General features: G+C 43.8%; 4 protein-coding genes across 7 annotated transcripts in view; 2 read left to right on the top strand and 2 right to left on the bottom strand.

Annotated features, from left to right (window-relative positions):
* Positions 1-5,221, bottom strand: part of slc34a1b (solute carrier family 34 member 1b) — a 7,898-nt gene extending 2,677 nt beyond the window's left edge. Inside the window, exons 1-10 of the mRNA XM_018756368.2 lie at positions 5,161-5,221; positions 4,608-4,760; positions 4,127-4,261; positions 3,456-3,599; positions 2,643-2,754; positions 2,326-2,521; positions 1,958-2,053; positions 1,755-1,863; positions 1,350-1,517; positions 1-83 (exon numbers count right to left, since the gene is read on the bottom strand). The exon at positions 1-83 is cut by the window's left edge and continues 34 nt beyond it. Of these exons, the coding sequence (XP_018611884.2) occupies positions 1-83; positions 1,350-1,517; positions 1,755-1,863; positions 1,958-2,053; positions 2,326-2,521; positions 2,643-2,754; positions 3,456-3,599; positions 4,127-4,261; positions 4,608-4,760; positions 5,161-5,221 (1,257 nt within the window). The remainder of the gene's footprint in view (positions 84-1,349; positions 1,518-1,754; positions 1,864-1,957; positions 2,054-2,325; positions 2,522-2,642; positions 2,755-3,455; positions 3,600-4,126; positions 4,262-4,607; positions 4,761-5,160) is intronic.
* A 19,027-nt stretch (positions 5,222-24,248) lies between these two features.
* On the bottom strand, positions 24,249-37,902 carry rgs14b (regulator of G protein signaling 14b). Of its 3 annotated transcripts, XM_018756320.2 has the most exons (16): positions 36,765-36,889; positions 36,395-36,496; positions 31,795-31,819; positions 30,706-30,872; positions 30,096-30,188; positions 29,201-29,344; positions 28,752-28,919; positions 28,514-28,643; positions 28,279-28,382; positions 27,851-28,045; positions 27,684-27,757; positions 27,469-27,595; positions 26,984-27,065; positions 26,139-26,191; positions 25,895-26,009; positions 24,249-25,447 (listed from the first exon to the last, which is right to left on the bottom strand). In XM_018756320.2, exons 1-16 carry the CDS (start codon positions 36,792-36,794, stop codon positions 25,062-25,064), a joined length of 1,995 nt encoding a protein of 664 aa, XP_018611836.2. In that variant the 5' UTR covers positions 36,795-36,889; the 3' UTR covers positions 24,249-25,061. The 3 variants fall into 3 exon arrangements, with proteins under 3 accessions (XP_018611836.2, XP_018611839.2, XP_018611837.2); XM_018756323.2 differs by lacking the exons at positions 36,395-36,496; positions 36,765-36,889 and adding an exon at positions 37,874-37,902; XM_018756321.2 differs by lacking the exons at positions 36,395-36,496; positions 36,765-36,889 and adding an exon at positions 35,708-35,853.
* An 8,214-nt stretch (positions 37,903-46,116) lies between these two features.
* LOC108936805 (uncharacterized) lies at positions 46,117-50,574 on the top strand. Of its 2 annotated transcripts, XM_018756382.2 has the most exons (7): positions 46,117-46,201; positions 47,724-47,791; positions 48,099-48,194; positions 48,602-48,865; positions 48,983-49,093; positions 49,261-49,324; positions 49,616-50,574. In XM_018756382.2, coding segments are annotated over exons 1-7 (675 nt in total). In that variant the 5' UTR covers positions 46,117-46,130; the 3' UTR covers positions 49,617-50,574. The 2 variants fall into 2 exon arrangements, with proteins under 2 accessions (XP_018611898.2, XP_018611897.2); XM_018756381.2 differs by having other exon boundaries at positions 49,261-50,574.
* An 869-nt stretch (positions 50,575-51,443) lies between these two features.
* On the top strand, positions 51,444-59,960 carry LOC108936785 (ADP-ribosylation factor-like protein 3). The gene is made up of 6 exons (XM_018756349.2): positions 51,444-51,616; positions 52,503-52,646; positions 55,575-55,691; positions 55,815-55,865; positions 56,970-57,155; positions 59,171-59,960. The coding sequence occupies exons 1-6, from the start codon at positions 51,599-51,601 to the stop codon at positions 59,216-59,218; spliced, it is 564 nt and encodes a 187-aa protein (XP_018611865.1). The 5' UTR covers positions 51,444-51,598; the 3' UTR covers positions 59,219-59,960.
* The last annotated feature ends 10,985 nt before the right edge of the window (positions 59,961-70,945 follow it).

Genomic DNA, 70,945 nt, shown 5'->3' on the forward strand with positions numbered 1-70,945 from the left:
GCTACTCTGAACCACAAAGGTCATTCCAGCCCCAACCAGCATGGCCAGGTAGCCTGTCACCCAGCCAAAGGGGTACGGGAAGTCTGCGCAGGAGACAGCACTGTATTAGGGTTAGGGTTACACGGTCACATCAGCTCTAGTGAAGCATAACAGGAATACAGACTCAAAAAAACAGACATACTAGTGAAGTGACTATTCCTTATTGTTGTTATAGCAAGACACAACTGAGAACAAATGTTCAAGTTACAGTCCAAATGTAGACAAAGACTAGGAGGATACAGCTATTATACACACACTTTCTGAACAGCTTGTCCCATACAGGGTTACAGGGAACTGGAGCCTAACCCAGCAACTCAGGGCATAAGGCTGGAGGGGGAGGGGACACACCCAGGACAGGACGCCAGTGTGTCGCAAGGCACCCCAAGCGGGACTTGAACCCCAGACCCACCGGAGAGCAGGACCCAGTCCAACCCACTATGCCACCGCACCCCCATGCAGCTATTATAATTCAACTCATTATCTTTGATGAGAATATCAACAAAAATATCAAAAATGGATATAAAATGAGGCATCGTGTGTCCTCTGTTGGTTCACCTGATCTTTCATAATCTGTCTGTTAGTGACATCCCCCTTTTATATCTTCATTTACTTAATCAGGAAGGGTGGCTGAACAAAAATTTCACTGCCTTCCCCTCAAAATGAGAAGCCCAAAGGACATCATCGTCATTTCCAATGCCGATTATGTGCCTCCATTGCTTTGCTGATGAGTTAAAACAACTTGGTGATGCTTGACTAATGCTGAGAAAAGGATTTCAGCCCATCATGGAGAAAATTAGTAGCTCAGAGAAAGGGCTACAACTTATAAACAGAAACTTTGAAAATGTGCCAACCCTAGCAAGAAAGACAACTGCCGAAATGACTGAAACAAAACTCACTCACTCACTCACATTAACCGCTTGTGGCAGGGTTGCAGCATTCAGGAGCTTATCCTAGAATCATGATATTCACCACCCCAAAGTGTCTTGTTACAATATCCTTATTTTGTTCATATCTTGAAAGACACATCATACCATTGAGGTTTTTATAGTGCATAGTTATTGTTTTTGTTTTTTCATTGTGTTCTTAGAAGAAGAAGAGAAAAAAAAATACTGGAACATTCTTTTCCTACAGCATTTCTTTTAGGAATTAGCATAGCCAGTAAAAACTATTTCATTTCAACTGAATCTACATCATTTGACAGCACACATTTTAGAGTAACATTCAAAGAAATGGCTTTTACCTATTTTCTGTCATTTAAGGGCTTTAAATTTATTTTAGCACTGAACTAAAGAAGGAAATGGGTCACACACCTGTGTTGATGATCTTTTGGATGATCTTGGCAACTTGACCTTTGAGAATGGAGTTGAGCACCTTGACAATCAAGACTAGACAACTGCAGAGCACAGCCAAGGAAGCACCCAGGAGGATAAGTCCAACCCACAGGTCCGGCATGGAGGAGTCCACAAACAGATGCCTACCTGAGGGATAGTGCAAACAACAGGTCTTTAATCCCAGCTATAGCTGCCCAACGGTCGGGTCACTAAGTTTTCTCCCCATCCTGGTCAGGAATTTATCCATTTCTCATGATTCAAAGAAATGTCACAAATACATATTCATTTACTCAATGCAAGAACTCTTGGGGAGAAAACTTTCGGAAACCATCTTCTGGTAAATTCCATTTTGAGCATTTGTGGATAACAGTACTATTGACATACATTTCTGGATGTTTTCTTGTGATGTGTTGTTGACAATGAAGCAGGAAGTGCTCCCGTCCTGCCAGCTGGTGCAGTTCAAAGACCCACTCATGGACACGCTCTGAGATAACTGGTTCAGCCAAAGGGGATAAGATAGGTGATCTAATGTCATGGATCTGCCAATCACAATCACACAGGCCTGCATCTTCCCAGAAATATCTCACCACAGTATGGTCCATCTTGCACCACACTTTCACCAGGCTCCTGTTCCTCATGCTCTCATCTCCAGTGGCCAGCCCAGTGATCACAGACTTATCCAGCTGTGGGAAAAGGTGTGCAAGAATAGTAATAATAAATAAAAAGGAAACTAACATTTGAGCTACTGCAAGTTTCTTATTGCAAGGAGAGATGCTACAATCATGGTATTCTTTCTTGTACGGACAACTTCTTGGCTCAGACATAGGTGATGTGTCACTGGAAAGGCTTAATGCCATAACACAGCTCCGTTCTTCAGAGGTGCATTTGCTGACTAGCTTGGCAGTAATACAGAATTAGAATGTGTCTGATGAAATGCTTAGCTCTAATGCTTTACCTGAATGATGAGTTTGGTGAGTGGTTCAGTAACGACTTTCAACATCTCCGGAGCATCTTCCCCACTCTGAAGGTGAAAGCTCTTGACCACAGCATGGGCCATTCTGTTCAGCAACCCACTGGCCACCTCCAGGGGAAGTAAGACCAGCACTGACAGCCAGTTGAAGCAGTCATGGATAGTAGCTCCTGCAAATGCCCTACAAGAAGTGATGTCATTACTCATGGTATGGTTGTCACAGGGCACGTGTTCTATAAGCAGCAGCTGGTTTTGACATGAAGCAGTGGTGACTTTACTGCACCCGAGCCCATCACCAGTACCTCCTGAATTCGTTCCTCTCTCCTGCTTGCATAAGGGCCACAATAGTGTTTGTGACAGATGTTCCAATGTTGGATCCCATGATGATCGGAACAGCAGAGGAAACATCTAGTACTGTATAAATTGAATGAAAAACGCTCTGACAAAATGAATATTCAAAAGACTTTTAAATGGCATAAACATTGTCCGTCACATAGATTGCCAATTCTGTTTTTAGAAGGTGTCGTTCCAGGTAGTTTTTGGAAAAAAAATGTATCACCCTACTTAAACCTGTAACACAGAAGCTGGGCAGACTTGTTATTCAAATAATCACTTCATTACAGCAATTAATAGCTGACGAAAAGGGAAAACGCAGCATGTAGAGCCACCTTTTTTGGACCAATAGTTAAATGATTAAATGAAAAAAAAATGACTGGAAAATCCTAAAAGCTTAAATATCATCTGTGATTTCAGTTATTAGAAGGACATTCTGCATTGGTGAAGCACAGAAATATAGCAATAATACTAATACTAATATTAAAGCGTTTAGGAGAAGACACCCAAAAACTGTCTCACACATATACACACCTACAGAAGTCGTTTGCAGGTACAAAAAATTTTGGCCAATGTACAAAATAATTTAAATTTCCTAACTAGGAACTGAATGAGAACAAACAGAATGGTCTTTGAAACATTCGGTTTGGTTTGTACTATTTTAATCTGTAATGAAACAGCAAGAGGTGAATGTTGAGGAAGCTGTGTTTCATACTGAAACACTATCACTGTTTACTGATCTACGATCAAGACAGTGTGAACACTAACAATTAAGGACTTACGTCCTGAGGACACCAGGCTGACAATGATGGAGGTGGAGGTGCTGGAACTCTGGACGAGTACGGTCACAAGAATGCCCACCACCAGGCCGGCCACCGGATTGGAAAGGATAGCATTGTCCTTGAAGATGTCTCCTGCAACCTTACCTGAAAAAAACATGTTGTCATTGTCTACATTCCTCCTCTTAATTACATAGTGATGTGTTCAAGGCAATCCAGTGTTCATGCTAGGTCACTGTTTCTGTGGTGAAATGTCTGGAGAATGTAAGTAGAAACAGCGGTGCATGGTGGAACAGTAACTTCTGTTTCATAGTTATTCATTCTGTCATAACACTTTGAAAACAGCAAAGGCACCTAAAGACAACACTAAAAATACAATATTGGGGGAAAGCAGTTTCCTAAAGGATTTAAATAAATCCTTTACAACTGTAAAGCAATTTAAAATAGATATCAGCTTTTTAAAAAGTACATCAATAAAAGAACAGCGTAAATCAACAAAAATACAAAATAAGAGCATTTAAAAATTGCAACTATGAACAAATCGATGTACGTCGCTTTGGAGAAAAGCATCTGCTCAGTCAATAAATGTAAACGTAAATAAGAGAATAAAATAAGAAAGTGCAAGAGCCCTGCCCCAGGGTAGGAAATGGAGAAAATGTTGATGGAACTATTACCTCCAGCTAGCTGAAAGGCAGAACTCAGAATATCCAGGGAGCAGATGAACATGAAGAGGAGGAACAGGAGCAGTGGGATCTTGGAGATGTTGATGAGGAGCAGCTTCGTTGTGTCTGTCTCTTTGCTCCTGGGATCTGAGAGGATAATAAAAATTGAGAATAACAACCCTGTTCCATAGTGCAGGAGATTACTGCACCATGCATTCCAACAAAGGAAGAAATCATTTGTAACAGTGCTGTTTCAGCTGAATGAAAAGCAACAGCAAAAATTTACAATTTTAGACTGTCCAGTATGATCAAAAACCAGGGCAAAAATGAAAAATAAAACCAGTACCCAATGAAATACATTACAATGTTATTAACATCCCAGCATCTGTTTTGTAAGTGCTTCATTAGGTTTGGCTGATATACCAAATCAGTTTTCAGTAGGACAGAATCCTTTAAGAGACATCTATCACCATCAAACACACAGCTCCCTCACCTTGAACCTTAGGCAGCTTTTGCTCCTTCCACAGCTCAGGAAAGTCATTCTCCTCATCTGCAACATGGCAGTTGTTGATGAGGTCCAAGGTAGACCCTGAACCAAGGTCCCCTTGGCCCATCAGTCTGCCTCCATTGGCATGTAAGTTCCCCACTGTGGACATAGAACATGGTTGTCAAACAAAATTAAGGACACTGGCATGAAGGTGCCCCTCATTGCCCCATTTCAATTTCCAATTTACAAGTCAAAGAGCTACTTTAGGATGTCGTTTGTACAAATCTGAAGGAGAACTGAAGAAACCCTAAACAGGCCCTTCTGCACAACAGACTATTTCCTGACTGTTGCTATCACTTTTATCCATCAAGTAAAAAAATTTAGCCATTTGTTCAGATGTTAAGCACTTTGGTGACGGACAATGCATTAGAAACACTCCCTTGAGTTCAACCTGCAACAGCGATGTAACAAGCCCGTGTTTAACGCTGTTGGACATGTGACCCATGACGACTACCACCCCACCATCCTACCATCCCACACATACAGGTGGTTTGCTTACCACTGCTGTTCACCAGTGGCTCCCCACTTGAGGTCGTTATTGTTATGGGCCGAGAAGTCATGACCTTTTCTGGAAAGTGTACTATAGAGACATAACCAAGGATTACTCAATGTCACAGTGGATCAAAGTGTTCTCTTCCCAACTCAAATACATTACTACATATTATAATGAGAACAGAAAGCATAAAAGTTAATTAAAGAGATGCTTTTGTCTAAAGGGACTTCTAATGAATACTATGTAGTGTTATCAGTCCACACACCTTATTCACCAAGGTGACTTACACTGCTAGAGACACTACATTTACCTGACACTTCTCTCCAAAGCAACTTACAATGTCAAGGTTATAATTATTTACCCATTTCTAGAGCTGGGTAATTTTACTGGAGCAATTCATGGTAAGTATCTTGCACAAGGATATTGCAGCCAGAGGTAAGGTTCAAACCTGCAACCTTCAGGTCTAAAGGAAGGTGTTCTAACCACTACACTACTTACAGTAGGTCACTCATCCATACATCAGTGGAACACACACATGGGGGGAACCTGAACACCATCTCCTCAAGAGGAAGCCCACACAGATATGGGAAGAACATGCAAACACCACACAGACTGAGCAGAGATTGAAACCATGTCCTCTCACACCACCCAGGTGCAGGTGAGACAGGAGCACTATAGTATTCACTGTGCCACCATGTCACCCTAGCAGGTGGCAGTTGTTTTACACAGGCCATCTCTCCAAACATAGAGTTTGAGCGAACACGTGTCTGCACCCAAATCTCTCCTGATGTTGTTGATATAATGCACTCTTTGTGTTGTTCTCTGAGAAAAGCGTCTGCTAAAAGATGTATAAACTATTAACATATAAGAAGCTTTTCAAATTCAAAAAAAAAATAAGAGTGCCTCGTGTTTTTGGCAGGTAAAACACGGTACAGTAGCAGTTAACGAGACGACTCCGCCTTGAGTCGAAAGCCGACCAGCACGCGCGCGCGTTTCTCTTTTTTCCCGCTCTGAAAACGACTCCAGCTGCCTCCCCGGCGCGAGGATGACGCGCTTCACGCGCCAGCAGCGTGTCGTGCGCGCCAGTCTCGCGCCGAAAGATGTGCGAAGGATCGGTGCGGGACAGACCGCTTTCCTGAAGGGGCTCTCCGCTCCCTTTTCGGGATGATGAGCGCCAGCACCGGTCGTGTGAAACTCCGCGGCATTACCGCCCAGCCCAGCGGGGAACACGGCTCTCCCAAAAACGATCAAATCTATCATTTTAAAATTAGATACCTCTCTCTTATAAAAATCATGTGGTACCCAGCGAGACCGCAATCGACCGTGATGTGTCGCGTCGAGGCGTCAGTCACGTTCCGGCCAACAAGCACATCAATCATATTAATGAAGAGTTTGCCCGCGGTCTCACCTTTGTCCAGGTGACAGTCGCTCTGTGCTCCGTTCACCATATTCCGTTCACCATCTTGACCATGATGTTCTCTCACCGCATTCATCATCGTCATTATTATAAGAGCACCTAGCCGCGCGTTTTTATACCACCTGCTTGTGGGGTCGAAAGTCTGCCTTCCCTGATCCTTGACTAATTAACCTGAAAGGAACACTTTAATTATTAGCAAAATGCCTCCAGTGTGAGGTAAACCAGAAGTATTTTATTATTATTATTATTATTATTATTATTATTATTATTTAAAAAAGAATAATAACAATATTAGATATTGTTATATATAATTTTATATAATAATAATAATAATAATAATAATAATAATATCATTATTTCCGGACAACTTGAAACGCGTCATTTTTTTGTGTTGAGAAGACGCTGAAACAACACGTCTTTAACTTATTTAATTTAGGAAAACTTAACATGCCTTATTTAATTTACATTAATTAATGTCGCAAATAACTAGTCTGTGCCACTGTATTCCACTATCGGTCTCCCAGAGTAGTGTGGATGTGAAATGTGTTCTACCCTGTCGAGGTCAGTTCAGATGACCTCTTCTTTTTGATGACACGAATTTAAATATATTCAGAAAGTACGAAATACTCCATCATATTGTCCCCAGAAGTAAGGCACACAAGCTGAGGATGAAATATAAATTCAACCCTATAGTTACATTCATTTATTGGGCACTTTTCTCCAAAGCAACTTACAGCGTTATGGGTACAATTATCTACTCACACAGCTGGGTCATTTTACTGGGAAAATTTAGGATAAGTACCTTGCTCAAGGGTAGTACAGATGGAGATAGGGATCAAACCTGCAACCTTCAGATCCAAAGGTAGTAGCTCTAACTCCTACACTACCAGCTATCCTGTTTATATAACCCCTCTATTCTTCTTCTTCTTCTAATTATTATTATTATTCTTATTATTATTATTATTATTATTATTATTATTGTCATCATCTTAGGCATGTGTTTTTAAGGTACTTGCCCTAAATTGCTCCTGTAAAAATGATCCAACTGTATAAGGGGGTAAATCATTGTAGGATCATTAATATTGTAAGTCGCTTTGGTGAAAGGTGTCACCTAAAAGAGGGCTCTATAATATGTGTTTTATGTTTTTATATATATTATATCTAACTTTTTAGATATATCTATTTTTTGCCGTATGATAAGTAATAGCAATCCCTGCTTGTTCATATAATCTTGATAATGTCCTTTTCACTTCTTAAAAATAATTTCACATTTTGGAAGTGCGGTGGCGCAGTGGGTTGGACCACAGTCCTGCTCTCCGGTGGGTCTGGGATTCGAGTCCCGCTTGGGGTGCCTTGCGATGGACTGGCGTCCCGTCCTGGGTGTGTCCCTTACTCCCTGTGTTGCTGGGTAGGCTCTGGTTTCCCGTGACCCCGTGAGGGACAAGCGGTTCTGGAAAAAAAAAAAAATTCACATTTTAGGTAGATTACTAAGTGTGTATAATTTAGCAAGTTGCCTTGGGCAGTGGCCTCAGCAAAGAACTAGTTAATATTACTCACCAAAACACACATGCAAATGCCACCGAGAGCTGGCGGTAACACATTACATTTACTCCATTACTTGGTACTGAAGTAACTTTCTGGAGAAACTACTTTTCAGTTTTGAAATGGATACTTTTTTGCTTCAGTTGTATGTAAAAATATATATTTTGCAGTTTATTCACCCTCTTGTACTTACTGATGACATATTCACATTTAATGTTTTATCTTTTCTTAAAAGTACTGAAGTCTCTGTTGATGGTGTCTGTGGATTTCAGTTACATGAATTACAAACAATTCATTTTATTTTAAATATGTGTTATTGGTCTGAAATATTTTTCTTTGCTTGTAATTCCACACCCGCTCCGTTTTACAGTAAGTTCTGACTGTTCTCCTGCATAGCTAGTTTACTAACTATTCATTAGTAGCAAGTTCTGCATGACATCATTTTCAGAAGCGATATAATTATAATATTATGAATTATAAATAAATAAACATGTCAGTTACAGTCATTTCTTTATCCTCTCAATAACCAGGCCTCTTCACAATACCTGGACTCTGTTGCTGATTTCACCGGGCACAGTTTGCAAGCAGTAAAATTACTCTGGAAGTAGTGTAGAGCAGCCAGAGTTTACTGCAGTGTTGCATCCTTCCCTTCGCTGGCACAAGTCTTCGCTTTTTCAGGCAGGCACTGATATTTCATGTGCATGATTTACCTTTCTCACATTCGCTATGTCATTAATACGCAATACTTCGTCCTGGATTTGTTTTGAAAATATCATTTGTGATGGCATGTCCAGGTCTCTGTAGTGTAATATGTTAGGAATATTTTCATATTGTGATGTCTGAATTTTATAAGAGTTACACAGGTGTGTTATATTTTAACTCAGTTCCTTGGTGTGTCGCTCCTGTTTTAGTACAGACTAATAAATGCAATTTTTCAGCTCTTAGCACGTTAATAGTAAGTTAATGGTTTGAAAAGAACTGTAAAAATTACACAGGTTACAAATAATTCATTTTTTTAAATATGTGTTATCGGTCTGAAGTATTTTTAGTTTGCTTGTAATTGCACATCCGCTCCGTTTTACGGTAAGTTCTGGCTGTTCTCCTGCATAGCTAGTTTACTAACTATTCATTAGTAACAAATTCTGCGTGACATAATTTTTCCGAAGAAATATAATGATAATATTATAAATTATAAATAAATAAATATTACATAAATTAAAAGTACATATTTTCCAGTAGAGGGGGTGCGGTGGTGCAGTGGGTTGAACTGCAGTCCTGCTCTCCGGTGGGTCTGGGGTTCGAGTCCCGCTTGGGGTGCCTTGCGATGGACTGGCGTCCCGTCCTGGGTGTGTCCCCTCCCCCTCCGGCCTTACGCCCTGTGTTACCGGGTAGGCTCCGGTTCCCCGTGACCCCGTATGGGACAAGCGGTTCTGAAAATGTGTGTGTGTGTGTGTATTTTCCAGTATTTAAGATTGTCTATTGAAACTGTTAACATTGCTTGTGGTTTCGAACATTTAAAAGCTGAACCTGAATCAAACTTTCGTTTTTTCACCTGACGCTTTTTTTATTTTCGCTCAAATACATTTCTGGAAAAGTACTTTTACTGACGTAATATTTTAAATAAACACTCTTGCTTCAGTATTGTGTTTGGCTGCTCTACCCAATTCTGCATCGACCCATTCAGATTTATACATAATAAACATTTAAACAGTATACGCGCTTTATTATTTTATTACTTTAGACCTGTTAGTTAGCTTCTGATTTCATACACTCTAAAAACTGTCTGCGTGTGAAACCACGGGCTTCTGTGGAAACTGGTGACGGCCAAAGAAACTGACCAGACTGTTCTTTCTAAATTTCACCATTTGTACCATACTGAAACTCTGTTTTTATTGGAAAATGTAAGTGTGAATGCGAAAAGTGCTACAAACGCAAGGGCTCCATGTCTCATGTGTGAGAAGCGTACAGTGAAGAAACCTTCTTTCTTAATGTTCTTACCTACATCTCAATGCTTTCCCAATAAAGCTGTGTACAGCGTATTATTGTATGAAGCTTATAATTAACAGATATTTTAAAATAAATAGTTTTATTTGTGTTTGTCTGTATATTTAGTCATGGAGAACTATTGCTCAGCCACGTTGACTCCTTCAGAAACTTCTGGAAGTAAGAGTTTTGTACACAGGTGAGTGAATCCTACATCGCTGGCGGAGTGTCTTCAAAGCCACATAAAGTCTGAAATATAAGAGATAGACGTTATTACTCGCACAAAAAAGTGTTATTGATTCAACACACACTTAAAAAATCCTTACATTTGCTCAGCTCTCATGCTGTATAATAACTAAACCTTTTATAGACAGCATTAAGTAATGAAACTACACTAAGCTGTCAACGATTAAACCGCTTCTTGTTTTTGCAGTCAGCACTTTCCTACATTTTCAGTCCTTTGGAACCTTACGCAGCTCTGTGGACCTGCTCACCTCGGGTTTAATAATTGCCCTATTTTTTCATGCATCAAACTAATTGTTTTTCTCGTAATAAATGAGTCATAAACTGACTCAAAAAAGGCAAGAGAACATTTGGCGCATTTAATTTTACTCATTTTTGTTTGATTTTTTTTATTTTTTGCAGCAAGTACTGTAATATAAAGGGTGTTTCAAATCAAGAACTTTGGTCGATGTGTGTGTATATAAATATTATATATATATACACATACATATATATGTCTTCTTGTGGTGCCTTGCTAGTTTCATGAAGTTACTGTGAACAGCTCTTGGAGGAGGTAAGGAAGGAGTAAAAATCCAGCATTTCTATTTTTTCTATTCTTCATGCATTGCCTGAACCACAAAGGTACAACTCATGAGCCCACAATCTCTGTGCCCCTGCAAATATTTGTGTGGCTAAACCCAGATACCTCAAATTTGAACTCACAGTTCCACAACGCCCCTCCTCAAACATTCAGTGCTACTTTTCTTGGCCTGGAGAAGCCAGGTTTCAATCAGGTATTTTCTGGGTTTCAATGAGTAGGATGCAGCTGGTAGTGTAGTGGTTCCAAGTTCTGGCTTTGGGTCCAACGGTTGTGGGTTTGATTCCTACCTCTGGTTATAGTACCCTTGAGTAAGGTCTTTACCCTGAATTACCCAGCTATGTAAGTAGTTGCTTTGGAGTGAAGTGTGAACTAAATGCAATGGGTTCTCACTGAGTACAGTGGTGTTCATAGGTTGGAGCTTTGCTGTATCTGTCCATTTGCAGGGCACACTGGTCACTGTTCTGTTGGTCTTGCTGCTTTTGTAATCGAACGTTAATCGAGGGTGGCACGGTGGCACAGCAAGTAGCACTGCTCTCTCACAGTGCCTGGGTGGTGCGAGAAGATGTGGGTTCCATCCCCTGCTCAGTCTGTGTGGAGTTTGTGTGTTCTCCCTGTGTCTATGTGGGTTTCCTGTGGGTGCTCTGGTTTCCTACCACAGTCCAAAGACATGCTGTTCACCCCCAGTGTGTGTGAGTGACAGAGAGAGTGTGTGTGTTCCACTGCTGTATGGATGAGTCACCCAGTGTAAGTAGTGTATCTAGCAGTGTAAGTCACCACGGTGAATAAGGTATGGGCTGGTAACACTATACAGTGTTTGTTGGAAGTTGCTTTGGAAAAAGTGTCTGCTAGATGAATAAATGTCAATCAACATCAAAAAAGAGCAGTGCATTACAATGAATTAGATCATTTCAGACCCAAATGGAGACAAGCTGTGCTTATACTGTGATCCTTCTCAAAACACAGAGGGCCCTGTACACCCACTGTTGCCAGGTGCATGAGTGACCGGGTTGTACTTGAAAACAGAACTTGCCACCCTGGGCAGGTGCATGATAGGTGCATGCCCTGGATTGGGACTAGAGCATAACTTAAACCTTGATTACAGCTACTAATTCCCTGCAGCTCTGCACTGGGAGCCACCAGGCTGCCACTTTGCCCAGCAATAAGCTGTGGATGAAGACTTTATCTCCCAGCATGCCAAATGAGCCCTGAAATTGCATCGCTTGGAGTGGAGACATTGCTGGAGGGAAGCGGGATATCGCTCTCCATCAGGCGCAGGCACACCGTAAACGCAACGCTGACGGCACCTGGGGATCCCGTTTGATTTTTAAAGCAGACCCTCGGAAATCGGCTTTTCTGTTTCCTGCTAAAGCCCAGCTGATGTGAACAAACAGTGATTTAGGTGCATTTCGATGGCATCCCCACTTTGCCCGGAGGATTTCTTCAAAATCTGAAATTATTCGGTCCACACATGAATCAATAAATAGAAAGGCTTACATTATTTTTATGTCATTTATTTAAAATGAAATAAAGGTTTAGTAAGTTTTTGGACATACAGTAGTATTAATCTACTGTTTTTACATAGGCATACATAGAATACTGTGTTGATCATAGGTTCTTTAATAATGGACATAATAGCATAATAGGATCGGCCTAAACTGGTCCTTACTGCTTAATCAGAACTAGCAATAAACCTTAGCTCCTTTTTAGATGATATCTTGTAGAGTCTTTGCCTGTCAGGACCGTTGGTTAGTACAGCTCCCTTGTGTGACAATTTTATTTATTATTTCTTCACAGAGAAATTGAGTTAACGGGGTTTAGCTTCACTCTTCCCTGAGTGTTTTTCTTTATATTTCCTTAAAAAAAGTCTTCACATGTGGCTCACATTTCAAAAGTTCAAATCATAAGGTTTACTGTTCACGGTCATTGTTAGATGGCCACCTTTACGCGAATCCATAATGTCCACGGAATGGGCGATGACTGGTAATTATTTTGTTTATTTTTCAACTATTTTTTTCCTCTGTCATGTAGCTGTAACATAGAAAAACTCAAACTCATCAAAGAGAGATATTAGGTGTAACATTTCAGACAGTGGGGGTTATGGTGGCACGCTGGGTTGGACTGGGTCCTGCTCTCTGGTGGGTCTGGGGTTTGAGTCCTGCTTTGGGGTGCCTTGTGATGGACTGGCGTCCTGTCTTGGGTGTGTCCCCTATGCCCTGTGTTGCCAAGTTATGCTCCAGCTCCCTGTGACCCCCTCTATGGGACAAGTGTTTCAGAAGATGTATGTATGTATGTATGTATGTATGTATGATTTCAGACAACAGGAGTGCAATGAGTACTGGTATGAAGGTGTGAAGGGTCCATGAATGCAGTGCACACACAGTTGAGCTTTATACTGTATTAGTGTAGAAACGTGGTTCTTTTCTCCATGAACCACCTGAGGTCTGCAGATGTGATTCAAGTGGTCCATGAGCAAATCAACCAGATATTTGAGTATGTTATGGACTTGCATGATTTTAAAATTTAGATTTAACTCCTCTTCACTCACATTTATCACTTTCTTACCAAGTAAGGTAATAAATAGTCTGACCATCACACCTTCGAACCTCCTTCTTCATCACTCCTTAAAAATCACTGCAGTTTATTTATTTCTGTGCATGGCTTTCATAACACCTCTCTGCTTTCGTTGCTGTAAAATAGTTTTTAACTGAATATTCTTTCCATTTTTGACAAACACCGGTCACTGAATGTATCCTCTTGCTCGCACCCAACAGTTTTATTCTGCTTTGTCGCTGTACAAATTAATTTAGTGGCATAACTTCAATCCACGTTGAAGAAAGAGGAAATTACTAAAGAATGAACTCACTGAAACTGAAGCTATCCAGCTTTGATCCAGATATCACCGCAATCTACATAAAATATTTGTTCACATAAAAATTATTTTAATTATTTTATTTTTTTTTAAGAAAAAAGCCCAGTTGAAGAGATTTTCCATCCAGGCATCCAGGAACTTAATATTTATTCACTGTATAGCTTGTGAGGATTAATTACTATCTATGCCTCAATTGTTCTTTTGGCTGTTTAACATTTCCGTGTGGACTGTAGAGCCCAACATAAAGTAGTTAAAATTTAAATTAAAAATGGAAAGAGCACAGAAGAGTGACTCAGGTTTATTAAAAATATAGGTTTTAATCTCACACACTACTCTGGAAGTTATTGGTGCAACATTAACAACTACTTGTTTATCTAACATTTTTCTCTAAACCAGATTACTATATTAAGCTATCCACAGACATTCACCCATCATACCTTGTGCAAGGGTACTACAGCTAGGATTCAAACCTGCAACCTTTGGGTCTTAAGATAGCAACTCTAACCACTACACTACCAGCTGCCTAGTGCAATCACTAAGTGCTAAAACTAGTGTGCCACTGTGATTGAAACTCACCAGTACACGTGGTGCAGCAGCAGCAGCATCATCATCATCACATGACAGTCAGTCTTAGAATTTATTGACTGCGCCATATACATTCTCTCCATTCGCACCGCTTTCGTCCCGATGTTCCAGTACATGAGGAATGACTGTGTAATGAGACACTGAGGGATAAACCTGACAAAGCAATCCATCTCCGAGCTCTGTCACATCCTTAATAACTGTGCATTATGTACCATATGATGGAGCAACAATGTAGCACTTTATTTGGGGGGGTCTGACAGCAGTCAGTCGTTACGCTTGACAACGTGACGTGTTGTTCCCCTGTGGAATGGGTGACAGCTCCGTAAACCTTGCAGTGCATACATGGGATCTTCTGAGCAACGTGCGTTTGCCATAGGAGCAAACCAAAAATATATTAAACTGCCTTTTTAATAGCTTGAAACAATCCATTTCTCCTGGTTATTCCTGATGCTATAATAATAATTAAACATTTTTTTAAAACTTGTACCCTTAAAAGACATGTGTGGGGTTGAAGATTTCAGATTTATGGAGTACACAGACCATACTGTTACAAAATCTTAAATTTCATTTTTTTATAAAATTTTTAGAAGTCTTACCCTCTACAATACACAAGTGGGGGGGGGGGGGGGGGGGCAGGTATCTTTCTGAACTCAACTCTTAGAATGTCAGATCGGGGCCAGTGTGTTGTCATGTTTTAACTGCAGTGCTCCTTTACCTCATCGGCCACAGTAAAAATTGTAAAGTGTCACATTTTGCAACACTGAGATAGAGAGAATTCTGCCCTTTTTCGAAAAATTAACCCCCATGGTGAACACCCTCAAGAAGCAGAGAAACAAAGACACATTCGACACTGTTTGCTTTATTAATGCACATTCAGTATGCATGTGTAAATGGCATTATAGCGACATGATGGCAAGTTGTGTGTGTGTGGGGGGGGTTTCCCCCACGCATCTGTTACAATGAGAGCTCCTACCACCATGCGTCTCCTGCTGATCCCAGGTGGTGTGTGTGTGTGTGTGTGTGTGTGTGTGTGTGTGTGTGTGTGTGGATATGTTCACATTTGAGTTTTGTGTGCTTCATCGTGCCATGGCACCACCACGCTGTCCTCCGACTCCGTCTGGGTATCACTTCAGCTCCTCTGATGAGGAAGATGAGGGCATCTCTGAACCCTCCGGATTCTCCTGGGAAGCACACAAAGTGAGCAGCGTCTGGCGTAAAACACAGGGGTGCGACATTCAGACGGCCACCTGGCAGGGACACCGTGGCACCGTCATACTACAGGACTTCGAGATCATTTTTGAATACATGTTTCCTTAAACAACAAGAAAAATCAAAGACCACAGATCTCGATAAACCAGCTTCACCAGTGGCCCGAACTCCCTGAGACACGTGAACATAAAGGCCGCTCAGAGCCAGACCACAAACTCCAAGCGCTTGGTGTACCTTGAGCTCCTCCATGTCACACCGACCTGGGAGTGACTTCTGAGGGGTGTGGAAGGCCTATAGGGGTGAACAATCACGGTATAAACATGAGCTTAACCAGCAAGTGCATGATGCCATCAATAAATTGATTTTTCAGTTTCAAAAAAAAAAAAAAAACTCAATTTGCATGTTATCAATCTGCATTTTATGCCTTGAAGCCAACACTTATGGATTAAATGTTAATCTGGTGATACTTAAATATTATAATACAGGTATTATTCGTTATATGGCCCTAATTTATATTTATAAATTGGGGGGGGGAATCATGCATTTATGTACTTTATAGAAATCCCCAAATATTTCCACAGTCACCCTCCAAACACCTGAAAACAGTTTCAAGAAACAGTAATGAAAACATTAGATTGATGTGATGTTAAAAATAATCAAAGAGGAAATTAACAAGATTAGGTTAGGGCAGAAATTTATTTTTTCATGACTTCAGCCTTATTTTTGAGAAGTCTCTCACTTCCTTGGCTCATGATTTTAACGTCATTGGGGGAAAATCTGCCTCAAACACCCAAAAACGGTGCCTAGAACTGGGCGCAGTTGGTCCGTACACGGGTACAACTTCTCTAGGGCCATTTTACCGGAAGTGCGTATACCGGGGTATACCTGTATTAAAATACATTAATAGATCTCAGGTGCATACTTTACACGTATAGCTCATAGTTAATGAGTCACTGAAATTCCATGTCTATGATTACAGCTGACAGCACAGTTGTTCGTGTTTACCTTCTTGGCTTGTTGGATCTCCTCGGTGGACTTGGACCTGTTTTTCACAGCAGGTTTCTGCGGGGAAGTTGACTGGAACTGGGAAGATGGAAGAACTCCACTGGGGTCAGTGCTCTACAGCTACCCTAAATCTTCCCCCCTACATGTATTTTAATTACCTTAGGGTCCATAGCTCTATTCTCCAGGAAGATCTTCCAGTAGCCCACTCTTGGTATAACACTTTGTTACGGCTCACCTGCGGAAGGAGAGGAGATCATAAAGGCTGCTGGTAGCATATTGGTTAGAGCTGTTGCCTATGGACCCAGGAGGTCACGGGTTTGAATCCCTGCTGTAGTACCCTTGAGCAGGGTACTTACTCCAAATTGCCCCTCTAAAATTACCCAGCGAAATAAACAGGCAAATAGTTTTAGGCACCTTAACCCAGTAAGTTGCTTTGGAGAAAATTATGAGCTAAATGAATGAATGTAAAATTCCCTGGCAGCTCAGGTGGAAATAGGGTGCTGACACAGCCATGTACTTACACTCACTGACCACTAGGTGGCGTGCTTCTCTCAGGAGTGTCTCCAATATTGCTATCCAAAATTGAGACTGATTGCAAAGGAACATCATGTTGAATGGGGTGTGAATTTCTGCAACCGATACCGAGAAAGCATTTGTTGAACAACAGGCTAATTGCAGTTTTGATTTTCACGAGTGATTCGCAAACCCAGCAGTACCTCGACACTCCTATTTTAGTGACTCTCGCGCTGGACGCCGTTACTGTTCGCCTGCTCTTTTTCTTTGCTTCGCAGCAACGCAAAGTACGAACGAGTTCAAGCGTTCAGCTGCGGCAATGACGTTCCGTTAAATTAGAGCGCAGGGTGAGAAAGCCACAAGGCAGGGTGACCACAGATCTCTCCACCGTTTCCCACCTCCCACACGGTGTTAAAAACCTTGAAAGATCGTTTATCGTAAGAACACCTATTCAGCACAAAGTTGTTCAGCGATGAAGCGCTTTCCCTTCCACATGAATGTCAGCGTTTACCTTGGATTAACAGCTGTATTCCTTTGTTTCTGACCTCCAAACTGGCATCGACTGATGCAAGTGACTTTGGCTCATTGGTTCTGGGCAGAAACTGCTTTGCAGCCAAATGTCCTACGAGTGACATGGCACGTCAATCCAGTGGGACAATTCGGCCGGGGTCCCTCCTGCTCTCATTCGTGACTCCACTTCCTGTCGATAGGAACAAACAGCGTAATTCCGCCGTTTTTTTATTTGAAGACACAACCTCCCTTCCTACACGCTCCACATATCCGCAGAGCACCAACAGCTCCCTTGGTTACATTCCCCACAGGTAGAGTGCAACGGTATCCCTTCTTTTTAATGTGTCCACACGCGTTGTCTGAAAGGGCTTGTCCCGAGCGGGGTCGCGGCGAACCGGAGCCTAACGCGGCAACACAGGGCGCAAGGCCAGAGGGGGGGTGGACACACACCCAAGACAGGACGCCAGTCCATCGCAAGGCACCCCAAGCAGGACCCCAGACCCACCAGAGAGCGGGACCCAGCCAAACCCGCTGTGCCACCACACCCCCCCCCATCTTAATGTGTCCAGAATTTGATTTTTTTTTTTTTTTCCTTCCCCCCTCAACTTACTTATAACCAGCAGTGTCAAAAATGATTTGCATTGATGGTTTTGTGGTTTAACCGATGGCCAAATGGATGCATGGACAAAGCGCTGGCACTGAGGGAAGTATTCAAAGCATGGCCCGTTTCACAATGATTCATTCATGCAGCAGTTCGTAACTGTTCATTACCGTCACAGCAGCAGATCTGAAAGGGGAGGCATCTTTCGCAGTTCAAAGCTGAATGGACCACGAGTGATCACATATGGGGTTGGGGGGGGGGGGTGATAGGGGTTAACAGTGGGTGTAATCTCTCCTTTCCTGCCTGCCACAGGGTGCAGTGCTCTCAAACCCATGCCTCATGAATAGCAATGGATCAATATAAGAAACATCACTCCCAGGGGCCCACTTTGAGTGTGCGGGGGGGAGCACATTTTCTCCCTAAAGGAGCATCCTAGGCGTCTCTCTTTTGTATGTATATTACTAGCTCGCATTCAGTGACATGAGGGACTCCACAAGTCCTTATACTGCAAGTTGACCATGACTCTTGTTGGTGTTTACACACTCGCCCAGTTCCTTCCCTCTGATCCCTTTTTTGGTTTCTACAACCAAGCACCCATGATCCAGAACATACCCGAAGTGTGTCCTTTGACCGCTGTATCCCAGATGGATCAATGCCTCTCTCCATCTGAAGAGAGTCCCAGGCAGACACTCCCATTCAAACCCATTCCACAGAAGGCTGTATTCTAGCACCTTCTAGCATCTGCTGCCACTTTTAGACAGTCAGTACAATTAGCTGTACGTTTTAGATTTTGATGAAAAGATAATTACGGATCTAACTGGATGGAACTTCTCAGGTTGGAAATTTCCAAGAAAGTCATGTAAAAATGTTTAAAAACTGTGCTGATAAAAACAGAAATGGTCTGAAACAGGCAGCTCCCTCTAAGGAACTAGTTTAAATCCTCTACCCTCTAACAAGACATGTGGAGAACTAGCCAGGAAACAACATGATCAGCCTTCCGCTTTCACCCAAAAATAAACTGATCCTTTTCTGCAAATGTGTACATCACTGGAGCAGCTCAGTATAAGTGTTTATCTCAGGGGCACTATAGCACCACCCCCAACCCCTCGGGTCAGTCAGGGTCCAGCCGTGTCCTTAACCCTGTGCCATCTGACAGCCCTGCCAACACAACATCCTGGGGCAAACTACAGGACCAGTTCATGACTCATACGTGTAGAATCTCACCTGCACACTTCTGTGCTCGCTGCTCATCCTGCCTCTGCATAAGCATCAAGGATAAAAATCATACGTAACTAATAAGGGAGTCTGCTGTACGTTAAGGCCTAAAAACAAAGCCATCTGATACATTGTAGGAGGAAGTATAATCCTTGTACTCAGGATTTAGCCTCATCTCCAGGTAATTATTTCTAAATATAAATTTTCTAATTTTTTTCCCCCCCCAGTGTCCCTTGCTGTTGTGGTAATTTGCAAGTATAAGAGCTTTGTTCGCAGTAGTTATAACACAGGAGAAACTTTCCCTCCAGTCATCTCTCACTGGAGTTCTTAAACATGCTGATAATGTCAGCCAGAGCTTCTTTTGGTCCTGACTTCTGCTCATCGTAGCTTAATAAACCTGAGCCTGGAAGCAGCCATTACACGTTAGAATGGGAGCTCCGGGTTCAATTTCTGGTTAGGATGCTGAAGGTGCGAAAATCGCGAGCGATTCAGAGACTAGAGGTGGGGGTGGACCATTTATAGAAGAAATCTTGCAATGAAAAACAGGGGCAGCTCTTATTCAAGGCAGAGGGGCAAGTTCCTCAGCCATCCATTCCAAAATGTAAACTACCTCACTGACACCTGTTCCATTAGGTTTGCTTTCCAGCCCAATTTCAAATGAAATGCATCAGCTTTATTGTCTGGGTAGTACAGTGGGAAGGGATAGGATCTCAAACTGGAATGCTGATGGTTCTGTACACCAGCATTGAGTTGATATGCATGAAACAAGATATAAAAACAATGGTGACACTCTGGCAAACAGTTATTTAAACATAGTTTATCATCAAAGGCATTACAGAAGAGATAATGCACAGCGGTTCCTCTAACTGCTGGACTACCTGCTACACCATCATTTACAACCTTAGCACGGATCTTCCAATTTCATTTCCACTTTACAGTTGATAAACCGCAGGGCTGGGTCACCATGGCAACAGGGAGGAGGGCTACTAAGATGGTTCACAGTGCGTTCCCAGTGCGCTGAACCAGCAGACACCGAAACAATGTAGTACTGTGGTACGTAAGCCGTGGCAATGTCTTGGGAGACGGATGCATCGTGACAGCAGCTCTGAAGTTCATAGTGAAGATATAAACCACCATCTTTCAGGCAGGTCCACCCTGAAATCAGTCAATGGCACAAACAATTTGGTCACATAAGCTTTGTGCCAGCTCCAACAGCAACAACCGCTAAAGGTACAACTCGGTTTCTTGGCCGCTCCCATTTTATTGCATTAAATCACATCTGACATCTGAATTCGTTCTCTTGGGAGCATCGCATGTCTCGTAAAAGAGAATGTGAACGCCGGAGGAGCGTGGGATGCACTTCCCATCAATCCCTCCACATGACTGGGTGAACAAGCGCCAGGATGGCTCTTTGTGAAGCATTTCACTTTTCCCATGCACCCCCCAACCCGCCAAGAGAGGGGAATTGCCATCAGATTAGGAGCTGTAGCGTCGGGACTGCGAAGGAGAGAACAAACAGAATGTGGCCACTCAAGCAAAATTAAGCTGCTTCTTGTCTCTATGGCTGGATTTGTAGTGGAAAAAGGAGGAAGGGAAAAAGTTGGTGAAAAGGCTTAAACTAGCGCTCTAACTGTAAATCAGTGCTGGGAAAATGAGCAGATTTAACCCATGTTACGCAATATACATTTTCTGCAAAGAGGGCAAAGCTCCCAAAAAGCTCTTGTCCAAAGCTGCTTCATCAGTCTAACTTCACAGCTGAAAGGATGGCAGAACTGCATGTAATACATTTTGCATTAACCCAGTTTAGGTCCGGATTGTGTGCTGAAGTTGCCTAAGTGCCAAAACAGAGCATCGCGCCATTAAAAGGTGACTTGTACCCCCAAGTTATTCAGCACTCGTGGGGAATTTTCAGACCTAAGGTCACATCGACACTGACTGCAGGTGACAATAATTAGTATAATTATTAATAATTAAATGCAGCAGTCCGGATTATTTTCCGTCAGCGTTACGAAAAACAAGCAAAGTCGATTTCTTTTCCAGAAAAAGAAAGGCATCGAAGATGGGAGTTTTGTGGGAATTTGAGCGCTGCTTGACTACATGCAGGAGCCAGACCTCAGCTGTACCCATTATGCTTCTTAGAGAACACTGAGTTAAGGATATTGGGCTTGTGAACCCCATTATTGTGAAAGAACTATTGGTCAGCAGAAATTTCAGCAGGTATCCTTCACTTAAGTAACACTAAACGTCCGTCCGTCCGTCCGTCCGTCCGTCCACAACGTAATCAAATACAAATGTTCCAGCTCAGTCCTCGGCTCCAATGACTCATCCACTAGACAATTAACTGCCATCACTAGATGGCCTTGAGGAACAAAATTCTGACAATTTAATCCTTCAAAACTTGATAAACGTACTTCTAATACTATTATTTGACTCATTTTGACCATTTGATCATTGTGGGCCATTTCCATTAAGAACATGTCCAAACTTATCAGTTAAGTCAGAACAAATTACAATAAACTGGCAATTTCTTGTGGAAAAACTAACCCATCACCAGAAAGAAAGAAAGAAAGAAAAAAAAAAGAAAAAAAAAAAAAACACCACCTTCATCCTATAATGTATTATAAGGTTTTGGTTTTAGGCCTGAATTTTAAGCCAACCCCGTTACTGGTTACGTGTGAGAATATAATTTTTTGATCCTTGATGCTTATGCACAATGAGCAAAAAAAAAAATGTGCTGGAGAAATTCTACAGGTATGAGTCATGAACTGGACCTGTAATTTGTACCTCTCTGTTTCCGCTCTCATTATTTCCCATTGAATGACACGACTGTAAAGACTCCCGGTAAGATCAACGAACAAGCTCCATGAGAAATGATTATGAAAATCATTTAACAATGTCTGAGTGCATAGCTGGAAGCTGAAATGGTAATTATGTGGACATAGCAGGTGGCTGTTGAACCATTTCTAACATCTTGAATAAATAACCTCCAGCTCATAACCAGTCTACTTTAAAAATACCGTGTCAAAACTGCACAAATTATTTACGCAAATCCGTAGCATTATCGTGTTTCCCTCTACAGCGTACAGATCATCTCAGGAATAAAAAGGTAAATAAAATTGAGATCTGTTCAGTTGCTCCCAGCTGTTAGCGGCAGGTTATTTTCCTAACTCAGATCAGATCCTCAAATTCACAATGTGGTATTTGGTCGATACAGCGTCTGGTAAAAATCTGCATGTCCGCAACTCCTCCGAGGTGTCCATGATGGTGAAATCGTTGATGCAATAATTCATTTTTAAACAGAAAGAAGCAGTTTAAGACTGGAAAAAAGGAAAGTGGTGCCATGAAATATATGTATACTGCCTTTATCCACATCACATCTATATGTATCTTAAGTGACTGAAGGTAAATCCGTAGCAGTTATCATCATCATGCAATCAACTTACCTTGACTGGTCTGGTGAAGGTGCAGATCAGCTCACCTGGACACTTCAGATATATACAGAAACTGATGCCAAGGCCAACCAATACATCACTACAAGAGCACCCCCCCTCCCCCCACACACCCACCCAAACAGATGTCTGCACAGTCTTCATACATTCAGCACCTGCCAAGTGACATATCAACAGATGAGAGGGCATCGTGCTGCCTGTGGAATCAGCCAGCTTCAGCGGTCAGAGAAGACAGACAAAAGGAGAATGAGGAGAAAAGGCAGCCTTACCTCGTCTCTCCTCAGTTAGTATCCTGCCGTCCGTCACTCTCTCTCAGCGGAGACGTGATGCTCATAGAACAGCGGTCCTCATTCTGCTAGCAAAGTCCTGCCTCTCTCAGAGAATGCTGCTCACTGCCCATTCATAACTGCAGATGTGCTAGGCAGCGCCCTCCCCCCATCTCTCCTCCTCAATCGCCGCCGCCCCTTGGCGTGGAAGGACGCTCCCCTGGGCCACCAGCAGCAAACTCAGAACGGGCTGTGAACACGTGGGTGGATGAAGATGAATGCCAGCCATTTAAGACTCTCCAGAGCACTTGATTAAGCAGGTCAATGACCCTTCTTCTGCTCTGTGTTCACAATGGCACAAAAACTAACGGACTCTGTCTCAAACATGTTGGGTCATGTGCCATGTGTGTCACTAGATGACCAGGTGATGGCTTGTGGCTTGAGACAAATTCTTTAACTTTAGGACTTGAACATAGTGGAAAAAGTCTCTCACCTTAATCTTACAGGGGTGAAAACATTAGAGAAGGGTCAGCAGTGCTTTCACTGAAAACACAGTTGGCTGAGGGAGGTTCCAGGCAGTTGTTGGTCTCAACATGCATCTCAAGTCTCTTAGCAGTTTGGCCTTTTCTAGATCAGGCCTCCAGTAGGATCAGAGGGTCAGTGGTCACATAAGATGACCATTAGCTCAGGTTTTGTCACGTTTCATTACTGCACAAGCATGACTGCAAAGGCAGCTGGGATATTAACATTGTCTAATGTTGGGCTACACATCTCGAGTTGTCACCACCCATCCTGTCAATTTAAGGGAACTGAAAATGCAGCTTGCTCTTAAATAGAAATGGTATTAAAATGCACATTACAGAGGACTGAGCAGAACTCATTCTGTAGCTTGGCAGCTTTATCTTAATCACGTGTCAAGACGTGGAGACGGTGCTCCCGTTTCTGCCTGGTAGGCATTCGCCTTCCACTAACATCTCTCTCCGACATCAAGTCCTAGCACCTCCCCCCCCCCCCCGGGTTAATCAAGGTCCTCCCCAGTGCACAGACTGCTGAATTGAATTGAAGACAGTAATCATTTTCACTTTTTTAATGTGAATATTAGCTGTATCCTGACCATCCAAACAGTGTAGGTATTGGTGGCATTTTCCTGGAGACCATGTGCATTCAGACAGAACACTGAGTGAGGGACAGGCCATCGGAGAGGGCGATTACACACAAAAACATTACAACAAACAGTGCAATTTCAGAAGAGCCAACCACCACCCAATTACACAAAATGAGGTTTCAAAGAAATTAAGACACAAAAAAAAATAAATTCTTAAAACTAATAATCAATGACCCTCATAGAAAGTCTGTCCCTTTCACAATGCCTTTTTGGTCACAGAGTGAAAACTGCATCCACTTCTCTGTACTCCAGCAAAGCCTCAATTTACTTATCTCAGAGACAAAGGAAACCGCTGGTTGTAAAACTGACAAAAGCACCCCGCAGGTCTGTTTAACTAATGCAACATTTGACACTGACATGTACATTAAAACTTCACTATAAGGTGCATTACTAAGACAATGTACACTATGCATTTAAGGGGATAACGATCAAGTGAAAAGATGTTTTAAAGCATGAGGTATAAATTACATGTGTTCAGAATAAATATCCATTTACAATGCTATTTTTGAAAACTACAATGTTACCAAAAATATTTGTACAATACAAAATGTACACAGTCTTATGCAAGGGCATGTAAAATAAATGTAGTTCCATTTCCTAAAAATAAAAGTAGAAAAATTGTTGCTCAACTTGTAAGAACAGTCCATTCACTATGTCTGGCAGGTTTATGCCAATTTGGCACCCACACTCCGCGCAGAGTTTCAGGCATAACAGAAGGGAATAGGAAGTTGTTGAGGAAGCACTTGAGAAAACAGTCACACCATAGTCTCCCGGGCAACATTTGGCCTGGTTGAGGGAGAACCAGCTGGGGTTGTTGAGAGGCTGGTGGGCGTGTCAGTGCCCATCTGCAGTTCGGCTCCAACACATACAGCCCCATCTGCTGAATCTGCAGACCCGGGCTCTGCGAAGGACTCCAGCCCGGGGGGAGTGACTTTGATGGTGGGCGTGGTGGGTGGTTCCTCCCCAGAAACCTGCTTGATGGGAGGGGGAAGGTTTGGATCTGCCTCTGCCTCTGGTTCACCCCCATCAGACTTATCCTGAGGCAGCTGCAGGAAGTCAGGGATTACCAGTTGCTCCTTCGTCAGCAACCCCCGCTGGTCATCCACCTGGCACTGGGCTCTGGAGAGGAGATCAATCAGCCCTTCCAGAGAGTGGGAATGCCACATATTAGAGCACGTCGAGGACAAAAGTCATCATTTCCAAATGTTCTTTTAATAAAATAAACTTCAAGAATTTAAAACTGGAGAATGACCCTGCTTTGTTCAAGAACCTGATCTCTACTGCGGTAAAGAAATGTTCTGACCTGGATGTTCTAAATACTGTCACTCACTTGACTTTTGACATCCAAACCCACTGAATGATCCAGGGTGAAAGCTCAGCACTATGGTATTTCCCACAGCATGCACTGAGGATCTTTTAAAAACTTCTCCATTAAATCAATCATCCTGAATATAGATTTTCAGTCTTGTCATGCTGGATGATGAGAGCTTACATGGAAGGCCATTTGTAGCTCATGCACAGTCAAAAACGCTAATCAACTGATTTTCAAACTGGTCACCTCACAAATGGGATATGAACCCTGACCTACCGTCCATGTCACAATTCTTCATGGCTGCAGTATTTGTGGTTCTACAGTTGATTGTGATTGTGCTGGCTAGTGGAGGAATGGCATCACAAGTCTCTACTGTACCTGGTGGCCGCTCCTGGTTTGGGTTAAAAATGAATAAGGTCACATTAGCTCACCAAAGGGGAGGGGGGGGAGGAAAAAAAAAAAAAAAGAAAAAAAATCCTTTTCAGGCATGATTTTGCATCTGATGTTAGAACTTACTCACCTGGAACACTGCAGTTCGCACCCTGCTCTTATAGATGTTGCTGTGGTCTGGACCTGGGAAAGGAATTCAGAAAATGAGGATTTCGATGACACTTAAGATGGGCAGTATAAATGGGTGGGATTCCAGTCTAAGAGCACACTTCCTCTAGAGACAACTGCAAATCTTCAAGTCCATAACCACTGCAGCACCTCTGCCTTTAACTCCAGGACATCTTCAGAACAAAAAAAAAAAAAAAATGATGCTGCAGTGTATAAAATGTTTGAGTTCTTAATTAAAAGATTTTACACTAATAATCTTTAAAAAAGAAACCAAATTAACTATTCCTAAAAACTGGAGTATACATATAATGCCTGAGTTGAATGTTTAAAGTAATCGGATATGACCACACCAGTGAAGGGACAGACTAGTGGTGGACTGTAGGTTGATAGGGACACAAGACAAATCCACAGGGACACCTGAGCATAGGGTGGGAGCCCCCCAAGCTTCACTGATCATGACATATTCCATTTAAAGATTCTTTAGAGATGGCACGTCTGGATGATGACAGGTTCTGTGGTAGAGAGTGTAAAAACTAAACAAGAGGCTGACATTTCATACAAAACCAGCTTGTCCAACTCTCCAGTAAAGTAAAAATTGACAGGCCGAGAGCCCTGATCTCAGATCAATTCACCATTCACATGACCATAGGCACATGCAACAGTTTTGTAAACACAAATGATTTAAAAAGGCAGCATTCAGTATTGATTACAGAGGTTTCCAATGAACCTCATCTTTAAACTCCTTATCTTCCCAACATATCTTTAGAAATGTAAAGAAACATCCGTACGGAAGCTGTAATTATTCACCATTTGCTCTGTCCAGTTGAAGCTTCTTGTTGGCCAAAGAGAAGACATTCATGCTCATGTTCAGTGGCTCTTTCTTCCCATTCTGGATAAAAAGGTGGGTAAATAAATGAATAAGCTGAAGGTTCTGATTTTGCTTACTAGCAGTTTCCATCATTTCAGCTTTGCTGAAAATTTGAATGTCCATTATACTGGTATACCTAGCTGCTTGTAATACCTGAACAATGGGGGGTGGAATCAAAATCAGACAAAGCAGCTGGAAAATACCCTTCTGTTGAATACTACTGTACATTTTAAAAGTGTCGGTAAGAGTACTTCACTAAGGATAAAACCTTTGTACCAGCATTTTTTTATTCAAATAAAACCTGAATCAAAAGATCACTGACAGGTAAGACAGTACTAGACTACATCTTATTCGAGTGGATGACAAATGGTAAAAAGGCAATCTGTTTAAGCAAGCCAACAACCCAAATACCATCTCTGCTCACCATGGTGATGACAGCATCCTGTGGCCGGAGGTTGTGCTTCTGAAGAACAGCAGACAGCGACTCCTGCAGTGTCTTGCTGGACTTTGCCATGATCCCCACAGCCTTCCCAGTGAATGCCACCTCCAGCCTAAAGGGAGAATTATACACAAACTGGCTTCAAACAGGAGGATGCAGGTCAGGGTTTGGGATCTCGTGTGTGTGTTCCACGGACTTACGTGAACTTCACACGTAGTTCCAGGGAAACCTGTTGATCCCTCAACACAGAGCTATCCTGGTCTAGGGAGAGTGGCTGCTTCAAAAGGAGAAAAGATGTAAATGCAACAGTACGCAAAGGTACTGAGTTGATTGATGTTTAAGCTGTTAAGAGTGTTTTAAACCCCACCTTCTCTTTGCCCTGCAGGTAGATGACAACATCATTGAGAGAGAAGCCCCTCTTCTCACACAGTCCACTGAGCATTTCCCGGACAGCCTGGCCAGGCCGCGCCGGGGCCAAAGAGGCTGTACCATCTGGCAGAAAGACACAGCAGTAACGCTCTGCACGGCCAGGTTCACGTTCCCGGGGACTGGAACTCCCATTCTAGAGAAGGTCAAAGTTCAGTTGCAATCGTACTGCAAACCTAGCATGCAGACTAAAACATGAGATCAGGTGGAAATGGAGGCTCATGGAAGTTACATACAGAAGTCATTTCTACCTAGGTTAACTTTGGTAAATACTGCATTAGATAAACTTCTGAGTTTCCTATAGTACTTGCACACCAGTGCCAACATATCCCAGCTACAAACAGCAAACCCAACCCCAGAGACCCTCACCTCAGTTCTGCTGTAAGAAGAGCTCAACTCCATGCTGCCTGTCGACCTGACTGAACACTGCGACTCATAGCGGCACATATTCTTGCTGTGCTCAGTCAGCTCTGCTGTAGAAGGAGAACAATACAAGGAAAACAAATGTCTAACCAGGGAGTGGGTTGATGAGCCCACAGAACACCAAGTATTGTTCAATGTGTAGGTTTACAGGTGCTCAGTACCTATGCTTCTAGTCTCATACCTCCCCACGATCCTCTCTTTTCTTGCCTCTTGTCGCGAGCAGACTTGCCCTCGGGTGTCCCTTTCTTTCGGTCTGATCCGTCCTCCACGTCAAAAGGAAATGACTTTCCTGGCTTCACCTTCTTCTTCTGCTGAAAAGGAGGAAAAGTCTTGCTTTTTCAAAACCTACAGTTTTGTTTTGACACTGATACTGTTCTACCTGGCCCAGAAAGTCCCAGGCTCTCGTGATCATGACACACCTTTTTACCATCTGTAGGAGACTGGGAATCACCAGTTGAGCCTTTGGGGGGCACTGGGCTTTTGGAACCAGGCAGCGGTCTGCCCTCCACATCAGCTAACATGCAGCTCTGGTAAAGTGGAGAGCGGACAAAACGTGCATAGCTGTCAAACTTCATCAGCTTGAAGATCTAGACAAATGAAAGAAGATGAGAAGAAGGGGAAATAAAAGAGGCAGACATTAGCTTCGGTTTTGAATATTTGCCTTTGCTAACTACTCCCCTGTTCCTTCCTATCAGGTTCCCTGCCCCCCCTCCCCCATTAAATCAAATTTTCCATCCATCACTGAGAATTCTCTTCCACCAAGTTGTTCAAAACCAGAATTCCAGTTTTACCCTCCATTTCATGTAAATCACATGAAAAAGAGAAAAAGAAAACCCAAACTGAAGGAAGTACATTGAAGTTCTCAGACCTGCTGCTGAGCTTTGCTGAACATCTCAGGGTTGGGATCCTCCAGGTCACACTCATTCGTGCGTGCCGTGTCATCGATATTAATGGCATGAGAGGCGCTACTTGAGAGATAAGCATCATAGATGGACCTCGCCTCTTTGATAAGCTGAGAGGAAACAAAACCTAAATTTAGAAAATCCACTCAGAAGACAGTGTTTGCATCCATTCACAGTGCCGAGACCTGCTTTTCACAGCCAATACCGTTTGAAAACTCCTCAAAAGTTGTAATAATTTCAATACATATGATGCAAAACCATCAGCAGCTTTGCGGAATCTGGAGGCCCGGTCCTCAAGGAACCCCATGCTTGCTAGTTCTCACACCAGCTGAGCTCTTAATTATTTAGACTCCATTGAGCTGTTTATTAAAATTCAGACTGCGTTGACACATCCTGACATTTCTGAATTCTTCATGAGACTTTCGTGTTTTGTACTGACATTAATGGAACATTTTGCTTTATTTATTCATGTGACTAATAGTGTTTAACTGTTATAATTGAATTTATAATTTCTTCATTGCTTCACAGTTCCTGAACAAATAAACTGCTTAACCAGATGATGGATTTATTGCAACTAAGTTTAATCCTCAGTTTCTTTTGGGGGGAGACATTTCCTACATTTCAGGTACTGGCAAATCTGAACCACTTTCTTTAAGAACATGTAACTTGTAAGTATCTATAGTTGTGATGTCACCTTGATTAATCTGTTAAAGGGTTGGCTGCACCAAGCATCCTGGACCAGGATTTGGAAAGCTAGGTGAATGCATTTTCTTTTACAAGTTCACATTCCGTTTGCCAAAATCCAACATTGCAGATGTTTACAAATTATACATTAAAACACGCTCATCACACACACCATACCTCTTCCTTCTTGTTGGCAGGAATTTTACGGAATTTCTCGCATGCCTGCCAGAAAAGGATGTTCTCTGCGCTTACTTCCGACTTCAGAAAAGCCTACAAAACACCAAAGACGATCGGTCCCAGTTCAGCAACAAATCTGGAAAACCATTTAGTTCACTCCGAGGTCAGTTTTACTACTAATAATTTTATCTGCATAACTAGCTTCTGCTTGTACATGAATTGGTCATGTAGCTGAGAAGTAATTAACTCTGTTCTGCAGCAATTATAAAAAGGCTGCACCTCAAAGAATGCAAGATCTCCCCAAATACACACAAACCCTTGCCAGTAGCACAAAGGCCAGTAATTTCTCTGTTCTCTGTTCCTCTTAACTCAAAATTACCAATGCTGGAAATCCATAGATTCCTTCTGCTTCATACACAGAGCAAGATTAAGGAATCTTTTAAATAATTATTGAATTATGAAAGAATATCTAAAATTTATTCAATACTTGTTTGCACTTCACTTATGCTGGGATACAAACTAAAGTTCTAAATGCACACTGTCACAACTATCAGGAAAGCTGCTCTGATGGGTAGTAACCTCACAGGTCAGTGTTCAGAGGTCAACTCACTGTAAAGTAATGCACCCCGGTGGGGTCCTCCAGCAGCCTCTCGAAGCTGACTGCCCAGCTGGCCACCTTTCCCACCCCACTGTTGCTCCTCTGCACACCGGAAAGGCAGGAGTTGCTGTTAAGGCTGTGACTACTTCCCCGCCCCTCAGGTTCAGCCATGTTGAGCTCTGGTCATGGAGAAGAGTCTAGTCTAAACATATGCATGCATAACAAGCACACACAGAGTACAACAGCATCAAAGTATGCATGTAGATAACACACACAGTGCAAGATCAAAACATACTCCCATATAATTACCCACACTGGTGACATTTTAGTGACAGCAAAACAGTGTCAAGCACTGTACATACACAGCAATGATACACATTTGACATCCTGTAGAAATTAAAAATTCACAAGTTGACCTACAACTGTGGGCAGCTAGTGATTCAACTTACATTAAACACAAACATACAGTACAACCAACACGTGACAACTCCAGTTTATAACTATTAATGGTGATTTGTGTCAATGTCTCAGGCACTCCGTAAGCTCCATTTTCCCCTTTTTATTCAAGTTCTTTGGGAGCTTTGCCTGTGACTGATAATTGTCACTGATGAACATCTGCTGTCTACTTCCCCACACAGCTTCAACAGCTCTCAGAGAGAAGTCCAAAGTATGTGAACATAGGTTTTCTTTTTTTATTAAAAAAAGAAAACACAAACCAGCATTTCCAATTCAACGATCAGCAAAACCAGATGGATCTGCAAGCTGATTTTAAACATTCAAGGCACTCCATCTACTTTTAACAGTGACTGGTTCCTAGAGAACACTGTGGTTAAACCAGCAAACTGGTTTTAGACTTGCAGCATGACTCTTACTGACTACACACTGACAGAGTAAATATGACAGAATGACACATTGAGCTGAGGAGCAGGAAATTACACAGGATCTGTTAAACCAAAATTTAACACCATTTCGCCTTTTACTAATGTTCAAACATGTTTTAAATGGTGCAATCAACATTTTATTGGGTAGGGGACTGAATGGGTCTATTCCTCTGGAATTCCTCTGTCCATGCCAACCATCAGAATGGGGATATCTTCTTACCTCCATCCGACACTGCCAGGCCTTGCTGGAATGGGGAAACAAAGGACCATGTTAGCTGCATATACAGCAAAAAAAAAAAAAAGCACATAATACAAAGATATGACAGCACAGGTTCACATCTATTGTGACGCATGAGGACAACAGGCCTTCACTTCCTTCAGGCTTCTTTTCAATGTGTTTAAGCAAGGATCAACCTCGGCATTAAGAGCGCTCTTGATCACCTCAAATGTTTAAATTGTTATCCCAATTTCTAATTATAAATATCCAATATTGTTAAGTGATTTTAACAAACTGTTTCCTCAAATGTCTTCCATGCTATAAGTGGAAGTGGGGGAACTCCCTACAGCTGCTGTGTATCCTCTCAAATGCAGTACTACTTACCTGGTATACTCCATTCCTCAATACACATCTTACAACTCTTCCTCTCTCATTCATTGCTAGATATAGAGTTCAAGATCCTCACACTGACCTACAGCACTCTACACAGCTTTACTCCTCATTCCCAGTCTCCTGTCTCTCTGCACCTTTCACAGCAGAACCGAGGTTCTGCCTCTGTGTGCTCAATGCCTGCTCTCTCCAGATGCACGTAAAGGATCTCTCATTCAGACACCGTGCTCCAAAGCCATAGAATGAGTTCACTCCACATCTGAACACTTCCCAATCTCTTGACTTTCAACCCTTCAAAAACAATCACCTCTTCTCACAAAACAATGGGACTACTTAATATTAGCTCTAGTTTGACATTCAGCCAACAATAGTTTTGGTTCAACATGTTCTTGTTAAGAGCTGTTCACTTATAGAACTATACTTACATGAAGATGGTTCTCGTGAGCTTCAGAACTTTGTACTTTAAAGCACTCATTTATACTCAGTGCACCCAAGCTGGACAAAGCCATCTGAAAATGAACAAAGCTGCAAAAGCAACATGGCCATTGTCTGACAACACGCCTTTACTCCAACAATAATCTATATCTAGCCTTTACTTAAGCAGGCATTGAGTGCAACTGCTCAAAGTGAAGTTGAACAAAACTGCAGTGACAATGAAGAGAGCAGGTAAGAAGTAACTTCCTAAACAAGCACCGGAAGCAGAAATGTGAAAAACAGCTGCACGTGTGTCGATTCCTCAGAGGTTGAATCAGATGTGCAAAAAAGCGAGACTGTTTTTGAACAGGATGCGGGTGTGCCTGTGCTGCCACATTTCATTCAAACCTTGGATTGAACGTTGTGCAAAGTCGTTCTTAGCCTACTTTTAACTCATAAACCTCAATGTGCGTACTTGCTGGCTGCTTATCTAACTGAAACTTGAGTGTGCAAATGCTCACACAACTCAGATCAGCTTCACAGACCTGAGCTCTCAATCCATTAGATTCTACCTTTGTTGTCAGCAAGTGATCCAATTCCTGTTTCACTATACATCGTTAATACATGGATCTGGTGCAGTTCTTGTGAAATTTTTACAAAAACACCTGTTTTTTTGCAAGTGAATAGCTTTGTGCATGAGAACTTGGAGTAGGAACTATACTTACTTCATGTGACATTTTATTAGCACACATCCCAGGTTGACACCTTAGAGGTCAAGAGATACATACATTTTTTTATAACAAGAATTAGCAAAGTTAAAATCCTTCTTGTTTCTTCCTAACTGGGCCAATCTTCCATTAATGACTTGTCACATCCTTCCCATCTACAGTCAGATACTCCCTTCCTCCTCCTTTCTTTTGTATTGACTCATCTGTCCTAGAAACAGGCATGCACACTATGGACAGGATTTAATCGAAACAAAAGCTGCAATACCATCTCCGCTCACCAGCCAATTTAAAAACTGCATGCATAGACATACGGTGCAAAATATTCATTAACATTAAGCAATAACAGCTCATTTTATCTTTATTCCCTTGTCTGACATACAGTAATTAAGCTCACAAGGTTTTTGGCCTACAGACTGCACAGATAAGTGTAGATGCAGAGAAATCTCCCCTCTCATCAGTGTAGTCCTTAGAGCATTCAAACTCAAACACAGTGGTTTGGCGATGCTAAGGCTTGGGATTTTTGGGACCATATTACCAATGAGGTACTGCTGAAAAATTTCAAGGACAAAGTAAGAAAAATTACAATGCCAATGGGAAGTAGACTATTGCTTGAATGTGACATGATCAAGAAAACTGCAAAGTGACATATTTGAGTCTTTGGTCCAAAATGCCCCCTCTAAAACAGTGAAGCATTCTAATGATTTAAAGGACAACTGTAGAAACACCAAGTGGTTGTAGTGTTGCTGTGATGCATCGCTCTTGCAAAAGCTGAGACAACAGGGAAACAGATGAGTGACTTCCTCAATCAGTTTCCCTTATGACAGTTATAAATTATGATTGTCATATGAGGCCATTTTTGAAACATCTACAACCACTGACTGTTGAACAACACTCATTACTCAATTTTGCCACATCTTTGAGTTAAACGTCCTGTCACAACATGCTCATGAGCACAGAACTGACAAAGCATTGATACCATCTCTGTGCTTTTGAAATGTGCAACATCAGTGCAATGTTAAAACACAGTGGTGCAAAGTGCTTCCCAATGCACAGCTATCTTATTATGCATACATGTGTAAAGGACCAGGTTTCGAAGAAATGCTGCAAGGATGGTGCCTTTGCAGCAATATCCCTGCAGAACCAGCAATTTGAAACCAGTCACACTATTACCTATTACTCCCCCCCAACAAATACAAACCTCTCCAGCCCCTTCCAAACGGTTGGTTGGTGGGCGTAAACCGAGACCGTGGCCTGGCCTCCTGACCACATCCGCCAACCCACAACTTCCGCCCGTGTCACACAGCTGAAGCAACTGCAATGAACTAACAATGAGAAAGAATGTGTGCTAAAGGAATCTAAGAGTAACCAAGGAAGAGCCGATTAAAAGATCTACTTTGCATTAAACTTTCTCCCTTTAACACGAGAACACAAACTATTACACCTTTAGATTTATCTGATGCTTTCTTCTGAAGCAACGTACAATGCTGAACTACGTACAAGAATTTACCCATTTATACCCTGGTCAAAAGGTACTACAGCAAGCGGTGGCATTTGAATCTGGGTCCTTCAAGTCAAAACTGACAGGTCTAACCGCTACACTAACTGTTAAACATCTGATCTAACAAGATGCTTTGTAGTTTAATCTGACAAACCACAGGACTGCTTGAAATCATTAAGATGTAAGTAACCTACATGTAAATTGCTTTAAAAATCATAGATACCCAGAACTGTCTTATTAGCCAGACTTGCACAAGCAACAGGCAAAGAACTACAGCTAATGCTTCTGAAAAACTCTTTAAATACTTTGCTTGGATACTGCTTATGACATGAAAATGGTTCTCCCACCAGGCAACAAAACTGGGTTCTCTTTTTTTTTGTATAAATTCACAAGTTTACTTAAGTAATCCTTCACTTTCAGCTATATTTCAGAGTCACTCATGTCCCTATGACTCATAAAAGCAAACTAGATTTTACTGATTGTAAAAAGCAAACATTGCCAAGGCAGCCACTTTTATCTACAAGATTCAAAACTATAACTTCTTGAATTCTTGCTACGAAGCACAGCATAGACTCATTATGCATAATTGTTTGCACACTAATGCATCATCAGCTGAATGTTTTGTCTCCAGAGCAGTTACAAGGAAGCACTCCTCAGTGCATCACTAACATCACTATCAGCATTTCTCGTGACAAAAAGCAGTTAAAACCCCTGTTCTTGCTGACACCGTAACCCTGAAAGTCACAGTATTTCAATGGAGGGAAGAACTGCAGAAAATAAACCTTTTCAACATCATCTCACTACCTTATGACAGATCTTCACATGAAATCGTTGCAGACCAGCACTTGCTGCATGACCCGATGGCTTCAAACCACCCGAAACTCACCATCTGACCCACAGGAGCACCAAGGGTTTTCATTGATTTGGACATGCCCAGAAGTCCAGGCACACTGGCGTAATCCTTAAATCCCAGGACAACACAGTGATGTGGAGTTGCAAGAGGTTGAAGAAGTGATACACCCTATGTCTCAAAGTCTCATATTCTCCTTATTTCACACTGTCAACTCTTATCTGAACAGGAAGTCTTACCATAGCAACATACCATAAGAGGAAGTGTGGTTACTGTGTGCAAACCTCTTGTTTTCCTTTTTCTGTTGTTGAACACTTATGCATCAATTGACTGATTTATCATAGTTAGACTACAGATGGACTTAATCTTTCAGTAAAGTATTGTATTCTTTGTACCGAAATTAGCTTATTTAACTGGGGTGAAACGAATTAATTATTACCTAAAGCCTGCTCATTATTAGTCAATATACATTTAAATTTATTCAGTTCTCAAAAGCCAGCCATCGGCCACCATTATCCACATCGGTCAAATTTCTATTGACTGCACAGCACTGTAATTTTCCCCTGTTTTCCACCAAAAAAAAAAAAAAAAAAAAAGAGAACATCAATTCAGTGATGGCCATCGCCAAGACAATCAACTGCAATAACTTGAGTTCTCTTTCAGGAGGGGTTTCAGGATGTGTTTTCTGGAGAGAGAAGCCTCAGGAAGAAGCCGCTTGCTTACCTTTGCGTGACTATTGGGGCTGAGGTTAAAGAGGTTCCGACTCCAACATTTAAACCGCAGTGAGGCTTGAGAAGCCAGGGCACAAAACCCCTTTGACAATTCCTGGAATATCATCACACCAGAAAACAAAAACCTTTCAAGAACAGAAAGTTATGGATTATGGCAGGTTAAAATTTTCACAAATGGGGTAGTCACACTTCGGCAACATACATACAAGCGCTGATAAACTCGACGGCCTCGAATCAAAACTGTCATAACCAAATGTATATGAATATCTGTATAAGTGTAGAATCCAGTTCTACAGACAAATGAATTCCAGATAAGTTACATTCCAAACTATTCCACTGACTGTTGTTGTGTCAAAACTAACCTGACAATGAAACCTGTGTAAGAGCTGCATTTTAAAGATGCTTAAAACACCAGTTTCACCAAACTATCAGTGTGATCAGGCCTGAATACCCCCTAACAAACCCTTTTAGAGCTCACTGCAGTGATTTACAGACAAGGAGATTCATGTCGGCCTTTCTCAATGGAGGAATACGCGTAAATACAGCAGAACGAGCCCAGCCACAAACCCGAGAAACAAACCGCGGGAATTCCAGCCAATCCAAGGCGTTGACCACATGTCACGTGACGAACACTGCGTTGCCGGTGGGTTTCCCCGTCATGACGCGTGACGTCGTACCAGATGGCTATTAATATCGTCGTCTTTTTCACTTTTACAAGTTAAAATCTCAGTAAGTTCGACTGTTCAGAGTAATGTAATTGTGCAAACTTTACGTTGGAATTAAGTAAAGAGTGTAGGATGAGAGGGGATGTGGTGGTGCAGCGGGTGTGTCCAGGGCCTGCTCTTCGGTGGGTCGGGGGTTCGAGTCCTGCTTGGGGCGCCCCCTGCCTGCGACGGCCTCTCGTCCCGCCCAGTGTGTCCCCTACACCCTGTGTTGCCGGGTTAGGCTCCGGCTCGCCGCGACCCCGCTCGGTTAAAGCGGTTTCAGCTAGCCTAATGTGTGTGTGTGTGTGTGTGTGTGCGTGCGAGACACTGTAAAAGCAAATTCTAGAGACATCTTTAACGTAAGGGAAGCTCCGTTTTAGGTTTGAGTAAGCTTTTTACATCAAATGTTGAGTCGGAAAATAAAACAAAAAAAAAAAATATGTGCAGTACTTTAACAAACTAATTTTCACCAGAGACAGAATAATGCTTGAATGTTTCCATTAACGGAGTGATGGACACGTTTTGGAGGGAGGTTTTTGTAAACCACTTCAAACAGGAGACCCTCTTCCTCGAGGCAGCTCGCCCTCCGCGTGACTGCGGTTTCCGCAAAGTTCGCGCTCGTTTTTTCTTTTTCCTTTTTTTTCTCTGAATGAACACGACTCGGCCATGTCATACCAAACATTTTTTAACTGTAATCCTACAGGCTTATGTAAGGGTCTGTCTTGTAATATAATGTAGTTGGGCTACTGCCTGGCACGTTTTCTTACCTAAACGCGTAGGACCTCCTCGGCAATCGCTTTCCAATAACTGAAAACACATCCGGGTACTTTACATTTGTACTTCCCCCGTCACCATTATTAAATAAATATTGCTAACATAAATACAGTTGTGCGAAAAAATGACAGAAGAACTTCACACAATTTCTTTGTAAACCGACGTTTATAAGCAGTTAACTTTAGTCCAGACAGTACTCTATAAATCAGAAACACAACAAATTAAGATGCATCAACTTCTAGGTGTGTATTTGGGAGTAGTTAGTGTTGTACTCAGGTTCAAATCCTATCTCGTGCTGGGAGAAAAGGCATTCCCTGCCATCAGCCCTTCAGCCCTTTACTCGTGTAACCAACACTTTTCTCCAAAGCCACTCAAAGTATTGGGCTACTTACATAAATTACCCATTTATATAGTTGGATAATTTTAACCTGTCCAGTTCAGGGTAACCATCATGGGTGGCACTGCAGGTGATGGATTCAAATCCTGGATCCTGGATTCAAAGCCAAGTTTTCCACAATAAAACAAATGCAGGAAAGTGGGCATTTCCTTGATTTATTTCAGCCTCATCAACATGGATATACACGCTTCGGCCTCCACACCCGGTTCACAGTAGTACGAGTCCTATGGAATAGTAAGTGGACAATGGTGATTGGCGGCTTTAACCTTAGGCTTACAAACGTGGTCTTTGCAGAGCTGTGAGAATCAAGTGCACTTGATATGAAATAGTTTTCAGTAGAGCTGGAGTGTGACTCTTTTAAACCCAAGTTGTGCTGGTTTAGTGAGCATTTCGCTAGATATTATATCAGTCCTGTGCAAAGATGCAACTTAGTACCCTATCTCTTTATTTGTGATAGCTGGTATTTGTTTCAAAGGACTGTCACGAGATAACAAATACATCCGGATCACTCTAAACTTGATAAGGCAGCTGATGAATAATTTAAAATGGATGTGTTATAAGTTGCAACCCTTTACATAGGTTTCAGTTGCTAACACACAATACTTGCACTTTTCTGTTCTTTAGCAGTTTTTTTTTTTTTTTTTTTTTTGGATGGGTTATTTGTATTAATTTCTATTGCGTGGGATGGTATTTTAAAGGAACCAATTTATGATTCACTCAACGGAAGGAAGTATAATTATGTCTAAGTATGTGTTCGTCTACATCAATAGAAATCAATCAGAGACTCTGGTTACAATGCAATGGCTGCCTTAAGTCAAAGGGATGTGTGTGTGTGAAGGAAACTATCCAGCACAGGTTGAACCTGTTGCTACACAGTTTCAGAGGTGACATGACCTTCTGTCTGTAGATGGCTGTTGGTTTGTAACCTGTAACTTGGACCACAAAAGGACCATTTTCTTCTCTTGTCTTTCCTTCAGGGTACTGTGTATTCTTGGTTTCACATTCCTAAAAATGCTATACTAGAAATGGCCAGGTTGTCTCTTAGGCTTTATAATCTAAAGGCAAGATTTTATTGTTGAAATGCACTTGTTTACAAGATTTAACAATATACATGTACTGTCATTATTTGGGAAAATCATTTAAAGGGCTGGTCTGTCGGTATGGACCCAGCCATTTTAATGTATAAGGCAGCAGTTTCAATGACAGTTTGTCTTCCCGTTGTCATGGTTACTTCCCAGGACATGCTATGAGCGAATTACCAAAAAATCTATGCAGAAACAGCATGGGGTAAATAGAATAGAAATAAATGTGAAAAAGTAATGAAAATTTTGCAAATGGCATATACTGCAAACATATGAGGAAAATAATGAGGAGGTGGGCAATAGGGGGCATTTCAGATGAACCGAGTCCTTTATTTCTATAAGCACTGACTACCTTGAGTGAAAGTTGCTGGTTTAAGTGCCAGTGTGTCTCACAGGATGACATTATGGATATCATTAAGGATCATTAAGGGCACAGAAACATTCTTACAAAAGGTAATGTGCAGGGTGGCATTATCTGATCAGCATACAGAGGGGGGTCCTGCAGGAGTGCATGGCATGGTTTCATCATTGATCCATGCTAAGTTAACATAAAGAATTAGGATGCTTGCACCGATGCATGGCTTAAGCGTCACTTTAGAGCTGATTTAATCATTCTGGAAAGATCCATTATTTTACAGGAGTGAGGACAGCCATGGGGAGGTAAGCATTATTGCTGCTATTAAATGAGCTCCAGGGTGAGCTCACCGATGTGTGGCAGGTTCTCTTTTTGTTGCTGTTGTTTTTCTCCTTCCTCAAAATTTGAACTTCACTGGGTTGCTTGTTCCCCTGAGAGGTTTAGACCGTGTTTACACACATTGCTCTAGTAATGTCACAATTTTTTTCCCAGCTGCTCAGAGTCAAATCCACTCTCATCAAATTTCACAAGTGTTAAGTGTTATAAACAAACATTGTTCCTCTCTCCACTAGCAGAGCAGTAAGGTACGGGGTTAGACTTGGTCTTTGGAATCATCTAGATGAGGTATCATTTTACATTTTTTTCATTTAGCTGATGCTTTTCTGCCAAGCAACTTACAATGCTGAGGTTACAGTTATTACAGTTACAAGCTTACCCATTTACACAGTTGGGTAATTTTTTTTTTTAGAACATAAACTCAAACTGTTATTAACAAAACTTTTTTTTTGGTGAGGGAGATAAATGTGTTTTGATGCTAACGCTGATTCAGAAGTACAGCTCATCTTTTGCCAACAACATGTTGCCAGTTGTGGGCTGAACACTTTGCTGAGCTCTGCAATATGCGGTCAGTCTTCTGCAAATGCTGCTGTCTTCTTCTGAGATCAGCTTGACTGTTTTTCTTCGCACAACTAGACAAAGGGCCCCAGGGAGTCCACCCGCCTGACAGGAAATGTCAGCATGAGGAAAGTTGTCAATCTAGGACAGCGAGTGTCAGACTGCCTTAAACTTACAGCCCCGTGACAGGAAAGAGAGTGGAGGGAGGCCAGATCCACAGACAAATGATGTGTTTTTCAAAAGCTTCTTTGTGTGAGATTTAATAAACTGCTTACTGCCACTCAACAGTTTGTCTCCCCCTCAAAGGACTTCCCAAATTGATTTTTTTCATATCTTCACCACGGTGAATAAATTTGCATCCATCACACGCGGAGCCAAATGGCGCATACGCCGGTGTGGGAGTCTGCCTTGTGCCGGCAGCAGCCCTGGACGAAGGGGAGACGATCGGTCCAGATGGCAGCGCAGGCGAAAGCCCCCTTCCTGTCTGCTGTGACATCACCGTCGTGTTGAAGAACATGAACATCAGATATAAGATGGAAACAGAGATACAAAAAATCTGCACGTCTTTGTGGCCCGAGCATAATGTAGAATATTTCAACCGCTGCTCGTACTTGCACGGTGTAGAAGCGACTGTCCGCATCCACGCTGCACTGCGATCTGTTAATAAGCCGGCTGCTGGGCAGAGGACCAAGAATGAGCAATCTGCTTTCGGCAGCGCAGAGCACTGCGCCCTAGGGGGCCGATCCTCCTTCAGCCACTGGCAGGCCGTGTGCTCTTCTGCACAAGTCAGCACTGTCATAACACTCCGGTGGCAGGGTGGCTGGCCGTCGCCCCTGAATGGGATCACCGATTGTTTAATTGCTTGTCAGTTCAATAGTCTTTGAGTTTTGCCGTATTAGAAGAGGACGACTTCCAACATAACATTTCATTTTGTGAATCTACAGTTTTGAAAACTTCTATTTGTTATACATTTTGGGATGAATTCCTAGATCTTGGTTCAGCAATTTCCGATAATTAGGAAAGGTTGTGTGTCTTAAGCACAGTATGGGAGGTACAATATTCCAAGAGGATAAGTGAGCACCTCACAGCTGTATAGTGCAATGATTTATTGTAAAGAGGTGTGAACCGCACCCAAGTCACTGCTCACCTATTGCAAAGGTCCTAAGAAGGCTCACCACACTAGGGCTATATTAAGTTAGTCTTGGTAACTTGTCATTGGCTCTAAATTGCTTGTTGAGCGTGAATGTGTGAGCGGTGGAGCACGTTGAGGGTGATGAATTTGTCATCGGTCGCCCGTCAGACTTACACGCTTGTGCCTGAAGGACATCACAGCCCTGTTGTGTTTGATACATTGAAAGTATTATCATAAAATTGCTTGGAGGAAAACATCAGTGTAGGTTGTCTTCTACAGAGCCTGAAACATGATGAAAAATCCTTGTTTTAAGTCACGAGAGAAGGACCTTTTTTCGCTCTACGCCACCATTTGTCAGTCAGCATGTGGTTTAGAATGCAGTCTCGCTTCTGTAAGGTTGTATTTTCACATCCATCAAAGTAGACTGTTGTTGTACCCTTGAGCAAAGTGTTTCACAGGACAGCAAAAAATTTCTGTTCAGTGCTCCATCTGGAGGGGGGTGCGGTGGTGCAGCAGCGCAGCAGGCTTGACCGGGTCCTGCTCTCCGGTGGGTCTGGGGTTTGTGTACCTCTTGGGGTGCCTTGCGATGGACTGGCGTCCCGTCCTGGGTGTGTCCACTCCCCCTCCAGCCCTGTGCCCTATGTTGCTGGGTTAGGCTCTGTCTCCCCGCGATCCTGCTTGGGACAAGCGGTTTCAGACAGTGTGTGTGTGTGTGTGTGTGTGTGCGCGCTTAATCTGTGACTATAAAAGTGTGGGATCCATAATATAACAGTAGTAGAAAATGTACTTTATTTTGAAATGTTAATGTTTAAATGTTAAACGGATAATAGTCTCAAAAATTCCTGGCAGGGCATGTGGGTATTTCTCTCATTAATTTCTACTAGTGCTTTGATTTTCTGTTTGAGTATTTCAATAATAAAATATTTTTTTCTACATTCTGTTAGTCCCTCATCATGCAGCTCCTGTCTTGGCATTTCGATCGGCATGATAGGGAAGCAGACCGCTCAGATGTGTCGACAATTTCTAAATTGAATCTGAATTGAAGGCTTTTGTCACATGGAATAGAACATTGAAATTGATCTGTTTTTTGTTTCTGTTGGGGATAAGAAATGTGTCCCGCCGCTAAAAGTAAAATCAATGTGTTCAGATGCGGCGTGATTATTGCCCGTTTACCAGAGAGCTTCAACCGTGTGCGGATGGCAGCGATCAGTGGCAATGCGGGAAGGGTAAGTGACACAGGGAATTCCTCTCCCTGTCACCTAGGGGGGGAATGGACTCACACGGAGCCGGAGCCAATTCCAAAGGCTCTCCGCAGAAGTGCCAGCCCAGGGGCAGAACCCAGGAGGTGGCACAATGAAACGTGAGTCCGTTGTCCTTGTGTCCCCAGAGCAAGAATGGAAACAGGAAAAAAAAAAAAAAACTGCAAAAACATAAATCAACCTTTTAATGTGAACAAAGAGAGCTTTTCATTGTCACCCACTGTGGAGGAAGACAAAGTGTTCTTTGGTCTGTGGAAAAAAAAAATAAATAAATAAAAGATGCATCCTGGCTTTGCCACGTCCCTTCGGAGAAGATCTCTGGTAAATTCTACCGCATTGCACTCACACAAGAGGGCATGTTGGAGATCTGGGGAGTCTTTCTCTGGCACATCAAAGATATTTAGAGTTTTGCCAGCGGCTCTCCATCAGGTATCTGACATCCAGTTTGATGATCCAGGTGCCCAGTATGAGCCCCTGGTGCATAATCTGCATCTCTATCGTCTCTCCGCTCTCGCATCTTTATTTCTCTCCCCAATACAGCATCTCTGCATTAAAGTCTTCTCCGTTGTTTAGTTTCTTCAAAACTGTTTAGTTACTTTTTATTTAGGACATAAAAATTACAGTGTGCTGCCATCCAGTGGTTATGGAAGTAAAAGTAATGACTCTTCAACTTCTGTTCAAGGGCGCTTTCTGCTCCATCCCAGACATGAGACAAACACACTCCGGATGTGGGAAAAAAATGTGTCTATTCACGCATGAAATGGATTATAGTGCGTGTTCCCCTCAGCAAACACCATCCCCATTTCACCCCTGTTGGCTGGCAGCTTTTTAGTTATATACTGTTAGATGCAGATTGAAGGTTATATAGAGAGAGGAGGCCAGCAGGACAAGACACGTTGAATGGTGGCCAACAAATTAGTCAAACTTTGGGAGGGACTATTTTTAAGGAGTTTATTACAACTGGAAAATTTATCAGGAGCTACTGCTGTCCCGTAAGAGACGACGTTGTCACACCCTCCTCGGCGCAACGAGCATCACCTGCGGCGGATCGGGGAACGACCGCATAAAAGGGCGGTCCGGAGCACACGCCAACGTGGAACCTCGTTCAGCATTGATCATCGCCCTAGTGTGCTCCTTGACTCCTTACCTTTCCTGTTTGACCCGTCCTCAACCCTGGTCTCCCGTCTCCTTTCCCTTCTCTCTCTGGACCTCACGGTTTCCACGAATTCCCGCTTGTGTCGCAGATTACGGCTTTCGGGTCGTCCCTCTGGTGACGTTCGTGCATCGGCTACCCTCGGATTGTCTTGTGACCACAGTTTTTGGATTCCCCTTTTGAACCCCGGCGCTCCGCGCTTGGGTCCGACGGCTTCCTTCCGTTGTGACACCACGACGAACACGCACGTGCACGTAATTGTGTGGATTGCGCTGTTAATGAGACGTAACAGCGAGAGCACATTTATCCTTCAGCCAATATTTACCTTTTTCCCGTCTAAATCTTTATGAGAGCTGGTGGGGTACGAGGAAGGGTTCTTACTCCTCTTGGAATTATCGTTCTGAAGGCATTGGTAGGGTAAGCACGGTACATTTTAATAAAATGAAGGTTTTTAACAGTCTTTCCCCCGAAAAAATGAGCGGAGAGCAAGGCCGAATGCTTTTGCTTCGCATCATCTTCTACACACTGGCCTGTAAAACGTCTGCTTTCCCTTCAGGGAGAATTTATTGAGCAAACCGAAAAGAAATATTTCCTTTTTTTTCTGGCAAATGGAAATATTTAAGTAACTTTGCCAAAACAGTGGTTGTACTTACTAATGGAACTCCAAGCAGGCTGCAGGCACATCACAGTGGCATCTTTAGTCAATCTATTTAGTGGAAAAAATGTGTCATCGATGACCCCTCATCCCTCTTGTAATGTCTTCCCATCAAAACAGCATGAGCACTGTGGACGATTAGTAAGGTTAGACTGAAACACACACACACATACACAGGATGAAACTGCTTATCCCAAGTGGGGTCGCAGCAAGCCAGAGCCTAACCTGGCAACACAAGGTGCAGGGGGAGGCGGACACACCCAGGACAGGATGCCAGTCCATCACAAGGCACCCCGAGCGGGACTCGAACCCTAGACCCACCAGAAAACAGGACCCGATTAAACCCCCCTGTGCTGTCGCGCCAACACACCGCCCCCCCCAGCTTGAAACAGTGTGATAGTATTCCTTATGTTGGCTGCTATAATGATGGTGATGTCAAAGCAAATTGTCTGCCTTTGGTGGACAATAAAACTTTTTTAGCTTTAATATCTCCTTGTTATTTAAATCCCTGGATTTCAAATTTTAGTTCAACAGAGTCCTGTTACTGTTTTTGAATCAATTCATATACATAGTTTTATATATTGGGTGGCACAGTGAGTAGCACAGCTGTCTCACAGCACCAGGGTGGTGCGAGAGGACATGGGTTTGATTCCCACTCGGTCTCTGTGGAGTTTGCATGTTCTTGCCGTGTCTGAGCGGGTTTCCTCTGGGTGCTCTGGTTTCCTCCCACAGTCCAAAGACATATTGTTCAGGTTCCCCCATAGTGTGTGAGTGACAGAGAGTGTGTTCCACTGATGTATGGATGAGTGACCCAGTATAAGTAGTGTATCTAGCAGTGTAAGTCACCGCGGTGAATAAGGTGTGTGGGCTGGTAACACTACATAGAGTTCATTGGAAGTTGCTTTGGGGAAAAGTGTCTGCTAAATGAAGTAACGTAAATGTATATACAGTTAAGATACTTTTACTATATATAAGATTACAGTGAAGAACAGACTGAGGAGAAAGAGGCTTGTCCTGTACTTTACAGAACAGCTGATCTGATTTTGCCCACTCATACCCATCCACAGCAACCATCTGCAGCGTGCAAGTCACAAGGTCTGCAGTGCTCAGTTTAAGTCTGTGTGTGTGTGTGTGTGTGTGTTATGATGACTAATCCTGTCCGCTGGCCTTGAGGTCAAACTCTCTCCAGTACAAACATATGGAAATATGTGGGGTTTCCAACCCCCTTTATGATGTGAGCTGATTTGCATTGCCGTAGCGATATGAGTATGTAATATTGTCTTTCTGAAGTTCAAAGATCTCACAGTCTGGCCAGGTACAACAATGATTTTTTCCTGTTCCAGAGGAGTACTTACTCTACCATCTTGGCAGCAGAGTGACCCGTGTTCAGCAAGGTAAAATGTAACAGTGACTTAACTGATCTGTGTTATGTAATTAGTATTATGCTGGTACCAAAAGAATTTTTTAACTGCGCATATGGATAGCATGTAAACACAGCTTTAGGGTGGCTTAGCACATAGTGCAGGTGTCTTGCAGCTCCCAAGATGCACATTAGGGCATGGGTTTAAATCTGGTTCAGGTTGTATGGGGTTTGTTGTGTTTGTATGCGTCTTCTCCCACAGTCAGAGACACATGTTTCAGGTGAGCTGGTGACTCTTATTGGCCCATGTTGTGTGAAGAGGTGTGTGTGAGTGCCTCAACTGTTTCCCCATCCACTTTGTACCCTGTGTCACACCTTATGTTTCTGGAATAGGCTCCAGATCACTGCCAACCTGCACTAAACAAGCAGTTATTCATAACAGATGGATGGAAGATAGTGTTAGGTATGGCTACCGGATTTCTGCCAGGTTACTCTGAGACATGAACTCTTTATCATGTTCCTTTCTGTGGATACGGTGGCACAGCAAGTAGCGCTGCTGTCTCACAGCCCTGGAGTGATGAAAGAGGATGCGGGTTCGATCCCTGCTCAGTCAGTGTGGAGTTTGCATGTTCTGTCTGTGTGGGTTTCCAGTGGGTGCTCTGGTTTCCTCCCACAGTCCAAAGGCATGCAGTTCAGGTTCCCCCATAGTGTGTGAGTGACAGAGAGAGTGTGTTCCATTGATATATAGATGTGTGACCTATTGTCAGTAGTGTATCCAGCAGTGTAAGTCACCTTGGTGAATAAGTTGTGTGGTCTGATAACACTACATAGAGTTCATTAGAAGTCATTTTGGAGAAAAGTGTCTGTTGAATAAAAATCACAAAATATACTTTGGTGTCACAAGTGTAATGCCCTCCTATTGGGCTAGATCTGTGAAAATGCACAGCATAACAACTCTCGATGTTCTTATTGTAACTGATGTTTAAACTGCAGTTTGTAACTGTTTACACTTAGAACATGTGCAAAAAAAAACACCCGATAATATTAATTGATTCCTGCTGCTTTAGAATAAGTCATGAAAGGGAATGCAGTGAATTGTAGAAATTGAATTTTCTTAAATTGATAATATGATAATATATCAGAATAAAATGATAGTGAAAGTGAACTGAACTGAAGAGCAGCTTCTGGACAAGTAATAGAAGTAAAACCCTTTGATAGAAGTATATTTCACTAGGAGTTTTCTCCAGTAAAATATTTTTTAATCACTAATATATCAAAAAATAGTTTTAATTTTCGAAAATATGTAGACGAGTCTTCTGGGCATAGTCATTTTGTCACCATGTAATTTTTCAAGGAACTTTCTCATCAAGAGTTTCTTTTTTAGACTATGACAAAAGCTGTTTTCAAACCCATAATTAATGGCAATTTCTCTTACATAACCGGTGAGACGATGGCACAAATATGGATATTAAAGGAAGGCGTATTGGTGAATATCAGCGCAAGGTGAGCCTTCAGCTGCTTTTATTAGTTTTCTTTTTTAAATTTAACGATGGCAGATTTCGCAAGAGGACGATGATCTCCTGTGACCCTCTTCTGTGGCTGACGACCATTCTGCTTCTGAGAAGTAAGTACCGATGTTTTCTCCAGCCGGCCTCAAGGCGTTCCACCTCCGGACAGGGAACATATTCAGTCAGATAAGGAGAAGTTCCATAGTTTGGAAAAGTGCCTTTTTTTTTGATGCTTTTTGAACTCCTTCTTTCTGTGGCAACAGTAAAAATGGTGTTTAACAAGGCTGGCAGTTTCATCTTATTTCCCACAGACACCCAGGAAATGACTTTTTTAATGTAAGGAAGCGACTTTATTCCGTTTTCCATTTTCCGCTGTTTGTCGGCTTCTTCAAGTCAACCTTTACGCACCCCTCATGTCCACAGTAGTACAAAGTGACCCCTGTGGCTATAATCAATGGCCCTGCAATGGAAACAAGAACCAGTCAGGACAAAGTACTAATGCAACAGCACAGAATGTAGGTAAGAGTCCAGATCCTTCCAAGTCATGCCTAACATGGTGATGCTCTAACTTTTTATTCCTCTTCATTTAGCTGACACCTTTGATCAAGTCATCGTACAGCATTAGCTTTGGACAATTAGTAACATACAATTAATTGTAAAGATGGATGGATGGATGGATGGATCTGTAACATTTGACAATTACCATTTTCTATATGTATTAGTACCCTACACATCCTAGACTACTCCTGGGAAATGTTCCACCATATTAATGGGCAAAATTTTAAGCAGCTCCTTATTCCCAATCCACAATACCAGCGGAGCAGCTTTACCTAACCCTGGATAAAGGCATAAGTTGAAAAAAAGGAACGATGGCAGTAATAATATGGATATTGATGCTCATAATGTCTGTCAAAATTTTGTACCAGTCACCAAGACTCTGCAGGTCTTCATCATCTGCCTGAACACCAGTTCCACCAGCGTGCTCAGTGGGGGGAGCCTCGACCTGGCCTGTTACCACACTCTACCCTTCAGCACTGAGGCCTTCTACTGGTTCCAGGATGACAACTTCCTGATGAAGACCAAAATCAGTAATTTCTCGGTGACCAACTTCCTGTGGGAAAATAAGGGAACATACCGCTGCGAGGTCCAAAATACATGTGGAAACATGTCATCGGGGACAGTAGAAATTGGTGGGCTTCTCTTCCTTCGTATGACATTCATCAAGGCCTCTGTTTCCAGTGCTGCCTTTCGTGGTAATCCTGCTCCTTTTCTCGCCCTTGGATTCAACGGTGAACGACGCACTGAAGATGTCATATATACAAATGATCCAGTCCTCATCATCATCTGCGCGGTGATAGGGGGAGCCATTCTGCTCATCTTCATCTTCGCCATGAAGTGCGTCCTGAAGCGTGAAATTGGTAAGTCCCAGGTGTCAAACTCACTCACTGCTTTCTGAAACAGCCCACAGGTAAAGATAAAGACACAGATCATCCAGGTTAGCATGTTGATCCAGACAGGTCAGACCTATACATTGTGTAGAGCACGTTCATTAAAATCTTCAACGTGCTTTCTTGTGATCCCGCAGCCCAGACCAAGGCCAGGAACAGACGAAACGCAATAACCGCCGCAATGTCTCACAGAAACTCCTGGTGAGCGTCCATCACGTTCTACCCAACCCTTGCACCCCATTCGATGAACCCCCAAGGCGATGGTCATTGGGAGATGGGTCAAAATTTGCATAATTTTGCTTACTTTTCACAGGCATAACACATATAACATGTCACCTATGTGTTTAGTTAACAAGATGCAAATCTGTTACTAGAAGATGCAAATTAAATACTCGTGTGATTCAGACAGGAATTCTTCTTGCACCTTTATTCCTGAATTTTATGCGCTGTGATGGTATGCTCAAGGCTTTCGTATGTTTATTTACTCACCAGAATTTGCGGACACATACAAGATCGGATTCAGACACAAGATACGGAGGCTTCGTTCGCTCGGAACAGTGTGTGCTGTGTTTTTGTATTTGAGAAATAGCGGCCTTAGAAGTGGCAGTAGGAGTTGCATTGATGTTATAACCTTGATCGCACTCACATTTGTTGGTGGAGAGGAGCAGTTCCAGTGTATAAAAGTGGTGAATGTATAAAAGTGTGGATATCTGAAGTTTATTTTGTTAAATATTGATGTGTAAACGCATTCGGCCAACAGCTGAGTTCCAATGAATGTTTCTGTACAGCCAACTTAGTGATGTTGAATTTCGAGAAATTAAAAGTTGTGATCTAAATCGCTTCAGCTCTTTGTCGGTCTGGGTTTCTGCCGAGGTTCGGCTGCATTTGGACGCGCGCGTAAGAGGAGGAAGGAAGGGCCCTGTCGGTGTCACGGTTCTCACCGGGAAGTGAGTCGCCAGGCACCCAGGCGCAGAGCCGAGGCATCCTAGATCGGGGATAATCCAAAAGTCGTGGTCAGGAATACAGGCGTGAGTCACCGAGGAGCGAACGTCGTTAACGGGAGAATCCAAAAACCGTAAGTCAAAAGTACAAGCCGAAAGGTCGGGGATACAAGGAGGGAACTGGGATTCAGGAGAGAGGGCGAGGAGCGGGAACAAGGACGGGAAGGTCACGAGAAGAGCGCAAGTCGTAGAGAGCCGCGAGCGAGTAGTAAGGCTGAACTAGGTTCCGAGCCTGTCCTCGCTCCGCTCCCCTGATCCGCGGCAGGTGTTCCTCGTTGCGGCGAGGCGGAGGACACGACGGGTGGGGCCGGCAGGCTTGGGGTTCAAGTCAGAAGAAGGTTCTAGAAAAGATGGCGGAAGGCCATTGTGTCAGTGAGCGGAAGGCACAGTACATGTGAGGAAAACAGTTTGAAGCATCTGACAGGTTGAGCCCCCCACTAGAAGACACATCCAAGAGCACACGGCCATAGACAGGCAATTATGACTGTGCTTGTGCATTTATTTCTGACAGATTCACATTAGAGGATCACTTTTTTAAGAATTCATGTCATTGATTTGAATACAGTAAATAGCGTATTACTGAAATACTGCTACAGTTATATTTATTCGTTTGACCAACATTTTTCTTCAAAGTGACAATGTGCTCAGCTACTTAAAATTATTTAGCCATTTATACATCCAACCATCTATTGTCTACAACCGCTTGTCCTGAGCGGGGGTCACGGCGAACCGGAGCCAAACCCGGCAACACAGGGCACAAGGCTGGAGGGGGGAGGGGACACACCCAGGACGGGACGCCAGTCCATCGCAAGGCACCCCAAGCGAGTCTCGAATCCCAGACCAACCAGAGAGCAGGCACAGGCCAAACCCCATTTATACAGCTATATTTAATATATTATATATATATGTATACAGTATATACAGCACCAGCAGCAATGTCCACAACCACTTGTCCCAAGCGGGGTCACAGTGAGCCTAACCCTATATATACATATATATATATGGCCCATCGGAGATCTTTTTTTTTTAAATGATCACACAGATAAAAAGTGAAATCACTTTTCTCCTACAGCCCAAATATTCCAGCTCCCACAAGGCGAGTAGCGAAGGTAATGTGGAAAGTGCTGTTTTTTGGGTCTCTCGGCCCATGTGACTTCCTGAGCGGCAGGTTGAACAGGGATAATCCTGGCGCGGTAAGTCGCTAACGCGGGAGGAAGTGGAAGATGGACAACGGCTGCTAATTCAGGCCCCCTAATCCCGAGCCTACCCCTCCCGCGGAACAGAAGCCAAGGCCAGCTCCGCCCCTCACTCCCCTCAGCTTTCTGCATCCAGGCCACGGGGGGTGGTGGAGAGACGCTGGGTGTCTGCGTTGGACTGGACTGCCAGTGACCTGGATAGCGTGCTCACCTGTGGGACTCATCAGAGAATGTAGGTGTGTTCTCTTGCACCTGACCCTGGCGCAGCAGGAGAAGCGATGGGAGAAGCTCAGAAGGTATGTACTCGGGACTCGCTGGAGCTTTAATCGTTTCTCCTTGACGGGGGTACATTGATCAGCAACTCCGCAGCTTCATTCCTAACGTCCCTCTGTATTTCTGAGGGCAACGCAGGAAGGCGTCGCCGTGGACTGTCACGGGCATCACGGTAAACGGTCACATTTCTGGGCTTCCTACCTGGCTTTCCTGAGAAGTTGTTGGTTTTCTGAAGCTGCCCTTTTCCATCTGTGAGCGTTCCCCAGTTCGTTCAGAGGAAAACCTCTTTCCTCATATTGCTAATTATATTTCAGCGCGGTTTCGGCCGAGCTGCGGCTCCGTGGGGTTATTTTCTCTCGTTAAATCTGTAATTGCCCGTGAGAGCCTCGCAAATGCAGGCCTCGCTCCATTAATCTCATTACAGTAATCAGTGGTCCAGCGGCCACAGTTTGTTGCAAATAAACATTTCGGAATAAGCAGCACGTCGCAGGCGGCCTTTGGAACAGGTGGCACGAAATAACAAAATGTTCAGGCGCTCTATCGATGATTTTTCAGAAACATCGCTTTGATTAAATACAATAACGGCGAAAGACTGTTCCGAAAATCATTCTCAAATTATATGACATATTACGTTGTTTCTGAAGAATATAAAGCTTTCTGAGACTATGAGTCATAGAAGTAAAGTTTATTTTAAAAAAAGGACCTGCACCAAAGCCCTGAGTTCTTTGGAGAAACGTATGATGGGAAGTTCACTGTCATTTTTTTATGATTGTACTGAACATATATGTCCTTCAGCCAGATCAGTGTTTCCTTCTTTGTGCAAATTTTGATTTATGCACAAAATGAAAATGCAATGCTGGCAGCGGGAATGAGGAAGGGCCGCACGTACTGAGCTCTTCTCTGGTCCAGGGTCTGTTCTCCGTCATCGAGAAGCTCAAGGGCACCACGGAACAGGAGCTCAGGATTGTCCTTCTGGGCCTGGACAATGCCGGCAAAACCACCCTACTCAAGAGCCTGGCCTCCGAGGACGTCCACACCATCACCCCGACGCAGGTGAGGGAGGACAGCCGTGGTCTCGCGGTGCGATCGGCCTCAAACCAGCTGCAGAAAATGTGCTGTTTGTTGGACGTGCGTGACTTGACGTCATGCGGCATGAGCAGCTTCACACTCGGGCCATAACAAGGACATCACGAGATCTGGGCGGCCCAGATCCAAAACGGCCCGGAGATCCGAGGGTGATCTCTGAGAACTCACTCGGCTCTCTGGTTGTCGGACAATGTAACCGTGACGTAATGAGTGCTGGGAGCTGGAGCTCAGAGTGTAAATGTGGTGGGGTTGATGGTTCAGGCTCAGTTACAGTGTGGTTCAACTGGCCAAAGCTTAATGGTTAGAAACAGTCATTGTCAGTGCTGGGTCCCATTGTATCGGTGATTTTTTTTTACCATGTTTTGATCCCCATCCTGGGTGTGTCCCCTCCCCTTCCAGCCTTGCGCCCTGTGTTGCCGGGTTAGGCTCTGGTTCGCCGCGACCCCGCTGTGTGTGTGTGTGTGTGAGTTCCATGCTTTAACCAAGTTGCACTGAATGCTTGCTGAGTACTTCTTAGGTCAGCAAAAGCGTACCATGATAACGGTGTAACATGGAGGAATGCCTGCAATCGTTTGTTATTATAATGCTGCAATTTTTCTACACTGCGTTTCATTAAGTGTTTACATTTAATACATACTCCGTCTTTTGTAGGCTTTGATTGAGTAAATAATTTAATCAGTGGTATATTTATGTTTCCGTCACTTATTTATTGTTTAAATTTTATCAATGTTTAATAAACCATTGATACATATTTAATTACCAAAACCAGTCCCGTTATATTTTCTTAATAACTTTGTTCAGTACAAATTCCATGCGGCCTGGGTGGCGCTCCGTGACTCCTTTCGGCTGGCGTGCAGAAAGACGGTGGGAACGAAGAGTTCAGCGCTGCGGCGAGTGGCGAGAGCCACAACGTGCTTCTCGTTCGGGGAGAGACCGTGGCGTTGACTGCACAGAATCTGCCCTTTGAGGAAAAGTTACAACGTGTGGCACAGTGCGACTGGCTGAAATAAAAATGTCAATGCAAATGCAACCCTTCTCCGAAACTTTAACCAAGGAAAAATTCCACCAAATCTGGGGAAAAAAGTATTGAAACTCTCAGTGATTCTTATTTCTAAATATATATTTTTAATGTGATACATAAAGGGACAAAATCAGTGATCCCCATTCTTTGTGCCATACAATTAAATTTATTATAATAATTTCCATTTAAGTAATTAGAACCAACATCAACAACAACAACAATAATAATTATAATAATAATAATATTCTCAGAAGCACTTTAGATGGTTTGATTCATGTGCCAAGCTACTTACAATGATTTACCCATTTATACAGCCAAGTGAATATAAGAAAGAAGCAGTAGATGGTGTGACCACCTACTGCTACTTGCACATACGGTGGTAAGAGGGATTTTATGAAATGGTACAAGGTATTTATTTGAATCTTTAGCTACCCTAATCGCTGTGTATGCAAAGCACCCAGGTTCATGAACAGAGGTGCACTGTTCCCTCGGCACAAGTTCTTACCGTGAGGGAGCCTCACGGCAATGGAGGAGAATGCTAGAAAAACACAAAATAACACACGTTATAGCGACACCCATTTGAGAGGGACTGGTAGGCTTAAATACACCCAAGCGCCATGAAAATAAAACACTTAAAGGAAAGTTCGTGGCTTATAAATCCCATATCTGATTTCCATGGTCACCTTTCTTTTTTCAGTAAATGTTTTTTTTCTTCAAATGAGCATCAGACCGTACATAACTGGGATGTTTTTCTGGAATGTACTAAAAATGTGCCATCATTAACAATGTTCCCTGAAGCCTGTGAGAAAGTGGTTGCTCCACAAACCATGGCTTGGCCTGCTTTTGTGGAGAAGATGGGGCTTCAGCCGCACCATACATCATCAGCTGGTCGTACCGTGCTTTTTATATATACCCCTAAGCTGAGGGAACTTGGCTGGTTTGAAAATAGCTCTCTTCTCTCACACCGTCTGGTTCCAATCTGTCCTGGCCATCGCTGCTTGGACTCATAAACTTCAGCACCACCTCATCTAGTGATGAAGTTTGTTGATGTCTGGTCTTCAATAGCTGCTCCCCAGATCATCGGTCACACATACAGTCCTTCATAATGGGCTTCATGTGTTCAGTATTCATCAGTCAGTTTCCATGTATTTCATTTATTCAACTGCTGCATCTCACTTGTTCCTTCAAAGCAGATATGGATCCCTTTATTCTTTGACACCTTGTCAAGGCACCCATTTTCTTCATAATCATCATCATCATAATAAATGTTTTTTAAGTTTTGATTAATATGGAATAGAAAAAACAGTCAATACTAAGACATCAGCACATTTTGTAGAACTAGAAGATGGCCAACTTGAGGAGAACTACTCAAGGACAGCTGGTAGAGCAGTAGTTAGAGTTGTTGCCTTTGGACCCCCAAAGGTCACAGATTCAATTCCCACTTCCTTCTATAGTACCCTTGAGCAAGGTACTTACCCTAAATTCTATTAAAATTGCCCAGCGGTATCAATGGGTAAAGGAGGGTAAGTCACCTTGGAGCTCAGTATGAGCTAAATGAAGAAATGTAAATTCAACAGCTTCCCCTCTTCGTTGGCCATTTACTGAACACAGCAGCTATGAAAATAATCCATTATGATAAACTCCCAACCACAGCCTTGATCTTTTTCACTTCTCTGTGAAGTGGTGAGAAATCACATCACATCGAATGAAAACGCAAACCCCAGAGACAGATGGGGTTACAATATTTTAACCTATAGACATGTAGACAGGCCACGAAAGGACGCTTTAAAAATAAAATCACACGTTGACCACTCCACAGCTGACAGCAGCGATTCTGTTTCTTTCGCTGATCCTCTCCTCCCTCCACCCTTCAGGGCTTCAACATTAAAAGCGTGGCCTCCAACGGCATGAAGTTAAACGTGTGGGACATCGGGGGTCAGCGAAAGATCCGCTCCTTCTGGAAGAAATACTTAGAAAACACAGATTTGCTGGTGAGCGACGGGCATCCCCCCCCCCCCCCATGATTTGCTGTCTCTGCGGTGCGTTAATAATCACCGACTAATGAATCCAGAAATGGATGCGAACTCGTTTCTAAAGGCCTCCTTTCCATCCAGATTTACGTCATAGACAGCGCAGACAAGAAGCGGTTCGAGGAGACGGGACAGGTGAGATCACAAGACACGCACATCAGTGGACACAAGCAGTGACTAAACCAACGACAGTATTGCACACGGCACAATGTTAGCAGTCATCTCCAGTCTTAAAAGTACTGTGGTAAATAGTTACCTGACTATTAATATTTTCATTTATTTAGCTGCCACCTTTGTCCAAGGCATTTTAAAATGTCAGTTTTGCACTATTATAGAACAGCTGGTGGCATATTGGCTAGAGCTGCTGTCAAAGGTCGCAGGTTCGAATCCCACCTCGAGCTGTAGTACCCTTGAGCAAGGAACTTACCCTAAATTGCTCCAGTGAAATTACCCAGCTGTGTAAAGGGATAAATAATTATAAGTACCTTAACAGTGTAAGTTGCTTTGGGAAAAAAAAGCATCAGCTAAATGAATAAATGTATTATACAAATTCAAATTTTATTTGTCACATACACAACCATACACAGTACGACGTGCAGTGAAATGTTTTATACAGCTGTCTGACATAACAGTTGTAATGTAAAAATGTATATAAAATCTATATATGCATATATGACGAAAAAGCAAAATGTATAAATATCTATAAACAAATGTGCAATGGACTATAAATTATTTGTGCAGCATGAAATGCAGTGCAATATGGTGTGCAACATAATGATACAGCCCAAGGTGGGACTTAAACCCACAATATTTGGATCCAAAGGCGGTAGCACTAACTGCTATGCTATATTTACATTTTCTATTTGCATCTTTATACAGTAAGGTAGCTTCACTGGAATAAAATACCTGCTCGAGGGTACGAAAGCAGGTGTGAACCAGGGCCCTCTGATTACCATCTTAAAGCATGGCAATTGAATTTCAGCAGAACATTATTATTATTATTATTATTATTATTATTATTATTATTATTATTATTATTATTCAGTTCTTTCCAGAGTGACTCTCGGTTTTTCCTCATTAATTCAGAGGAGTTTTTATCCAGACCCATTCAGCATCACACAAGTGCTCAATGGTCCTGCATCAGCGATTGGTCCAGCATGTAATCCAGGTGGTACAGAAACCAGCCTTTGGAAGCCTAAGCGGCTGGTCCAGCGTCTGCCCTCTGTCTGGTTTGCGCAGGAGCTCTCCGAGCTCATCGACGAGGAGGACCTGAAGGGCGTGCCGCTGCTCGTCTTCGCCAACAAGCAGGACCTGGCTACGGCATCACCCGCCAGCGAGATCGCCGAGGGGCTCAATCTGCACACGTACCGCGACCGCCAGTGGCAGATCCAGGCCTGCTCTGCACTGTCGGGGGAGGGAGTGCAGGTGGGCACCAGTAGGGGGCGCTAGAGCTCTTCAGAGGGCAACGTGCAATGCAGCGCAATGTCTGCAACTGCTTGTCCTGAGCGGTGTCGCGGCGAGCCGGAGCCTAACCCGGCAACACAGGGCGCAAGGCCGAAGGGGGAGGGGACGCACCCAGGACGGGCCGCCAGTCCGCCGCAAGCGACCCCAAGCGGGGCTTGAGCCCCAGACCCGCCAGATAGCGGGCACAGGCCAAACCCAAGGGGCATGTGGTGAAGGACAGTATGAAAACAGGGCTCCTATGAAACATATATTATATACTAGAAGGATCGGGCTCCTCGGGCGGAAGGTCACCGCAGGCTCTGCAGGGAAATAAAGAAATCAAGAAGAAATTGTTGCAAACCACATGACATTTACAAACATCTCAAGATGAGAGGTTCCGTACAGTTCCTACACAGCAAATCAGAACAAATATAAAATATAAATGCCAAACATGAATCCGCCGACTTTAAAAAGACAGGAAAATGTGTCAATGCTCGCAGTTTAACCTTCACCATTATCGAATGGTTTTCCAAGGTGTCTCCATAACTGAATCACCGCGCTGACTCAAAGTCAGACCTCCGCTTCCATTTACATCCTCACCCAGGAGGCATTTGCCGTGTCTCGAGCCCCAGGTGCACCGTCTGTGCCGACAGTCACGATGCGGCGAGGTCGAGGTCGAGGTCGGCGTCCCAACCGTGCGCTCTGAGCGAACGGTCGGTCGAGGAACTGACTGCCGGCATAAAAGCATCTTATAAATGACTCAGAAATGCGGGGTTGGAGAAACAATTGGATCCCTGGAAAAGTGTGAATCCTTTGAATCTGCAGTAATGTACTGAAAAGATGTCATTATTATTATTTCAGCCTTCACTTTTCGGGGGCAGGGTGGTGCAGTGGGTTTGACTGGGTCCTGCTCTCCAGTGGGTCTGGGGTTCGAGTCCTGCTTCAGGTGCCTTGTGATGGACTGGCGTCCCGTCCTGGGTGTGTCCCCTCCCCCTCCAGCCTTTTGCCCCGTGTTGCCGGGTTAGGCTCTGGCTCCCCGCGACCCTGCATGGGACAAGCGGTTTCGGCTGACGTGTGTGTGTGTGTTCACCCAAAGAAACATCCAGTTTTAGGCTTGGACAACGCTCTGCTTACAATCAGGTACCCATTTACACAGCGGGGTAGTTCCAGTGGCACAATTCAGGGGACAAACCCAAACCCCTGTTCCAGCGCTACAGCAGGAGCAGGGATGAGGACCCAAGTCCTTCAGTCACAAGGATGTGGCTCTAACCTCTCTAGTGCAATTGGATCTTGTAGTAGTTGGTGCGTCAGTCTCTGGACCTAAAGGTCACAGGTTTGAATCCCATTCCAGCTGTAGTACCCCTGAGCAAGGTACTTACTCTGAATTCATCCACTAAAATTACCCTGCTGTAGAAATGGGTAAATAATTGTAGGTATCATCCTACTGACTGTCCCAGATGATTCTCTAATACTAGATGTTTTTCTCCATTGCTTATGTATAGTTAATCCTTATAGTGGATGAATGTTTTAATGCATAGAGGGTTTATCTGTTAGCTTGCATTGTAAACCCAAGAAACTTTCTAATCCGGATTAATTTTGCGATGCAGCTCGATATTTAAGTTTCTTTCAGCAACAAAATGACCGTTTTAAAATACAGACAATGGAATATTACGAGGGAAGTGCTGCAGGGCAATTTAATCCTGCCTGATTTTTTTTTTTTTTTTTCCAGCAAAGGTTTATTAAATACTCACACAAAGCCGACGCGTTTTAATTGAGTCGCCCACATCGGATTCGAAAGTTTGCATAATTTTTGGGTTTGTTTCTCCTAAGAGAACATGCCCTTTCGTCAATCGGCTTTCGAACGCGCCCCTCGTCGGAGACGCAGCCCTGCGGCGATGTCGTCGGCCTCCGGCTTGGAGGCAAGGCCTCCGCGTCGCTCCCGTGAATTAATTTCCCTCATCTTCCCCTCCTGTGTGTGTTGTGTTCCTTTCCGGCAGGACGGCATGAACTGGATCTGCAACAACATCGTAAATAAGAAAAAATAAAGCTGCTCTGCTTCATCTTCGAAGGCACCGCCGCGGAAGAAAATGAGAGGCCCGGCGTCGCGTTCTCAAGCCTTCTGGCTGTTTTATTGTTCATTTAATCGAGTTAATCATTATGAAAAATTGCTGTTGGATACACTGGCCCCCTCCGTTGGGCTTCAGACTAATGACACGCACTGTGCGGCATAATTTGAAGCACACAGTGCGTGTGTGCGTATGTGTTTTTTTTTTTTCTTTTTAATCAATTTTATTTTCCAGGAGATGTCAAAGGAAAAGCATGCAAGAAAAACAAATGACTTCACAGACAAAGTGTTTTTTTTTTTTTTTTTTGGTCTTTTTTGTCACTGGTCCATGAGGTAGATGCGCACGCTCGAAGGGCTGTTGGATGAAAATCTGGTTGTGGACCAGAGCGAACGAGACGGATTAGACAGAAAATGGAATGTGTGGAAGTGTGCAGTCGCCATGGCAACAGCGGAACGTTGGACGGGTTTTCCGTCAGCATGTAGAGCACAGGCAAGCACAACGCAGGACGCGTCTGCAAATGGGGGTTTGTCGGGACGCTGTAAATTAGTGTGTTCTTCGTTATGTAACCGCATGCGGTCTGTTTCACTGTCTCTTTTGAGAACTTCAGATTAAAGTAGCACTTCTTCACCTGCCTCCGTCTGTTGGCTGAACCTCTGCAGAAGACCTGGAAATGGACGTTTCCCTCTACGCCACACGCTTATGTTACTGCTTCTACTTGTTATTTTATTGCTTCTCTTCATAGCGCCATGGAAGGCATTGAAAATATGATTTTTTCCACGCTTCAGGGGTGACCGCATGGACACTAGTGCACTGGCTTTCCATTTAGAGACCCTCGAAACCATGTTGTCTGCAGCACACCAGACTGTTTCATTGTGCATGGTAACAGCGTCCAAAATCCACAGCCATCAGAGGAGGGAATAAGGAATCAGCACAGAGCTTTGTGCTCTTCTCTTTACATTTATTTAGCAGATGCTTTTCTCTGAAGCGACTTCCAATGAACTCTATGTAGTGTTACCAGTCCCACATCTTATTCACCAAGGTGACTTACACTGCTAGATACACTACTTACACTGGGTCACTCATCCATACATCAGTGGAACACTCTCTCTGTCACTCACACACTATGGGGGAACCTGAACACCATGTCTTTGGATTGTGGGCAGAAACCAGAGCACCCAGAGGAAACCCACACAGACATGGGGAGAACATGCAAACTCCACACATACTGGGTAGGGATCGAACCCATGTGCACGCACACCACCGAGACGCTGTGAGACAGCAGCACTACTCGCTGTGCCACCTTCAAGAAGGACCCTTGGTCTTCACCCTGCAGTACAGTGACTTCGGAAGGGGAGATGTCTGCAAGGAGCGCACCAAGACCACACCAGCTGAACGTGTCCCCATCACGCATTTATTCATTCAGCTGACACTTTTCTCCAAGGGAACTTATCACGTTAAGCTACTTACAGTTATTGACCCCTTTATACCGCTGGACAACTTTTACCCGAACACTTCAAGCTGATGATCTCTGAGGCTCTACCCGTTACACTGCCTGCTGTCTTCCACTTTTTAAGTTTTTCAGTAATTAACATTTAAACATCTGAAGTTCAATTTCTGACAGTCAGAAACACACACACATTGTCCAAAACTGCTTGTCCCAAACGGGGTTGTGGGAGCCAGAGCCTAACCCAGCAGCACAGTGGTGCAGTGGGTTGGCCCAGGTCCAGCTCTCTGATGGGTCTGGGGTTCGAGTCCCACTTGGGGTGCCTTGCAGGAGACTGGCATCCTGGCCCTCGTGTGTCCCAGCCCCTCCAGCCAGCCAGCTTTTCAACAGTTAGAAAGTAAGTGTTAAATCTACCGCTGCAGCAATGATTTCAATTTCCTTTAATCCAGCTATGGTTGTTTGAGATTGTCAGTGTGACGGAGAGGAAATACATCCTTGGTTTTGCTATGGAAGAAGTGTGACTGTGGCAATAAAGTGCTCAAAAGAATATAAAGCTCCGTCCAGCCGCTACGATTCAGACTCTACCTGTACGCTAGCAGTCATTGTTTAGAGCCTAATTTACGGGATGCTGCACTAGATTTAGCCAGAAAAGCCCGGTGGACACCACTGAAGGACAAAAACCAAGTGCGTTTCTCTGCGCCAAAATGTCTAACACAAGCTGTTGTACAGATTAAAATACCTGTTGTGAAGGTAAAATGACTGAGTAATGGGCAAAAATACCCTTGTAGTGAATAATGAACCCAGTGCATGAAAAGGGGTGTTTGCTGTCATAAGCCATGTACACACACACACACACACACACACACACACACACACACACACACACACACACACACACACACGCAAGGGTTGGGTCTATTTGTGAACATCTGAAGAGGGCCTATGAAGCATCCATTCACAACCAGTAGATGGTGCCATCTGCAAGGTCACTTCCACCAAAAAAAAAGAAAAAAAATAATAAATCATGTTGAGACAGGGTTCCCTTCAACTTTGCGTGTATCAAACTTGACTCATTTGCCTTGGGGTTGGGTGTGTGTGTCTGTGTTGGCCTGTGAATAACAATCGACTCAAGTCTCTGCTTCTTCCGGCGCACCTCGGCCATAACTTGGTCCCGCAGACGCCTTCTGAACACCAGCTGCAGGATCTGCCCTTGTCTCACAGCACTCTGTACTCAGCTCCTGGTCCAGGCCGTGGCGATATCCACAGTCAGCTCCATCTCCCTCCTCTCTGGTCTTCCGGCTTCTTCTATTCAGCTCCTCCAGCACATCCAGAATGCAGGTTCTACTCACAAAAATCAAATGCTCTTACGCTGTCATTTCGGCTCTGATGTGGTTGAACCTGCTCCTTGTCTCCCTCGAAACTGCTGAATCCAAAAGGTCTCAAATATCCTCCCTTTCGTAGACATTTCTCTCCCAGTTACCCGCGGCAACCAGTCCGTCTTCGTCTGCTGCTGTGATCGATGTGCTTTGCATCTGAATGTCATACAGTCAGATATTTGGGTGTTGTCCGCTGCCAGAGACAGTGGTATCAGACAAATTGTTTCAGTGACCGTGTGTGATCATCAATTTGTCTGTATCTAAAAGCTTCATCTGTTGTGAAAAGCACTTTGGTTTGAGGGTCACTTTGAGGAAAAACTGTCTGCTAAATGAATAAATGCAAATTAATAAATATGGTGTGTGTGTGTGTGTGTGTGTCGCAGAAGGAAATTAGTCAGGAGTTTCTCCGCCCACTGGAACCCATTAAGTTGTTTTCACAAGTGCTTTTTTCCAGAAAATATGTGAGAGACAAAAGCACCTCTCTGTCTGATATGATTACTGAAATGAATGTCTAATTTCACAGCAAAAAAAAAAAAAATCTCAGTTTTTTTTTTCAGTGATTTCAATGTATGTATGACTGTACTGCAGATACTAAAACAGGATGCATTAGAATAGCAATATTTTCCCTAGAGCATTACCCAAAATACTAACTGAAATATTTCAAAGTTTCTCAATTAAATTGTTATATTTTCAGAGGCACATACACTATATAAGGGGGGTACGGTGGCGCAGTGGGTTGGATCAGGTCCCGTTCTCTGGTGGGTCTGGGGTTTGAGTCCCGCTTGGGGTGCCTTGCAATGGACTGGCATCCTGCCTTGGGTGTATCCCCTCCTGCCTTACGCCCTGTGTTGCCGGGTTAGGCTCCGGCTCCCCCCGCGACCCTGTATGGGACAAGCGGTTCAGACATACGCTATATATTCACTCATTGACATTTGACAGCCTAACATCGATCACAAACTACCGAACAAATCTTAAACTGATACTTTGTATTCTCATCTCTCATTCGGCCCATGTGCTGAAACTGAGAAAGAGAAATAAACACGTAGAAAAGCAACATCATGATGCGAAGGCTTAAAAATAACTCGAAAATATTGATTTTCATAGGTAATCATAGGTGCAAGATTTCACCTGCTTCTTTGGCCCCTTACTTGTTTGTGATGTACCCTTATTGACCGGTGATATTGAGCTGTGATGTCATGAGCCTCTTCCTTGTCCCTCGCTAAATGTTGTCATGGAAACAGCGCCCTGGCTTCTCCCTTCTTTTCATCTCCGTGTCTCTCTTTTCGCTCCGGCTGCTCCGTAAGCAGCGTTACAACTAAGAGCACGGGCGTGTTCTTCTTGCACGGTTAAAGGCAGGGCAGCCACTCCCAGGGCCTGGACCCCAAGAGCGGAGATCTCAGGTGCGAGCGGTGCTCATATTCATACAGGTGAATATATGCGTGTGCTTGTGTGTGTGTGTGTGTTTGTGCAAGGGAGATAAAGGTCACTGTTCGTTCTGATTTAATTTTACTTTCTGCACGTTTACTGTGATACAGTTTAATATGTTTAAATACAAACCTAGATTCTCAAGCTTAATTAATAGATTTGCTTTATTTCTGCTTTGAAACCCGTTTCATAAAGAGCTCTTCTGGGATTAATATCAGCTTAGTTTCTTAATCAGAGATACGTTTTGCAAGACAGCTTGCGGATACTTTAGCTGCGTTTAAGTTTTCTTTCCCTATGGCTGACAAGCTTTTAGAGAAAAAAAAAGGAGAAAGTCATAATATGTTGCTGAGTCGGTAATTATTGTGACACGGTCCAGAATAAACTTTGCCTTTTATTCCGACTGAAAAGTGATTGTTCAAAACTTTTCTCGCTTTAAATGGCCTAGGTAAACCTGCACAGCCTATGGATTAAACGTCATTCAATTTGCATACAATAATCATTCAGTCAGTTATAACCGTCACGTACAAAATACCGAAGATATAGTATATCTTTGTTGCTTTTCCTATTTCATTTACTCAGCTGCGAACATCTGTTGAAAAACGTGTGAAGGACAGAAGGAGAGGAGGCCTTGGAATCCCAGCTTCATATTCGGTCAGCTGTACGCGTATTTCCGAACCCGGTTCCGTTGTCCTCCGGCACCATCTGAAACACGAGCGTGGTTCCCAGGCAAAAACCATCAGCTGTAATACTTTTCCATTTATCTACTGCATCTATGTATTGGCCAAAAATTAAATAATGGCCAGAGGTCTATTTTTCATTCTTCACAAAGTCAATAAATCGGCTCGGAAAAGGTCGACGAAACATTGGGATGGACGCGAGTTCGAAAGAGATTCTCGATGAAACTTTCTTTTGTCTTTAGGGCGGCGATCTGCGGTCCTTTTTGGAAGGGACGGCTCTGGCTATGACGGACGTACCTTTCCCCGCCTCGCGGACCCCTGCCCTGGCCCCCACGCAAAGCACCCTCCCCGGGTTCCTCACAGACGACCCCCACGTGCGTGCGCACACCATCCTCATCGTCATCATCTTCTGCGTAGTGTGCCTCCTGCTGCTGGTGGCCTTCTTCTATGCCTTCTGCTTCCGGTGCACCATGGAACCCCTACCCAAGGATACTCGCTCCGCCCCCAGCGGCAGCATGGACCGCGAAGACGCCACCTTCCGCCGTAGCTCCTCCTGCCCCTCTGCGGGCAACTCCGTCTGAGGCACCGTACGGGGGAGTCCGGGGGACCGAACGAGGGGGAGCTCAGCAGTGATGGCTGCAGGAACCCCACTCAAAACCACCAAGGATCCCCTGGGTGACAATTTGTGCCAACTACTGGAGTCCACGGTAAATATTAGAATGGATTGAAAAGATAAGTTGCCAAAACTGCTTCAGTAATAAACCTTTTAGATGGCAATTCAATGGCAGTATTATGGAAACGCTACTGTGTGGTCAGTTCTTTTAAACATGTCTCATTGTGTCCTTGCAAACGTCGCGGTTCCGCCGACTCACACCTGCACGATTTTCACAAAAAGATGGTCATCGGAACGTTCTGAGGTTGCTTTTTCAAAGCCAGGGTTGCCCTTCCTTCGTCCTGGGGATCAGCAGTGCGAGTCCGCTTCTGCTTTTCTGCAATTAAGTGGCTCAATTATGATCAAATCACAACGAACTAGAGACCTGTTTGTTCAGGAGCGCTAATGATCCCCGCTTCATTCGGTAGGTGTCTACGGAAAAGAGAGCTTCTTTTGCGCAGTTCTTGGCTCCCTGGTGGGCAAGAAAATGGAAATAGATAGAATTATACATCTCCGTGTTTGCGCCTGTGTTTGTATATGAGTGTGACAAATTAAATATTGAAACATCACAAGAAATCTGTTCCACTTCCTGCGCAGTTCTGTGGTTAATGGTTCTGGGCCCCGTTTCTGGAAGCGCTGAGGTCTACATTACATTACACACACACACACACACACACACACACACATTTTCAGAACCGCTTGTCCCATACGGGGTCACGGGGAACCGGAGCCTACCCAGCAACACAGGGCGTAAGGCCGGAGGGGGAGGGGACACACCCAGGCATTACATTACATTTACATTTATTTATTTAGCAGACGCTTTTCTCCAAAACAATTTCCCATCAACTCTATGTAGTGTCATCAGCCCACAAACCTTATTCACCAAGGTGACTTACGCTGCTAGATACACCACTTACACTGGGTCGCTCATCCATACATCAGTGGAACACACTCTCTCTGTCACTCACACACTGTTGGTGCCCCTGAACAGCATGTATTTGGACTGTGGGAGGAAACCAGAGCGCCCACAGGCAACCCACACAGACATGAGGAGAACACGCAAACTCCACACAGACTGAGTAGGGATCAAACCCACATCCTCTTGCACCACCCAGGTGCTGTGAGAGAGCATCACTACTTGCTGTGCCACTGTGCCTCTAAAAGCAAAGTGCTGCTTATTTCTCTTACTGACACTTTGAGTGTGTGTTGCCTGTCCATTTGTGGCCAAGTAAAGGAAGATGAAATCAGGGGAGGACAGCTGGATGCATAATGAGTGCAGTTTCTGTCTGTTAGCGAACAGGTTGCAGGTTCAAACACTACCTTCTGCTGCAGCACTCATAAGGTGGATACTTCCCCCAACACACACACACACACACACACACACACTGGAGGAAACCACCAAGTAGGGCCACAACGAACCGGAGCCTAGCCCAGCAACACACGGAGCAGGGCTGGAGTGGGAGGGGATACACCCAGGGCGGGATGCCAGTCCACCTCAGGGCACCCTAAACGGGACTCGAACCCCAGGCTCACCAGACAGTGGGACCTGGCCAAACCAGTTGCACCACCTCCCCTCCCCTCCCCTCCCCTCCCCTCCCCCGATATAGCGTCTGTAAAAATGACTATGCTTTATAAATGGGTAAATCATTGTTCCATTGACAGAGAAAAACAATATAATATAAATTCAAATACGATAACAGAAAGACTCGGTAAGTAAAGCACCAAAACAGCGGATTGGAACTGATCCGCCTCAGTACTGCTGTCATGCACTTCTGTGCCACTTGGTGTTGCGAAGCACTTGCACTGCCTGATCAGTGCAAAGCACTGCAGAAAAGACCCTCCTTACATCAAAAAGGCTCTACAAAATCACAGAGGTCTCGCATAAATGATAAGTTCACATTTGACTGAAGAAGATCAAATTTGTTTGTAATCAGTGCTCTCGAGAGATACATATGTAGTCGGTTGGAAATTTACCCGGATTCTTACATATTTCTAATATTAATTCTGGCTCTAAAACAAGTCTCGGTTATGGGTGGCTGGGTATCATGTAGAAGAGCTTGCCTGGACCTCAGCATCATTAATCTTTGATATCGCCATCTAATTATACCCTGCGTTGTCAGGGAAGGATTCATTGCCCAAGTCCCAAGCATAAGGGATGATACATCATCTAAGATTCAGATGATGGGAAAGATACCTTATCAGGACAGCATGGGAGTATTGTAATCGCAAGACATCCTCTCCGGAGCGATCGGATCAATTGGCTCATTACTGGTGTGCAGAAGGAGTGACAGTCTGGGGAGATCACAGTGACACGTGTGTCCACGGAGAGGTGTGGATCACTCATGGCTGGTGTGGAGGACAATCAAACAGAGCGACATCGACAGCGCCCCTGGTCCTGCCGTCCCAATCAAATCACCCTGTGAGGTCACCTTCCTCCCATAAAGCCGAGCTTGGCTGCGGCGCGACAAATGAACCCAGTTGTCAAACCTATTTTGACAAATTATGAGCAGAATTGATTCGAACAAGTGGGCTGCAGCAAAACTGCGTGAAGTTAAATGTGAAACGCTCGCAAAATTATCCATGGAGATGTAAAGGGACTGGGGGAAGTCTCTCAGAACCGTCCCAGAAACCTTCCGGAACCATTTAGTCAGCGCATTGCACAAAACTCTGAGTCATCAGGACGGGAAATGCAGCCCTACCAGATGTTTACACTCCGGTCTAGTTGTCCAGAGTGTTTGCAAACATGTCCATCCTGAGATGGTGGGATTCTTTGGACTTCCCAGCTTCTGCATCTTCTCCTCTCGCTGATGGCAAGACACAAAAACCAAACCAGGCGGGATAATTCATGTGTTCTTGGAGAAAAAAACGACATTCAGTTATTGTAAGAAAAAAGAAAATTAATACAAGCAGACAAACTGGTCTTCGACAAGGGAGAGGATCCAGTATGAAGAAAGTGGCTTCATTTGCATCGTTTTCCACTTAACCAATAAATCTCAGTCTCTACATCCCCGAGACGCGAGGTACGTTAGATCTCAAAATGCGTTCAGATATTCATTTATTTCACTGTAATACAACAAAAGTGTTATTATCACATGTTGCATATGGCAGACTAACAAGCTAGATCTTCACAGAAAGCGGTAATTAATAATTACAACATAGTTTTGATCAATGGGCTCCGGTGCCTGCTGCCGTTTGAAGGCTGGAATCAGCAAGCAGCCCTCGAGCAGCTCTGAACATTTATTCGTGGCATGTACGGTACCTGAAGCACTACAGCTGTCTCTACGTGACTCCGCCACAGCGCTCCTTTATTTTAAAGCTCGTTTCCGAGAAGCAGCTCATGAGCTCTGCGGAAAAATGTCTTTTCCTGTCGGTTTCTACAAGCAGTCTTATCCCTCAGGTCATCACTCTGGTTTTAAGGACAACGAAGCCAGCCAGACAAGCATCCCTTCCATCCCCACCTCCACATCCCAGTCACGAATCACATTCTGAAAGGCACATGTCAGTCAGCTCTGAACTCTCCTGCCTAGGTGTTATGCCACCGAGATACCTTCCCTTTGGTCCCATTGCAATTGCCATGTCGTCCATTCCTCTTCAGAGATGGCCCCTTGACTTTTTGCATCTCACCACCCTCACCAGCACCGTTCCAGACTGGATGTTGAAGTTATGGCAAAATGAGGAGCGCACACACACAAGCACAAATAAACATGTACTCTCAACTGCAGCAGCACCATGAGGTCTTTTTACAGACAAGAAAGAACCTGCTGCTGATCAGGATGGGTCCCTCAGATGATCTTTGGATTACACCACGCCTGGGACAATGCTGCAGAAATGGTGGGCGTACTAAATGGTTTTCTCTGCTGCTCAAGGGACCGCCATGCAGGCATCACCAGTGATCTCTACTCTGGAAGAAAGAAAGAAATGGTGATGTGTAAGGTAGATGGATGGGTACCACCTCCATCCATCTCTTGTGGCAAATAAGTTCATCGATGAAACGCTGCACTCCATGGTTTTCAGCTTCCCCTCGGTGAACATTCTAGACAGGGCGAACCTGATGTCTGGAGACACCATTGAGACCGCCACCCCACCCAGCTGACATACGGAGTTGCTCGCTGAGTGTGATGAGCAGGAGACCACCCAGCTGGAGGCGGCGAGGTTGTAGATGCGGGTGCATATCGCTGAAGACAATGGTCGGTTAAGAATCGTCTTCTCAGAGGCTGTAGGGGCATGCGGGCTTCTCAAGGTAAAAAAAAGCACAGTGAGTCATGGCTCCTGTTCTCCCTCCTCTTGAACATATCGCACGCAATCAGTCTTTACCGACAGAACGTGAAGTCTGAACACCGCAGCCCAAAGACACGTGGGCTATCCATGGTCTCCACATGTATCCGTGTGCTACTTAATAAATTCCCTCAGGCCGCATCCTAATTATCTAATAGTTGCCACGATTAATAAACGTTGTGGAATGGTGACAAACAACGTAGGGAACTGTTTGGCTGCAGCTGGAGGAGGGGTGAGGCCAGAGAGAGGCTTTTAGGATGAATGACCTTTATAATCATCCCCAATTAAGGGCTGAAAGGCCATGAGCTCCTTATCCTCATCTGTTGAGCGATCGACGTTCCCGTAGTCGGAGGCTGGAGGGGAAAATTAGATTAGCGCGGTCGCATCTCACCTACCTCGCTTCCAGACGAAAAAACCCCCCGGCCAAGCAGTCGGAACCAGCTGAAAAACAACACTTGGATTGTGTAAGACCGCTAGACGGCAGGGGGGAAAAGTCATTGAAAAGAGATGTTACAAAGGGGTCAGTGCTTTGGTTCTTCTCCATCTTTTCTGGCTCAAAGGATATGGTCTCAGGCAGAGTGTGAGGGTAGGAAATGATCTGTGTGAATAAAACAAACCTGAGGAGCAGGTACCATAGGGCCCGGGTTTTTTTTGTTCGGGATCACTCCCGCGGTGGACTCCTCTATCCGCTGCAGCTGAACTTTTGGGCTCGCTGAAGCATGGGTACCTATGCAGGATGTTCAGCCTGTTGAGCAACTCACTGATATTTAACATTAAGACGTACAGGACTTGGAAGCCACGAGTAGACGGCTTGGTGCTGCAGGGTCAGGATGAGCTGCGTATTGATGCCCAGGAGCAATGAGCTCAACCCGGTGACACAGATTCTTGGCCAGCTGTACATTAGCAGGTTGAGAACCACCAGCTCAACCTACTGTCACCGTCAGTAAGAAGTACCGGTCCGAAACTCAGCATTCAGACATATACGACCAGCGAAAGTCCGAGCAGACCTTCCGGAAACTTTTTTTCTCACACGTAGCACTTGTTTGACAAGGAAATGAGCCGCCGTGTCTTCCCAGTTCTTCTGCAGCAGTTCCCGGAGACACCGGACGCCTGTTATTTGCTTTGTTCTCGCTCTTCAGTCCAGTTTATCCACTGGAAGTGTAGTCTAGGTGTGCTCAAACTTTTGACCACGCGGTTCAACACGGTGACGAACTCTACGCAAGCGTCCCAACGCTCCCAGGAGACCAGCAAACTCCGTAAATGATTTCCTTGCCATTTCAGCGCTGAGGTCAAGAGATGGACGGGCAGTCGGTAACTCTGCAAAGGGAAGTTCGCTGAGGCGGAGCAGGTGTCCCCACGGGCCCCTCGTACAGACACAGACACTGACGTGAACCTCCCAACTTAGACCTCCTTGCTCTTCTTGCTTCCCTCCCAGCAGAGCTGCCATCCATTAGCACCAGCTGTCGGACAACAGGTGTACTGGCTGCAAGGCTGCGACCGCATTGCCTGATCGGAGGTTAGGGGGTGTCCGTGCCTGGGGGGTGGCGGGGGTGGCGGGGGTGCTTCTCGCACCTGATGGGTGACGAATGAGCAGAGCTGCACGCTGGCGTGTTGGAGGAGCACCTTTCAGACAGTAGAACTTGTCGATGAAAAGATGGAGCCTCCCTGCCTCGCAGCCCATATGTGGTACACCGTCCGTTTGGCCGGGTTGTGGCTAATGGGGGTCGCAGTAGCATAAACGACAGCCTAGACACCTGTTCCGGTGCCTCTACCACATATATTTTCACTTTCACGAAACATTGCAATGGAATTTAAAAAAAAAAAAAATCCAAAGACCCCTTATTTGTTCACAAAGCT

Source organism: Scleropages formosus, chromosome 13, assembly GCF_900964775.1.
Source record: "Scleropages formosus chromosome 13, fSclFor1.1, whole genome shotgun sequence".
NCBI classification, from domain to species: domain Eukaryota; kingdom Metazoa; phylum Chordata; class Actinopteri; order Osteoglossiformes; family Osteoglossidae; genus Scleropages; species Scleropages formosus.

What these genes read in the sequence shown, in the direction of transcription:
- rgs14b (XM_018756320.2), bottom strand. Translation starts at nt 36,794, where the DNA reads ATGCAGCTCTTACACAGGTTTCATTGTCAG. An exon ending in ACCTGCAGGGCAAAGAGAAG is followed by an intron (nt 27,758 to 27,850) that starts GTGGGGTTTAAA and finishes CTTTTGAAGCAG; the next exon opens with CCACTCTCCCTAGACCAGGA. An exon ending in AGGATGCTGTCATCACCATG is followed by an intron (nt 27,066 to 27,468) that starts GTGAGCAGAGAT and finishes CTTTTTATCCAG; the next exon opens with AATGGGAAGAAAGAGCCACT.
- LOC108936805 (XM_018756381.2), top strand. Translation starts at nt 46,131, where the DNA reads ATGATTTTTTCCTGTTCCAGAGGAGTACTTACTCTACCATCTTGGCAG. An exon ending in TGCAACAGCACAGAATGTAG is followed by an intron (nt 48,195 to 48,601) that starts GTAAGAGTCCAG and finishes ATTTTGTACCAG; the next exon opens with TCACCAAGACTCTGCAGGTC. An exon ending in ATCGGGGACAGTAGAAATTG is followed by an intron (nt 48,866 to 48,982) that starts GTGGGCTTCTCT and finishes GACGCACTGAAG; the next exon opens with ATGTCATATATACAAATGAT.
- LOC108936785 (XM_018756349.2), top strand. An exon ending in ACACCATCACCCCGACGCAG is followed by an intron (nt 52,647 to 55,574) that starts GTGAGGGAGGAC and finishes TCCACCCTTCAG; the next exon opens with GGCTTCAACATTAAAAGCGT. An exon ending in TGTCGGGGGAGGGAGTGCAG is followed by an intron (nt 57,156 to 59,170) that starts GTGGGCACCAGT and finishes CCTTTCCGGCAG; the next exon opens with GACGGCATGAACTGGATCTG.